The 67,790-nt window shown below is 39.5% G+C and overlaps 1 protein-coding gene across 1 annotated transcript; it reads right to left on the bottom strand.

Annotated features, from left to right (window-relative positions):
* Window positions 1-11,455: 11,455 nt before the first annotated feature.
* Window positions 11,456-49,004, bottom strand: LOC137291402 (QRFP-like peptide receptor). Its single transcript, XM_067822737.1, has 6 exons — window positions 48,712-49,004; window positions 25,178-25,299; window positions 23,718-23,841; window positions 19,277-19,479; window positions 15,461-15,590; window positions 11,456-12,708 (listed from the first exon to the last, which is right to left on the bottom strand). Exons 1-6 carry the CDS (start codon window positions 48,952-48,954, stop codon window positions 12,319-12,321), a joined length of 1,212 nt encoding a protein of 403 aa, XP_067678838.1. The 5' UTR covers window positions 48,955-49,004; the 3' UTR covers window positions 11,456-12,318.
* Between the last annotated feature and the right edge of the window lie 18,786 nt (window positions 49,005-67,790).

Raw genomic sequence — 67,790 nt, 5'->3', positions numbered from 1 at the left:
GAGTCATGAGCTCAGGGCCCCTTTCACAGAGCTCTAAGGTGATCGTGGGTTACTAAGGTAACCTACGCCCAATGTTGTAGAATGGGAGTTGGGTTAACCTTAGTAAATGTTGCCTCGTGAAAGGCCCCCCCATCGTGGCTTCTCGCTCTTTGCGCACTTCTTGAATTTACCCATAATTCAAAAGGGTGTGGTTACGAAATCGTCTCTTCCAGGGTGCCATTTAGTGATTGTACGAACGTGTGTACATGTATATGCACTATTTGAGTGTCCTTTCAGAGAGGCGTCCGGAAAATATCGACATACAAATACCCCTATAGCAGCACACTGACTAAAGGACTTGGTCTTGTCCAGTGAGAAACATGACTCTTACGTCTGAGCTGAACTATGTAAAATGTAACATTCATGCGGATAACATAAAGATCCATGGATGTTTTCAAAGATACATACTGTTGACACATGCTATGCATTGGAAACTGTACACTGTACAAACGATTATAAAACACTAAGTACTACCACAAGTGGCACTGTGACAAGAAACTGGGCGACTAAGCATAAGATTTACATTTTACTCTTATATTTCCATACAATAAAGCACTTGGAACAAAGAGGAAAGATGCAGACTCTTCCTGTGTTGTCACAACCCCTAATGTACAGTACACAACTCTGTGCACTTAAAGGAACCCACGTATCCGTTTATCAGATGAGCAGATGGTGGTCATACGAATACGAGCAAACAACTAGCTGCGGGTACAGCAACGTGCACTAGACATGGACAAAGTACTGTGACTATATGTCCCTGTCATATGGTTAACTGGGTATCGGCTCTATACAAATATCTAGTATAATAATTATAATAAAAAAGATTTTGATTCCTTCACACTCATGCGCAGCAAAAACGTTCTCACTGGTTGAAATTACCTGGATTCTATCCCATTATGTTTGTTATGTTTACCATAATTCACATGAGCAACTCTACACTTAACCCTAAATGAACTGTAAAGTCGACAACGGTGCCCAGATTAGTAAAGCAAGGCTACCGTCTTTAACTGCAAAACAACAACAAAAAGAAGACCTTTAACAGTTGTATACACCCTTCAAAACAGTTAATGATTGGTTATCCATCGCCTTCAAACATTTCAATATTCGAAATGATATCGTTAATGTTTTATGGACATTAAAAGAGACAAAACTGAAGGATCAATTGATGTCGATATTTATAAACACCTCTGTTGGTTATAGTAATTAATACGGCGCTATTAGCCAGGAGAATGAAATCTCTTCCCTAACTGTGTCAATAAATAGGTGACAGACTGTATTGGATACCTTCTCTGTATTGCATAGTTGCATGGGGTGGGGATGAAAACCCGGGTTCGATTCCCCACACGGCCAGAAAGTGTGAAGCCAGTTTCTGGTTTCCCCGCCTTGACATTGCTAAAGACGGCCTAAAACTATACTCACCACATCACACATAGTGGCACAATCTGTGTGCAAACACGAAACCTATTTTTCATACTTTTATAGTACACACTCAGACATAAGCTAAAGAGTTTAAATACCCCCTTAAACTCTATGTGTTTAATTAAGTACTTAATTGTGTAATTATGTATGTGTATGGATGCGGTAGGGTAGCCTAGTGGCTGCAGTGTTTGCTTGTCACGCCGAAGACCCGAGTTTGATTCGAAATATGGGTACAATGTGTGAAACCCTGGTGTCCCCCACCAGGAATATTGCTAAAAGCGGCGTGAAACCAAATTCACTCACTCACTCACCCACTTACGCTTTCGTGTATGGCAAATACATGCTATTAAGCAGCACTAAGTTCATATTATCATATCCTCGAAACAGAAACAATACTACAGTTATGCATGCAACAGTCAGCACGCCGTGATCATGCTTCATTGTGCAAATCTGGATCCGAGTTTGCGAACAATGGACTATGTTATTTGCAGTGGCCTCTCCATGTAACTTTCAAGGCTATTTCGCCTTTCAGCCAAATGGAATCTGTTCCGGTGGATGGTCAGAACTGGTTATTCTCTTTGGCGCTTCATTCAACTAATGGGACGAACCACGTTCACCTGTCGTTATCTTTTGCTGATCGCTTAATGACCTTTCCACGGATATAATTAGTTGTTGCACTACTTGGACATACATATTATTCCACAAAGACCTTGAACAATAGCTTAAAGTCCACGTCTGTTCTGCTGTGACTAACCGACGCTATACTCCAGCCTCTGATGTGTTTCTGATTGCGTTGATGGTGTCTGGGGTATTGAGCAGTCAATGGCGTCCTTTTGCATGTTTTTGTTTGATGTAAATGTTCAATGGAACCTAGGTTTGAAATCGGAGATGAACTGATCCAGGTGTAATATTACATCTATGTAATTGTTAGCATTCTGAAACGCAGTACGAGAACATTCAACAGATTCGTTGTGAAATCAGCGATCAAAGGAAGAGCCTTTAACACGCTGATTGATTTATCACTATCCCACACAGCGCTCTTGACAAAAGTAAGTGTTTACATGTGCAGCTTTTGTACAACAGAGTTCCATTTCAGGTACATTGTATACTGGTAAATCGCTGTGATGAAAGAACTGAACGATTATATATGATCCTTGCCCAGAATCAGTAAACGAGTTCATAATCTTAAACAGCGTCACTTAGAATACCGAGGAAATGAAGATGAGAAGCCTAAAGCTGATAAACATGATGGAATTTTATCGTTTTACAATAAAATTCATACTGGCTCATTCTCCCATCACATATTTTATTCAAGCAATGTCGAAGTTATTTCATTCGAAGATCCCATGCCCCCAAATGAACGGTTTCCGAACGTTGCTGACGACTGCGGCAGAGAAATACACCAATGGACATGGCTACGCCAAGAGTATGCTCAAGCAACATATGTCATATTTGGGATTTCACTTTCTTAGTAAAGTACAAATTCTAGTACATTACTAAGAAAGTGAAAACCCAAATATGGCATGTGTTGCATTTGACCTATTTCTAAAATGGCATCGTGCAAGCATATGCTCAAGCAGTTCCATTCTTCTCATACTGAGATCAGACCATTCAATTTTCGGGTGGTAGGGGCTATGGGAGAGGATTGCTGTCAACAGAAGAGATTTTGGGACGGGTCGACAATTTTTTCGATTAGTATATATATATATATATATTAGTATATATTTACTGTGTGTCAGAATGTCCCACATCAGGTACCAATCGCGACAAAGGTTGTAATTGAGCACCAGTATTCAGGTCTCAATGTGACATCGGAAACAAACAAAATACATTTCCTGTAATTGGTTTTGCTTTTATGGAACAAAACTAATTCAAATCAGACTGGAAACAATGCGTTCATTAACTGTAATGGACTAGTGACGGATTATTTTTCAAAAGATACTTCTGATTTACCAAACATACTACGAATGATGGAGTATGAGGCAAATGGTTGAGACGTGAGTGTAGAAAGTGCACGCTTCTAGAAAGTATTGGAATGCCTTCATTTCTTGGTGTCGATGTAGTGTTCCTTTGTGCAAAATAGAAATCATTGTGAAATAGAAAGTGACAGTCATTTATATCCCGCCATTAAATGCCTCATCGAAAAATCTGAACATGCTTTGTGCGGCGGTCTGCTTTTCAGCGGTGATAATTTTAAAAAGGAAATCTAATTACATTACTGAAATGAAATTTTACACACTCTCACTGGTCATGATCTCACAGGAGTTCTAAAATTGGTCTTGTATATTTTTTTTGCTTTTGGAGTAACGGCCCTTGATCCATGTGAATTTACTTGGTGCATTGAGTCACGAGTGCACGAGTTTTCTCAGCACCCAATTCAAACTCACCCATATGTTTACGTAACGTCATGGCGCCAGTCACGTTACAAGCAGTCATTCATGATTTTGACACTTTCAAGGAAGTTCGATTTATCTCTGTGGGCATTTATTCCTGTAAATTTTATTGTTTTTCAAATCATACATTTGCGATTTACCTGATTTTGTTCTATTGTTTCATATGACGTAGTGATTTGGCATTAGCAACGCGCAGAACGGTTACAAGAACAACAGCATGCATCCGTGCATGTTCTTGACTATGCTTCTAGTGAATCTCTGTCAGTAACAAGCAGACTGTGGAATATGGTTCAAATATGTCGATACTCGAACCCTTCAGGGCATCCAAGATCAACATGAGGAAGATCGATGTATCCTAAACAAGGCTTTTCAAAGTCGAGTTCTAACGGGGAATACATTGCTGGACATTTCGTCATGCTACAATACTTCAGACGATTAGAAATCGTCAACATGGAGCTCCAAGCTGTGTGTTGTGTCATGCTTTACAAATTATTGTGTTGACATCAGACATCAATGGTGTAGGTCAGTATGCTGACACCTAGGCCTGTAGGTCGACTTCTTGTCTGGCAGAGGTTTCCTGCTTACGATACTCTGTGAACTATCTGTGCACTCCTCATTGGCAGCAATGAGCCTTGACCTGTTCCTCATGCAATACGTCTGGGACATGATGTGTAACGCCATTTACTTCAACGTCATAGGCAATTTAAATGACATACCTCTATTTCTGTCTGTTTTAGTGAGTGAGTGAATTTAGTTTTACGTCACACTCAGCAGTATTCCAGCTATATGGCGAAGGTCTGTAAATAATTATCTCTGGTCCAGGCAATCCAGTGATCAACAGCATGAGCACTGACCTGCTCATTTGGGAACCGATGACATGAGTCAACCAAGTCAGCGATAACACCCGATTCTGTTAGTCGCCTCTTACAAGCACATTCGTCTTCAATGGCAAGCATGGGTTGCTAAAAGCCTATTCTACCCTGGACCTTCATGGGTGTATATCTGTTTTATATTGTGGATATTAGTAACAGGAATAATCTATCAAAGCCGACACATTTAAAAGACTGTTGTGTGAATGGAGTTACATGGCATGTGTACGGAAGAAAATTCATCTACGCAGCGTTTCTATTGGAAACAATCACACCATATACGATAACAGATATGAAGTTAGGATATTAGCCTCTTAAGACCTTGCAAAATAACCCTAGCTAAGTACTGTGTCACACACCTACGACTTATACCATCATTAAATTCATGTAAAACATGCTTAAGTTTTAATATTTTACTGTTAGCTGCAGATATATTTTGGAGTCTGCCCTAAGTTGTTACAAGTGTAATTTATTTAACAATTAATGAATTAATGAAAGAGAAGAAACAAGAATGACAACATCAAAGGAAATAAGTACCCTCGCCGTTGCGACAAGATTCAGGACCCAATAATCTGAAGGTACTCGAGTGTTCTTTCGATGGCCTGCTTCATCCAAGAACTGATCCTTTGATGTTATGTTTGTGTTTTGTATCATACCAAACTATTTGAACAACAACGTCAAGTAGTTAATATCGACAACATTCTGTAAATAAATTTTCGATCATAAAATCCAGTGATTGACATGATGAGCATAGATCTGGGCAATCGAATTACAATAGTATGTTTTAACATATCTGTGAGACCATCCGTTCCACTCAATCACTATTTATAAGACGTTGTAGAAAGTCCTTTCATGATATCATCATGATCATTATGATATCATGCTGCTAGAATATTACGACGTTTTCAAGTCTTAAATCCCAAATGGTTGAAATAATGCGTGTAAATGTGTGGTAAGAGAAATACGAAATATACAGTCAGGTTTACCCCAGCTTACTCCCATTTGTTTGATTTTCGTGTTCATAGTTGGGTTGTGCCAGGTCTATCAGCAGTGTTCGATACTACTGTCAAATCCTTACCGCTGTGGACATCTCTGGATCAGTATTAAAATAGGTTTACTCTTGTGTCACAATCCGGGCTCAGAAGCACTTGGAGAGGCAACATCAGACAAGGTCTATCTTACCGTCGGCGTCCCTCAAGGATCTGTACTTGGTCCCCTCCTGTTCATCGTCTATATGCTACACTCCGTGACATTTTCAGAAGACACAAATTAGATTTTCAGAGCTACACCGATGATACTCGAAGCTGTATTGCGTCTAGACTTGAATCTATTCAAAATCAGATAACGAGATTAGAAAACTGTGATATCCGGAAATGGATGAAAAGAAACTTTCTCAAGCAGAGCAAGGCGGAAGCGATCACTGTTGGTCCGAAACATCTCCGCCAGAACTGATGAGTTTTTTTATTTTTTATGCCACCATCGGGCCCCGCAGCAGTGGCTCTCTGTGGAAATGTTAAAAAAAAACAAAGACTGTATTTTGATTCAAGGGTGAACATGAACGAGCCGATGGCCATGTAAGCCAGTATCGCTATCTCGATCTTCGATGGATGGACAATGTAGTTACAAGGTCGTGTCACATCCCTTCTTGGTGGATATTTCCTTGAAGTAACCCATGAGGGTCCGGAGTAGAACAGGCCTTCAGCAACCCATAACCCATACTTGCCATAAAAAAGGCGACTATGCTTGTCGTAAGAGGTGACTAACGGGATCGGGTGGGCAGGCTCGTTGACTTGGTTGACACATGTCATCGGTTCCCAATTACGCAGATCGATGCTCATGTTGTTGATCACGGGATTGTCTGGTCCAGATTCGATTATTTACAGACCGCGGCCATACAGCTATAACATTGCTGAACGCAAAACCCAACTCACTCCTTGCCATAAGGCATTAGTATCACTAATCTTCATGTACGCAATTGGGGTACGATGACATATGTCAACCAAGTCAGCGTTCCTGCCCCTCGATCCCGTTAGTCGCCTCCCCTAAGCAACTAGAAACTAGGCACATATTAACAGTTAAGCTGCTAATATGTTGGGTATTTTTATCAGGTTAAAATCCTGCAAGATTTATATGAGTACTATAACTTAACAAGTCCGAGAGAGTGGTACATATGCAAACTGTCGCCATGAAAATTCACTAGCCATTCGGGTCAGTACCTGTAGATTTTCTGGTCCGACTGGATTTTTGGTGTTCACGAGCTACCGGACCAACGTCTATTTCGAACACTGCTCCTGCATGTATTTGGATATTGATTTCGACACTAATTTATGTTACATGATTGTCTTTGAAGGATAAGATATTGACTAAATACCCAATCGCACCCCTTCAAAGGGATTGTTCCAATATATATTATCATATTAAGGATGATTATGCTCTTAGGGATTTTGCATTCCAAATCCTTACATTTTTTATCTTGAAAATGGCGTTAGTTGGGAGGATGTGAAGAACCATAAATACAAGCTTTTGGTGTATTAAACGCATAATTTGGTTTCCTTTAAAAGGAGATGATTTCATACTGAAGGATCCTGTGAGGCAGGTGAATCGTTACGAGATTTTGATAAAACAGCCCTTTAAAAGAAATATCTTCTGTTACTTGTACCTAGCGAACTCAGAAATTATTTTTCAAAGGGAATTTGAGTTATGAGGAAAGATCATGTGTGATCTGCGTATCGTGTGGAGATTATGAAGAAAAGAGTTACAACGTCAACATATAACAGTTTACTTTTGCCCAGCGAATTCAGGAAGTTTTTAACTTTTTAATAAAACTGTTTTATCTCGAACTAGTTTGCCTGTGGACTTTGATAATGGTGTTCCGGAGTGACGACACCTTTGGGACATCAGCCAATTATCCCAGGCATGTGTTTTTAGAGAAACTGCTCAAACTTCTGATGGACGAATGCAAAGTTTGACCACGTTGATTGTTTTTAAAGACACAATGTCACATATTTTTTACGATAGTTTGTTCTACATTATATATGTTGGGACATATGAACTCGCTTTAGCTTTCAGTTGATACAATAAAAGACGTATTATCCATTAAGACTTGCCTGAAATCGATAAGTGAATCTTCGAGGTAAACAGCTTCCATAGAGAGAACACTCACCATATGTGGAATTTAAACAATTGCTCCGTGCATCGAAAACTGTCGCACGCGGTGTTATCGGTATTTGCCGAACTGGTTTCAAGCAGAAGTTGTGCGCAGGATATTCGTAAAAAGCTCTCTAAGGGAAGTAACTCTGTGGAACTGGCTTGAAATGATTTTCGGACGGTAAAAGGCACGAGAGTCGACTTAATACAACATGCATTAATTCATTCGAACTTCTTAAGCTAATGTTGTAACCTAGATACGAAAATTTTAATAGATTATATTGTAGCTTCCGGTAGGGCTCATTGTATTAATGACAGAAATGCATTGTTCATTTTTGAGAAATGTAATATAGCGCTTTGAAGGGTTGCCGTGCTCTCAACCACTGGTTTCACTGTCCCAGAATGGCCATTTGTGTAATGTCTGCGTGGGTGGGTTTACTTTTTAAATACCTTTAGTTTCCATCCAGTTTGCATTTGACTATTGTTGGCAACGTAAAACAACATTCACATGCAAACGGTATCAACATTGATCTTGAGTGTATTAAGGATTATGTGTTTAACACACTTTTAAAGCATTTCAGCTACATGGTTGTGCGTAATCAAGTTTGTGACCTTTTACAGTTTTCATGGCTGTAAGGTTCCGTTAGACTTGAGCATAAACTAATAACTGACAATGGCATTAAAACAGCTGAAGTCAGGCAACAGACCCCACGCCCTTAGAGGCCGAGCTGCCAACTTTAAAAAATTCCGTGGAATTCCAATTAATTTCTCATTGGCTACTCAGGGACGTAGTTAAACTTTCGTAACTGGGACAGGGAGGGACGCTACCAGCCTCCTGGGGTCCGGGGCATGCTCCCCGTGATTTTTGTTTTTTATTTAGATGCTGTCAGACGCAATTTCCTGGCAACATTTTTTCACGTTTTCTTTTAGAAAAGTTTCTTTCTTCAAAATTGTAGCATCTCCGTATAATGTTTTGAACTATACTTTATAGATATGTTTAGACATACCTGTGCGTATGCTCTACTATTCAGTTTAGGTATGAATGTACAATAGTTATATCAATGAATTAAGTTCACTATCCAGAAATTGGAATTTACATAACGTGGAATTTACATAATCTACTCTAAACACCAAAAACTTACTACTTACGTACTCCCATTCCTTAGCTGCTGTTGTAAAGCGTCGAAATCCACGTCCTGGTCTGTCTACGGTGACCCCAGTCTCTGAGACGCTGATAACTGTGATATGGTGGCATCAGAGGGCGTTGGCAGCAGCATTCTGGCTAGACCTCAAGTACTGAATTAGTCTTATAACTGTGATATGGTGGCATCAGAGGGCGTTGGCAGCAGCATTGTGGCTGGAACTCAAGTGCTGAATTAGTCTTATAACTGTAATATGGTGGCATCCGAAGGCGTTGGCAGCAGCAGCATTGTGGCTGGAACTCAAGTGCTGAATTAGTCTTATAACTGTAATATGGTGGCATCCGAAGGCGTTGGCAGCAGCAGCATTGTGGCTGGAACTCAAGTGCTGAATTAGTCTTATAACTGTGATATGGTGGCATCCGAGGAAGTTGGCAGCATCATTGTGGGTAGACCCCAAGTGCACCATCCCAAGGGCTCTTTCTCAGCTGTTCATCGTGGTATATTTATTTCGTACTTGTGTATTAAAGCATACATTCTAGTCTCTCTTTATACCCTATAGAATAATTCTACGTGAAAGGGATACAAATAATGTTTGAATATCGCTACTTTTTGGCCATTGACAAGGTCTAAACTGGAATGGAAATATGTTACTTTGCAAGCAAACATGTTTACAATACAATTTCGGATGTTCCTAAACACTTTTTGTACAATATCAAGGTCATATTGTACTTCTTATCAGGCATGCAAATCAGCAGATGATGTTTTAAAAGATTTAAATCTAATGTTTGAATATGGTGACATTAAATGATTTATCTTTGTCTCAAAGCAGAATTTTATTACAACCTTTCTTTTGCACATCTACATCACGGTTATTGATTTATTTCGGCATGATCGAAAATGGGACAATATAATTCTTCTGAAAAAGATGCATTTCACCTACTTACGAATGCATGTGGGGATAATTCACTTAAAGCTGTGTCGTTCGGCTTTCTTGTACACTATTGCCTTCTGTTTTAGTAATTCATAAGGGTAGGAGGGTTACACTGGCGTTTATTGTAAAAGATATCTTCAGATTTGTTCAATATTTTGGAGACATGTGGATTAAATGCAATCCTTTTTCTAATACGTCTTTTCTTAATTATTAGGTAGTCTATGTCATTGCCCCTGATTCTATATTTTATTTAGTAATGGTAATCATATATATAATTCAGATACTGATCATCTGTCAGATGGGTTGCCGACAATACTTGCGTCATTAATTGAGATGCCAGTGCTGCGATGAGGGATATGACACTCAAAAGAGTGTTACGTCAAACCTTTGATGCGCAAAACCTAATTTATAAAAAGATTTCTAGGGAGCGCAGCTGCCTTGCCCAGTAACCCTGTCACAACACAGTTTGATGACTAAAGACACATTCGTTTGATTAGCACCACGGTCGGATACAGCCTTTTCAGAAGGCTGTGGCACACTTCTGAGAAAAGGGGAAGGGGTGCACAGTTCAGTTTCATCCAACCTTCAATGGTCATTTAACAAAAGTTCAGGACAAAAGGGGCGTGTGCACCCTCGCCCCACGTGTCTGGATCCGCCTATGTAGCATACATGACTTTTCAAATTTACATTTTCTGAAAAACACACTTCAGCATGTCGCTGTCAGCATCAAGTAAGCGTCCAACTTAGACCCTGCAGAGCAATCTGGGGGTGGGGACGGGGTCATTGCCGGCAGAGTCCTCGAGAAAACTGTTAGGCTTTGTTAAAATTCTTTGAATGACAGTGCTACCGATTTAGCAGAACATAAAAGACAACATACACGAAACAAATGCTATCAACTGGGTGATTGTCGAAATTAATGGTGTATACTGATTTATCCACCGTATTGAAAACCGTCAAAATCTAGAAAGACCATTGACCATGGACGTGTATGGAACTACTGAGTTGTGCACGTTTAGACCATGCGTTGTGTTTAGGGGTAGATAAACAGAAACGGTGGTGCGTTCATAAGATGTCTGTCTGTTAAAACGTGTGATGCAGTGAGGTGCAGGTATGTTTACGCAGAAATACTGTGTACCTATATCATCGAGTCTGGATCTGACCAACTGGTGGTTGATATTGTGAGTAGCGTTCCACGCACTTAGGCTTTGGCATTGTATCAACGTCATCAAGAACGATCACTCTTAACGTCAATCTCTAAGTCGTTGGGGATATCCCATATCGCAGGTCCGAATCCATTGCCATTACGGACGGGACTGGGTGACGCATGTAGGCAGCCTGACCCGAAACAGGCAGAGAAACAAGCCAGTGCCCATAACACCTTGCCACTCCACCGTCCACATTCCCCTGACGATATGATCGTTCAAAGAAAACGTCACATCTCCATGTTATATCAATTTGGATCAAATTGAAATGTGTTTGTCAACTACTCTTCACAATGAAACTATAAACACAGAGTGCATGTAGATGGAACTTTATAATGCTGAATTAGTAACATTTTTCTCAGTCGTCATGCTTATCACATCCTGTTACCGCCAAGCTGAACTCTATACTAACAAGTATGGACATATATCGTGAGTTTCTATGGTATATTGAGCAAGACATGTATTAACAAAGTGACACATTACAACATCTGAAACTGCATCAAAAGGTATTAACGCATCGTATATTCCACCTTTTGTACACTGAGACCACAGCTGTTTGGTCATGTATCCTGTAAACTGTTCAGGAAACAAGTTTCTAAACTGTTCAGAGAACCCGTCTGTAAACTGTTCTTTAAACACATTTGCAAATTGTTCTGTTAAACATTCTGTAAACCGTCCGCTAAACCTCTCAGTACACAGTTCCGTGAACTGTTCGGTAAAGCCTTCTGGGAACTGCTCCTGTTCAGCGGTACGTTCTGTAAATTGTTCTTTGAACTGTTTATAAACTGTTCAGTAAGACCTACTACAAACTGTTCAGTAAACCGTTTGGCGAACTCTTCTTTGGGTTGTCCATGCTGCATTGTTCATACATTGGGACCGGTTTCCTGCCATCCACATGCAATGTCATTTGGCAAAACAGCTGTTTCACGAGACATAGTTCCTTGGACCATAACACTTTCCCGGTTCGTAGTCTCTTTGGGAATATTGAAGTCTGTATTGATGCAATAAGTCAAGTGCCTATCTGATCAAGCAGGCTTGTCGTGTGCTTCAAGAACAAAGTCTCGTCCACCTATCAACCATACTAGAAATGATGCCCAACGATCAAAGCGTTGTCCACTGTTATCTATGTCCAGTTTATGACCACATCACATGCCTGAAGCAATTCGTAGACAACGCTCATACAAATTCCGGTCTACAGGCACCGTAAGGTGACTCCAGTGAAGACATCTGGACACTGTCTTGAGCACAATAAGCTGCGTGAGACGATCGTGTCATCTGGGAATTCTGTCGTAGAAAACGGCTCCTCCTTTGAAACTCCCTCCCTTTGACGCACATACACAAAGATTGGTAGAACGTTTCTCTGAAGTGCTTCGACATGAAGCCGTAGATAAAGGGATTCATAACACTGTTGGCGTAAGCAAGAAGGTAGAAAGTCTGCCTCATCGGCTTCAGGTAGCCGTAGTTGAGATGGTGTATGACCCGGAACGCTGTCAAGACGTTGCTGATAAGAATAGGGGCCCAGCAGATCACGAAGATGAGGATGACTGCTACCAACATCTTGATGACCTGAAATTGGAATTAACATTAATATATACCATTGATTATTTCCATTAATTAAAGAGAAATGTACATACTCACTTGTATGGCAGAGAAAGATCTTCCCAGACGATGCTCTTGTTCAAATCATTGAAAGGCATTTAGAAGTGGAATACATAAGAAAGCAAGAAAGCAAGATTTATGGATGTCAGCCTCAATGATTGTGAATAACACGACGTCTCGGAGCGTATGCTACTTTAAGGAATTGCACTTCCATTAAATTCCATTCTATTGTTAAATACTAGCATTTATATGGTATTTGTTGATTTCGAAGTGAATATTTTTGGCGTATAGGTTTTTAGCGGAAGGTGAGTGAGTTTAATTTTACACCGCTCTTAGACATCAGATATGGGATTCACACAATGTAACTATTGTCCCTGTCACGACGAACGATAGCATTAACCACTATGCTACCCCACGGCCATATTGTCACCCTTAGGATACCCGTGAAGGTCCCGGGGTAGAATAGGCCTTCAGCAACCAATGGTTGCCATAAATACCATTACGACATGTTTGTCGTAAGAGGTGACTAACGGGAGCGGGTGGTCAGGCTTGCTGACTTGGTTGGCATGTGGCATCGGTTCCCAGTTGCCCAGATCGATGCTCATGTTGTTGATCACTGGATTGTCTGGTCCAGACTAGATTATCTACAGATCGCCGCTGTATAGCTGTAATATTGCTGAGTGCAACGTAAAGCTAAACTCACTCACTCCTGTCACCCTTAGGCTTGATTCTCCGCACGGAAACGATTACATGTTAACATGCCGCGTTCACCAATACTAACTCACTCACTCATAATGCTGGAATACTGCTTAAAACTACACTAGTTCACCAGTATACCTGTCCGATAATCTGTGTAATATTAGGCTTAGCACATGTACGTTTCCATATGCCGGATTCGGGGAAGGATTCAGGGATTCAAGAACGGTCACAATTATAATTTCAAAGAATTCGTATACAAACACTTTCTTCTGTGGTCTGATAAATCCAGTGAAAAATATTTCAAATTAAGGGAATATAATCTGAGATATACAATTTACAATAGATGGCAGTCAGTTCTTGATTTGGAGCGAAAATTATTTTAAAAATCTACTGCAATAAGAAATACGGCTTGAATGAACTTTTTTACTCTACGGCTTATTATTACTCTGCGGCTCTAGGAATAATGAAAAGTTAAATTGAAAATTTAAATTAAGTAAAGTAGAAAGTTTGGCGAAGACTGATGAGAGATTATTGACAATGCCAGAAGACTGATGTCCATCGGATTTTAGAAAAAATGACTTTACACAAATTCTAAAATTTTGAAAACGGTTTGGCCAGTTATAAAACTGGTCAAAACAGCTTAAGAATCAAGTAGCCATATTAATATTGATCGACGACGAATAATACCAAGTTGTTCCGACATTATGACTAATTTGGACATGAATCCGTACCTGATTGGAGAGTGCTCAAAGATGATACATTTTGACCAGGTTTGAGGTTGCCGGAACTGGACTAATCACCGGTCATTCAGCCTGACCAGACTGACTGATTACAGGTTAGCACAAAATGGAACACCCGGTGTCATTACTGATTTCCAGTGATCCGAACACATGATATTCACCCATGTTGGCCCTCAACGTTTCGTGAAAATTTTAAAGATAATAAAAAGAGGATATTTTCCTAAACTATCGTCAAATATTCAATTCATTCAAGAACCGGCATTTGACTGGGAGGTCGACGCTGGGAATGCAATGGAAGAGGTTACCAAATCATAATGATTTGGCCCACAGTTTTGAATAAGCGAGAGAGTTTAGGATTTCCCCACACTCATCAATATTCCAGCTATATGGCAGATAGTTTTGAAGATAAACGAAACCTTGTTTGGACCTGTACCTTTAAATAGACATTATGATGTTAGGCTTAATCCCAGACCTGTTCCTAAACTCACGCATGCTTTTACACATTTCAAAATGTCTTGGGCAAGTTAGGTGTACTTGTGTTTTTGGAGTACCACATTGATCAAGGTTCCACACTGATCAAGGCGCTCACTGGTTAACTTGTTATTCCGAGGAGCAGGTTCCAGCCCCAGCATGGGTAAAATATCCCCAGCAATGATGCAACTGAATATTACCATCACGCCATATGGTTTTCGGTGGTGTGATTTGACATGATATATTCTCTTCTAAATCAGTAATATTAAAATCTAAATGAATCTAATTAAATCTGTTTAGAATCAAAATCTACCTGTTTTCTCGTTGCATCATCATCAGTAGAGAACTTGTGTTTGTGACATGATATATTCTCTTCTAAATCAGTAATATTAGAATCTAAATGAATCTAATTAAATCTGTTTAGAATCAAAATCTACCTGTTTTCTCGTTGCATCATCATCAGTAGAGAACTTGTGCTTGTGACATGATATATTCTCTTCTAAATCAGTAATATTAGAATCTAAATGAATCTAATTAAATCTGTTTAGAATCAAAATCTACCTGTTTTCTCGTTGCATCATCATCAGTAGAGAACTTGTGTTTGTGACATGATATATTCTCTTCTAAATCAGTAATATTAGAATCTAAATGAATCTAATTAAATCTGTTTAGAATCAAAATCTACCTGTTTTCTCGTTGCATCATCATCAGTAGAGAACTTGTGCTTGTGACATGATATATTCTCTTCTAAATCAGTAATATTAGAATCTAAATGAATCTAATTAAATCTGTTTAGAATCAAAATCTACCTGTTTTCTCGTTGCATCATCATCAGTAGAGAACTTGTGCTTCTTCATCACCGGCATCCTCTCTGACGTCACGTGGTATGGACTGCTTTCAGTTGACGGCGGAGACCGGAACGTTCCTGTAGCCAGCACTCTGTCAAATAGATAGTCAGTCGTTAACAACTGTGTAGTCCTTGACATGACCAATGAACCAATGACTGCTGAAGCTTGCAAATGCAAGACAGCCCAACATCGATGGATACGTTACGGTGGCTATTGTAGAAGTACCTGGAATTAAAGTATTCAAGATCCTGCTAGTGGGACCCTTCACTGTAACCGTGATTGTATATTGTAAAGTGTCCTCCAATATGTAATAGCTATCAATCAATAACAACTTCTTTTATTCGTTTCGATACAGATTCTTGTACCGTTGTGAAGCATAACTGGAGCATGAACATGGCATCTGACCAGGAGAATGCATTGCAAGAAGTTATCAAATCTTAATGATTTGGCTCATGGTTTTGAAGATAAATAGCAACTTCTTTTATTCGTTTCACTGTTGCCACTTTATTCACTTGTACCGTTGTCAAGCATTAATGGAAAATGAAGAGAGAGAATTTCAAGATCCCTCGACAATAATGTGAACCAATACCGAATAAGCAGATATCAGTCATTTGGCAACTGACGCCTTCTTATCCCTCATACAAATATGTTCATTGTTAACTCATCTTGCAGTTGGTTACTTGGTATCATCTCTATTTCATAATGATTCATTCACGCATGCTTATAATGTTGTCTGAATTGTACGATCAACGTTACTAAAGCAGAGAGGTATTATTTAGATGGAATGGACTTACACGCTTTTATTTGCCCAGACTGCATTAGATGCACTGATTTATTTAATTTGGGCAAGCTACGCAGTTCATCTCACCAGTGAAAGAAAATTACTGTCGCAATATCCTACCTTTCTTGAATACCACAAGTAGTGTACAGGAGTGAGTGTTTTGCGTTTAATGACAATACAGCTTTAGCTGAAAAATGTCTGTCTACCCTAAAACGCATAAACCGTCATCATGAAAATATTAACTGGAAGGAGAATCCGAATCCAGACATAATATTAAAAACCAATAAATCCCTGAGAAAATAAGATACAGATATTTCCCAACCACTTTCAGTCACAAATTATGTTTCAAAACAGACATTAAATCTTCATAAATGGCATACATTAATCACTAGACGTTATGATGTGGAAACCGTGTCGATAGAAAAACACGTTTTCAGACAATTACTTCAGGTAATTTCGAAAACATTGTACTTTTGATTTATGTGTAAAGAATTTATATTTTAAGTTCCTTTCACTATTGTAGTAGGTATACATGCAAGGTTTACCAAGACAGACATTGCAAAGGTAAGCATCAAATATAGTATTTCCAAAGATTAATCAAACGTGTGTTGCTGGTTTGTTTGTTTTCCTTTTTTTTTGTTGTTGTTATTATTATTATTTTGTTTTGTTGGGTTTTTTTATTCGATTTTGACAAACGTGACGTGCCTCGCTCTACATATTGGCGATACAGTGACATGCATCAACAAAGTCAGCAAGCCTGACAAGCCGATCCCTTCAGTCTCCTCTCACATCAAGCATTGGCAGTAATTTCTAGCCCTGTTCATGTATCTGCACAAAGACCTACTTGGAATTTTCATATTGGATATTCCTACTCTTGAATAATTAGTTTATAGGCACATCAAAGCCGTTTTGTGTTGAAATCTCTTTATGGCTACCCAAATTAGCCTTCTAGAACTAACAATATCTCACATAGCAATTGATTTTTGGACAGCTGTTTTACAGGTCTTTTCTCCAAAACTTTGATTGGCACATCAGGTCCTGGCGTCGTGGGAGACTTTAATGCACTATCAGGAAATATGAAGGATTATATTATAGATGAAAGTTCCTGTAATAGGTCCTCATTGGAAGCCATGGCATATCACGCTGATTCGTCTGAAATACCTAGAAATAATGAAGACAGCCTGATCAATGAATGTGGCATGAAGTTTGTGGGACAATGAACGATTCCTGGAGTGTATGTTATGAAGGAGTATCACTGACCGACAAAAGGAATGTCCTTGCTAGTCAAAAGATGAAACAGCCGCACCATCACTACTCGACTGAACTCTTTGTTTAAGAAATAATTGCGAACATCATTACTCACAATGACTCTCATCCGTTACTTACATTTTCAGTATCTAACTAAACGAGAACACATGAAACGGTATATATTCCCTATTCAAGATGATCACAAATACATAGATATAAACAGATACTAAAACCTCATGGAAGAGAAACTCGCTCGACTTAATTCACTGCAGACGTGGATTGTGGCACTATTTCAGTCTATTGTATTTCGTCGTGGCATCTTTAACTGTAGGAGGTGGTATGTAATTATATAATTATGTTTGAACATCTCGGGGTATCGTTTCGAATTTCAAAAGAGTTCTTTTTAATAAACAAGTTCACCCTTTCGAGGACGCTATCAAAGACTTCATAAACATGATTTGTTTACCTATCACAAGGATGTGAAAAGCTGGAAATCAACCACTTTTTACTGACTTTTTTACATTTATTTTCCAAACACAGAATATGTACTTGGCGGATGAAACAGCCAGAGAATCTCATCAATTGCCAATGCCATAAAGAGGTTCCTTCAAGTCGAGTGAAAAGCTTACCACAATTTAAGATTAGAAACCAAATGTTGCAATGTTATCCGAATGAAACTGAACAATTTGCTTCGAACTAAATTTAATAAATGACTAAATTAATTAATTCAGACGTTATTAGTTCAAGTAACTGTTACTTACTTATTAATGTTTCATAATACTCTCGCATCAGTAAATTGAATACTGGAACGTCGTTGCTTCGTAAAAAATATCAAAAGGTGATCAAGTCTATGTACTGACTAGTAAAATGTACAGGCGTGTAAGCACCCTCGAATGACAATCGGGAATTGATTCAAATAATGCGTGAATATGGTTGTAGACCGATTGTAGCAATATTTCGGCAAGATCATGGTGGCGGACACCAAAAATGGGCATAACACATTGTACCCATGTGGGGATTTAAACCCGGATCTTCTGCTTGATGGGCGAATGCTGTAACCACCACTACCCAACTGTCCCTTCAGGAACTGGTCGGTCTTTTGTACATGCTGCCAAGTTATGTTATTGCTTAAACGGACATGTACATCCAACACTTGTTCTACTAGGGATACCGTTACGTCACAGTTCCAATCTAAACCTCCCTACAGGCATGGTCATTTATTTTTCTTAGGGTTGTCGTAAGAGGCAACTGATGGGATCGGGCTGTAGGACTCGTTGACTTGGTTGACACATATCATCGTATCCCATTTGTGTAAGATCGATGCTCATGTTGTTGATCACTTGTCCGGATTCGATATATCTTAAACAACATACAAACGAAACAGCAAATTCTTCAGAGGGACAACCTGTATCTGACTCTCGGTCTAATGGGGATGCTCTTGTCATGTCAAATATAGTCCACGAAACAGTCATTTTTTATCATTTTCATTAAAGAATTAATGAGGATTTGTTCAACAAAAACAGGGGAGTGGTTAAAGAGGTCTCCAGTCACGCCAAAGACTCGGGTTCCATTCCCCGAAAATCGGTACAATGCGTGAAGCATTTATGGTGTTCTGTGATATTGCTGAAATATTGCTAGAAGCGGCATAAAACCATACTCAGTCAATAACTCAACAAAAACATGTACAGCATTGCCATCCATTCCCACGTGTAATTATTTCATGGTTTTTCCCAAGTGACCATACTCACAAGCCGCTCCTCATGGCCGACCTCCTGGTAGTCATTATCCACAACTCAAGACAGATGCTGACATAAGCAAATGTCATGATGGCAACAGGAAACACGAGCATAATGCCCAGCATGAAGAGCTCGTATAGCCTGCTGTAGAGAGTCTGGTCCCAGTCCTTTACGCACCAGTACCCCTTTCTGTACACTCCGACCTCCTTGTGGATCTACAACACAACCACATCTCAACGGCATCTATTGGGCAGAAGACTTAGAGGCACTGTACCATGGTTACTGCCAAAGACTAATTACTGACGACACCATTATCGCGAAGCAAGATTGTTTGTTTTTGTTGCTTAACGCCGCATCCAGCAATATTCCAGCAATATGGCGGAGGTCTGTAAATAATCTGGACCAGACATTCCAGTGATCAACAGCATGGTCATGAACGTAAATGTGGTACGATAACAGGTGTTAACCAAGTCAGTGAGCTTGACCACCCGATCCCGTTAGTCGCCTCTTACGACAAGCATAGTTTCTAAAGACTAATTCCAACTAGTCCACGTGTCACGTGATATACAAGGACACTGTAGAAGATGCTGTTCACTGGAACCAGCAAATGAGATTAGGGAATAATCTTTCTTGACATAGACGGTATTTGCATGTGTTGATAACAGTATATCTACTTTTATCTTACCTCACACATAAATGTCGTTTTCTGAATGGCTAAGCGTTCTTTTATTAGTTTTCTATTATGTATCCCACTGACAAGCGAGGTATATTTCAATGTACCCCGCTGACAATGGCAACTTATTCGGTACTTCGTGGTGGTACTTCTTTATCTTCAATACCATTGAATCACACATGATGCACGGAAATTACCGATGTTTAGCGAATGCAGTTGATAGAAGGGAGATAACTCTAAATCTTTTTCTTGTGTCGTCTTCAAAATCTATCGATAGCTACGAAAAGATTTGCCTCGCATTCCAATAGGTAAATTTTGGCAAACCGTTCAAATACAGTTCCTATGAATATTAAGAAGGGGAACTGCACCACGGCGACTTTACTAAGACGATATCAGCGGAAAACAGCAAGATGTGAAGTGTACGATACCTATGCTTCAAACAGGTCAAGATTAACATTGAAGTGCTCGGTAAGATAACTACGTTGTTCACTGGTCCCTCTGCCAGTGGGTTGATGTACCCTCGATAGTTGTGAAGGTTCATTAACATAAACAAACATCGTGGGTACATCAACCCATGTCCCTTTTGTGACAAGTGAACAGCTGATGATGTATATTCTCTTTAAAGTAGGAGGCCTGTAATTGATACAGTTTTCATGAAACAGTGGTGATCTGCGACAACTTAAACATCAGTGATACAGCTGATAATAGAAATAAACATAAGGAACAAGCAAATGTGTATTGAAGTTGCTTTCTTTTTGGTGTTTTTATTTCTTAAGTTTCCATAATTTATTTCACCTGCAATGAACCATGAAAGTTAAAGGAATGTTTTCAAACCAAGTGACAGTAGTCGGAGGCATACCTGGTGTCTTAATCTGTGTGTGCGCGTGCGCGCATCTGCGTGTGACTAACACTACAATACATTGAGCTCATAGGTTGCCTTACATTAAATAGAAATATAAAGTTTTGAGGATCTGGAATAAACAATGGCAACAAAACAGTTTAAAGTACAAAGGAACTGAAGACTGATTCAGCAACAGGAAACGACCTGTGTTAATTCCAGTCCTCCTAAATCACTAGAAAGCTGTTGCATTAGGACAAACTCCCCTCGACCGAGCAATATCGAACAAAAAATGTCATTAGGATGTTGTATTTTAAGACGTCATACTCCCACATTTCGTCCAGAGGAAATCTCCCAGTACAGGAGAAAAGTCGTTGTTGCGGAAATACACATCACGAATCGGGAACTTGATACTAATTTGCTGTCTTCAATGATTTATTCGAGATGAAGCCATCGAGTTAAGTGTGGTAATTTGTATTATTTTTGGTTCCTAGTTAACACTGAGTGTCATTTGGAGTCTCGTTATCACTGTCGACACCTTGGCAAATTGATTAATTGATTAAAAACATTCGGCATCAGATACCTAACAGCGCTGTTCTCACGAATTATATCTTAATTATAGCTACGTACATTTCTTCACCTTAAGATGTCTTCCTGACTTTACACAGTTTTATAAGATGCAATCATATATCGCGCGCCTTGTACGATTCTTAAATCTTTATCCATAGTGCTGAGGACAGGAATCTTCGCTGACTTCTTGTTGTGTCCGCGGAAAAAAAGACGATTTATCGATCCGAGAAAAATCGTCTTATATTTCGATACTTAATTTACCCTCAAAGGGTTTTTAGTAGTAAATAATCAGTTCAATGTCTCTTCGACTCAGTGTGATCATGGCCCTCGACGTAATTGCTTGCGGTTGTCTCATCGGGATATTGCGTTCCAGAAACTGCTTCGTAATTCGACGAGAGGAAAACGGTTATAAACGGTTTCAATGGTTATAATGGATAATTTCCTTGATATGTATTTTCGGCTGCAGTCTGGATAATCACCTTCTGATTCGACCTTGATGAAGTTACATGCAGAATATCTCATTTCCCGTGAGTGTGAGTGAACGACCGTTAGCCAATCTTCGGTTCCTTTTTGTTTTGATTTTGATTTTGGTTTAAAGCCGCACTCAACATTATTCCAATATGACGGCGATCTGTAAATAGTCGGGCCTAGAGCAGAAAATCGTGTGATCATCAACATGAACATCGATCTAGGGTATTGCCGCACCTTAGGATCAGTGAGTTAGTTTTACGCCGCACTCAGCAATATTCTAGCTATACGGTGGCTGGCTGTAAATAATAAAGTCTGGACCAGACAATCCAGTGATCAACTTGGGATACGATGACCAAAACATCGAGTCTTAACAAACGATCTTGTTGGGCGCCTCTAACGACAAACATGGGTTCCTGAGACTGCTACCTATAACGACCACTGGCTGTGGGGCATGAGAATGCGTTTATCCAGTTAGTCAGGTTCAGTTAGAGTTCAAGATAAAACGGCCATTATCTTTAAAAGTTGATGGTTATAAATTCTGGAAAGTTTCAAATGTAGCAGAATGTCATCATGAATACCAATGGTTTTGACTTTAAGATGAAATTGTTAACAAAAGAGCAGTGCATAACAGACAAAGATAGGGGCATGTTGAGGCTTGTACAGTTAATGTGATATTGTGCAATCTACTTCGAATGCTAAAGGTTAGTTTCTACAGGTTTGAGCTGAACACTGGCCTGTGATCTAAGACAGACAGATACCTAGTGTCGGAACTTTATCATGTTATCTACACACTGTCGCGAGAACAAAGGCCCTGGTCAATGCTCATGCGGCCCTGGTCAAGATCCAACACTGGCGCTCGTCATCAATCACTTCATTTCTACATTTGAACAAGGTTCGTCTCAGTATGTCGCCATTTTGCTACCCATTTGTTAAAAAGGTCTATTCGAGGAACAGGATAAATGCTAGAAAGATATTAAGCCTCACACGTAGACTTGTGCTCCTCCGGACAAAAAAAGTTCTTCTACAAGCTCTCAGACTGAAGGTTTGTTCGTTGATTGCTATGCTAGCAACTTCACCAAGTGTTCCCACAAACGAAGCAGGACATTAATAGTTTATACAGCTCAAAACTAGAACTATGTGAATTGTTCGTAACTACGCCCTCATAAGTTGTATAGAACACATATTTCTAATGTCATTATGTGTATATGTGTTAGGAGATAAGATATGTGTTATGAGAAATTGTTACAATATTAAGCATTTTCTTTTGTACGAGACTGAGATTGGAAATGCTACATAAAATACATTATTTATGCGCTGAGAGAAGCGTACAATACAACATTATATGATCAGAGAACAAAATGCAACATTTATGTTGAGTAACATTAAATACAATATTAATGTGTGACAGAAACATAAAATATGCATGTGGAAGAAACATAAAGTATAGTATTTATATGTGAAAGCAACTTAAAATACAATATTTAGATGTAAAAAAAGACAATAATTATATTTGAGCAAGACAAAAAATATTCATGACAACAAGACATTAAATGCAACATTTATATGTGAAAGAAAAATAAATATATTAATTCTATTTACATGTGAAAGAAACAAAATAAAATAGACCGTTGTGAAAGAAACAACACTATGTATGTAAGCAAGACATAAGATACACTACTTTTATGTGAAAGGAACATGAAACACAATATTTATGCCAATAAAACACAAGCTACAATATTTGAATTTGCAAGACATAAAATACAATGTTAATGTGACAGAAACATAAACTATAATATTTATGCCAGGAAACATTAAGTAAATTTGTGGTTTCTTAATTGATCGTAAGCTAAATCTTGTAGACAACTGATGCCACTGTGTAAGGCATTCTTGTAGTCACTTACTCTTTGGAAAACAATGGGTACTGCAAGGAGCCCAGACAACAACCACAACACCGCTATAACTCGACACGCCTTGCCGACGGTACACGTGTATTTGGCTCTCATGGGGAACATGATGGCGTAGTATCTGCAATGAATAAATGAGTTTAGTCTTACGCTGCACTCAGCGATATACCAGTCAAATAATCGAGTCTAGACCAGTGATCAACAGCATGAGCATCGATCTGCACGAATGGGAACCCATGACACGTGTCAACCAAATCAGCGAGTCTGACCACCCGATACCGCTAGTCGCCTATTGCCACAAGCATGGGTTACTGAAGATCAATTCGTAGTAAACCGTAGTTGGATCGTAGTGCCATGCTACCACAGTGTACTGCTGTCAACACAACATTGCAGTATGGCCAGTTACAGTCTACCACGGAGAACTTGGGTCAAACACGTTCAAACTACGGTAACTATACGGCCTTGACATTCAAGCTAACTGATGCTTAAGTGGAAGACATAAAGTAAGATGTGACAGAGCCTTAAGTGGAAGGCGTAAAGTAAGACGTGACCGATTCTTAAGTGGAAGACAAAAAGTAAGATGTGACCGATGCTTAAGTGGATGACATAAAGTAATATGTGACAGGGCCTTAAGTGGAAGACGTGAAGTAAGATGTGACCGATGTTTAAGTGGAAGACATAAAGTAATATGTAACAGAGCTTTAAGTGGAAGACGTGAAGTAAGATATGACCGATGTGTAAGTGGAAGACATAAAGTAAGATGTGACTGATGCCTTAGTGGGAGACACAAAGTAAGATATGACCGATGCTTAAGAGGAAGATGTTATGTAAGATGTAACCGATGCTTAAGTTGAAGGCATAAAGTAAGATGTGACCAATGGTTAAGAGGAAGACGTAAAGTAAGATGTGACAGATGCTTAAGTGGAAAACGTAAAGTAAGATCCCAATACGTCACAATGGAAATTCCTTTTCTCCACACTAACATTACACCATTTGGATTCAAAATCTGCACCATGTTTGTCAATGTATCCTATACTAAAATCGTATACTGAACAGCATAAGAAACGCAACACTGTTGTTTTGCAGAGTTTTAAAAATGATCGCTTACTTTTATGACATTTCACTTGCATGAACGTTTGCTCTTCAGGATATGTTAAACGGTACTGGATACTATTTAAGGATAGAATCACTGTTTTTCAACTAATGTCTTCATACATGGCTCCATATTTGAGTTACTGGTCTCGATCATATATTTGAGGTTCCCGTCTTGATTATATATTTGAGTTACGGGTCTGGCTAAATAGAAACTCTTTATGTTGCACGGAAATAGCGGTCAAGTACGTCAATATCGATGCAGGTTAGCCTAGCAATTATTTCATGTCAACAGAACGTGGGTTGTATCGGCAATATGGAAACAGTCTAAGTCGCCGATATCTCTACTGCGCAGTTGTACAAACCTCTCCAGACTCATGGCTGTCAGGGTAAAGACAGAACAGATGGCAGACACATTCTGGAGATAGTGAACACTTTTGCACAGGAACTCTCCGAAGGTCCAGGTGAAGGAAAAGAACGCAGCCAACTGCAACAGATTGACATTCAATTTAAGATTGATATTTAGACACAGCTACTACACATCTAAAATAATGGGAAGGGGGAAACCTAATGGTCAAAGTGTTTGCTGGTCACGCCGATGACCCGGGTTCGATTTCCCACATGGTTTCAATGTGTAAAGCCTATTGCTTGTGTCCCCCGCCGTGATATTGCTGGAATTTGGCTAAAACCGGAGTAAAACCATACGCACTCTGAGAACAAATCCTTTAGTGCGTCAGCATATTATCAAAGTGATTTTTAGATTCAGTTGTGCTTTGATACAATGTCTATAATTACAAAGAAGTACTAATTTGACATTTTCCATATTTTTTTATGTCAACCGTAACAAATTCAGATTCTGGCACAGTCAATCTCTAGGAAAAGATTCGGAAGTATACAATCATACTTTTATCATACAATTAACTTTTTTGCTGATATAATATCTTAAATCTATTTACGCTTGTAAATATCCGATAGGGCCTTTAAATCTGGCTTGTGAATTTGCGAAGTTTCATTTTTTCAATATATCACTATCTTCGAGTTTTAATACACTTTTAAATACGCAAGATTATTTCCTGATAAACGATTTTATTTAACGTTTCTGTAATAATTTTGCTTACTTTCTACATTCAAATATCGGGCTAGTGAATTATTTTGTGGGCTGGTAACTTTCAAGTACGACTAGCCAAACTGGCTAACAAGATTTGGAAACTATTTTGCACACTGTGACCAACCCATTCACTTTGAACCAAACCTAATCTGCTGATACAATTCAAAGGAATATACAATAATGATGCCTTCATTTAGCATTCATTTACTGTATCACAATCTACAACTTTGGAAAGATGTCGATTTTGTATTACATACATTTCCTTAAGTAATCGATCCTAGACATGACAATCCGGTGATTGTAGATACTTACACTTATCACAGCATGCACTGAAACAAGTCACTGATCCTAACCCTTGTTATTTGAGTCAGCTTCTGCTACTAGTGCATAAACCAGCGGGTGGACTGGCTAGCTGATTTGTTGGATACTTGTTATCGCATATCAGTTGCGTAAATCGATGAGAATGAAAGAAACTCGATTATTTACAGACTGGTGCCTTTCAGGTGGAATATTGCTGCGTTAAATAAGGAGCATCACACAAACAAGCAAATTGGATAAATATAGAAATCCAAAACACCAAAACACTTTTTTGTCTCATAAACATGCAATGAGTGAGTATAGTTTTACGCCACTTTAGCAACACTCCAGCAATAACTGAGAGGACACCAGAAATGGGCTTTACTACTGGAACCATTGTTGGTAATCGAACCCTGGTCTTTGGCGTGACGACCGAACACCTTAACCACAAGGCTACCCCAACCACCCTCATTAACACATACCACTAATGTATGAGGTTGAGAAGAACCACGACGCGTCCAATTTGTTTATCCGTTTAGTGCCAAACGCTGCACTACTTAACCGTAGGTTGTAAATAATCGAATCCAGTTCAGACAATCGATCCATCGGTCGATACTACAAGGAGTAAGCACTGCTCATGCCAAAGCGGTGGTTGGTAGGTTGCAATTACCATGATCCCGCGGGGCTGGAAAATATTGATTTCATGTGACCCCATTGGGAACGATTCAGGTAAAGCTACATCTTAGCTCTTAATTCAACCGCACAAATTTCATGCACCGAATGCCTTCAGGGCAACAACTGCTGTCGTATTTACATACAGCATACAGTTGAAACTTAATATTTTTCTACGTTTTAGTGATATTGGGCAATTGAAAATCTGCATCAGTGTAAAATTATTTATCTGTGATATTTATACTTTAACAAAAGAAACTTGTAAGGGTTTGTGGTACTTGGCAAAATGAACACAAATGAACACCAAAATAGGGAATTACAGCGTTTGTGATTTCTATCCCTGCTGCGTCAGACTGGCAAATGCCCTCCATATGTCTACCTTAACAGCCTTTGAAAGCGGTGCCAAGGGTTTAATGTAGTTATCATGATCAAACAAGATGTCGGTAAGAGCCATTTGACACGCTTTGAAATCCCCGCAAAAAGAGTATCATTGAAAGGAACTCGATAGCTAGTTGTGGAATTTAGACGTCATTTGGACGCTTTACTGAGAACTTAATTTAGTTACCCCGATCAAACAACTTTTAAACAAGATCGCAGGTTGTAAAACACAGAAACCAAAGGTGGAGCTTCCGGGATGGTGCTCAACAACGTACAGTTTGACGTAGGAAGTTGAAGTCGTACCTCTTGTCAAGCAGTCTTCCGGTTAGTTCTTGTTATGGTTTGCGATCCACAAGGCATTCGTAGCGCTACGACATTCGTAAGCTTATGGTAAACTATAGACTTACGACAGGTCGCAACGTTACGAACGTTTATTGGATAGGTATCCTGAATCTTTTTGCTCTGAATAAATATGAAAGATGAAGGATTATTGCTTTTGGGGATGATTTCGTGTCTTGGTGAATGCATCACTTGAAGCGACTTAGACCCAATTCACCGTTGCTGTACGATATCGGATCATCTGTACATGTGATGCCGCAGTTAATCTTCTTTAGCAAATGCCAATCTTTGGATTTTAACAGCATCAACAGACCTTACGGTTAATATGCTGATGAAACCTTTTGATGCCAATGGCGAGTCTGGTTCTTGCCGAAGAGTCTTATCTGCAAATTCCACATTCATGTATATGTTATCAGTGAGGAAGTTCAGAGTTTCAGATGTTCATTTTTTCAGCTTGAGATGATATTTCCTTTCAATGTTCACAAATGTGACCGACCTACTGCAGGATGAGCTTTAACTCTATCTGTGTTGACCTCAGGACATTGGGTTACGAGTGAATCTTGTCTAAAGCCGTTCTACGGCCCATCAGAATGAAGGTATTGATGTAATAAGATATAAGAACGGTTCCATCATTTCTTGAAGGATACCTATCCTTAAAATATCGCCATTTTGGCTGATCAGCATTCTGAAGATTAGGTGCATGGCATCAATGAGAATTTGTTAAGCAAAATCTATCAAGACAGCAGCTTACATACACACTCAATAGCTCTGCTAAACCAATTACCATCAGCTCTACTGTTTCTGTTTGGTTAGATATCTCGATATATTTTCATGAACAAAGATATACATTGACACAAATCCTAAACTTACCAAGGAAAGCTAAATTTGACAGAAAGGTAGGCTAGTCTGGAAAATGCCGTCGCGGTTTTGTCGCGTTAAATGGATTTAAAAGTAGAGAAAACATCATTTTACTTTTTTCTCATCAACACAATAATCAATTATGGACTTTAAACTCTTCCACTCATGATTACGTAAGTTAAGTTTAGTTCAAATTATCCATTAGAGGTTTAGTAGTTGCCAAAATAATTATCCTTAAGTGTGACCGGGTTAAATCAATATTTTTACAGATGGCAAAGAAAATGGCAATTACTAGAGAGCTTTTTCCTCCAAACCAGGCTACATATCAATTCTCAGTCTGACAAATGATAACATAAGATCAAACCCGTCTTCCTCCGATGCTTTCCTCGATTCATTCCGATTTTCGCCAAATTCGTATTGGAACTCACGTAATGGTGAATCAGCGACAGTGATTTGGAGTTATCTAATGATTCAAAGCATTAATCCATAGTGTAAAATACTTAGCCTCGTGCAACAGCGTCAGAGAACGTTGAATTATCGGTCACAAAACGGTTCGTTATCAGTCAGTTTTTTTTACATTCTCTTTCACTTTGTTTTCCTTTCATTGTTGTTTCATTTAAACAGAAGATTACCTAAAAAGTACATGTTTCATAAACGTTATCTTTTTATGGAAATATTATCACCATTTCAACAATTTCTAGATGTAACTGTTTATCATCTCATCTTCAAACTGAAATGATCCGATATCAAAGGATTCTGATGGGCTATCGGTGACCTTTCTATGGATCAATATATAAGCTTTAGATGCTACCACACCTATGTTCATCAATGTAAAAATGGCATAATTTAGAGAAGTCAGCTGAAATTCTGTGTTTCATTTTAATTAAATAGAATTAATATTTTTCATTTGTTTAGTAAAATGTCCATGAAAGAAAATTAAATATCTGATATTTTTCATATCAATGTTGGAACAAACACTATTCCGCACAATCGTCAGTTACCGCAGCGATGAAATATGTCAAACCTACTTACAAAAAAATAATGTAGCAGTTAATTAAATGCCAAATTGAAACATATATAGGGCATCTGGAACAAATCATCGCTGTTTTTATTTAGTTTATACCGTCGATTACTTTCATTGTTACGAGTGTGTATTTCCTGTATATTTGTTGTTATTAATTAAGTAATAATTATTATTGGCTCACAACGTTTAGTGTTTTGAATAATAATTATGATGGGTCACATTTCATATAATAGATGGTCAGCATTTTTAGGATTTTGGTAGCAGGCTGTCCGGAAATTATCTGCGCTTGGTTTTCTATTTGTTACTTCCAGGAGACTGCTAGAGATTTCTACAGTTTTGGCGATAGTCGTATGTGCCCGCACTTTCGGGAAATGACTGAGTATATATATATATATATATATAAAGGCTAGTGGCCATGTTGAGGGGGGACACATCACTGGAGTAGCATCGTATATCGCTGCCAACGTTTGATTTACATTAACCGCTGTCAGACCGATCGTTGTGTTACATTCTGCATGACTGTTTATCTCTCGCACTAAGACTTTGGTGAGCTTGTTATATTATACTTTGTGACTCACTGCCTTAGATTTTGTCTCACTTGTATTGTATTTGAAATCAGAATTGTGAAATTGACTTGTGACCTTGTATAACTTACTCTCTTGCTTAGATCTAATAATACAATATATGAATGTTTTAGACTTGCCTATGTTCTGTTTTGCTGGTTCACAGGGGGTTTCTCAAATCGGTTCTCACGGCAAATTCCTAACCGTAACTCCAACAAATATCTAACACACATCATTTGTTTCTGTTTTCTTTTTTTTTTCTTTTTTTTTTATTATTTTCAACTGATTGCAGAAATTTGGGGATAATGAAAAGTAAAGAACAAATAATATAAAAAAAAATGTTTAATCACTGTCTGCAAGCTATGTGCAGAGTCTACGAACTGTTGTCAACAAATGATCTTTGGTAATGATGCGTATGACCTTTGTGGACATTGTCAAGTTCATAAGGGGTGGTAACCCAAATGTCACAGTCCACTTAATAGCGGATAGGCCCACCATTAGCAGCCAGGCAAGCTTGACACCGACGTCTCATACTCCTAATGTGTCGACCAATGTCAGGTTAGGGAATCCTCTGTCATTTCTCTTGGAGTGCCACGCCCAGTTGCACCAAGTCTTGACATGGGGGTGACGCCCCTGCAGTCTTCGTCCGAGCATATCCCACACATGCTGCATGGGGGAGAGGTCTGGGACATTGTTGGCCAAGGAAGTGTTTGGATTTGGTTGCTGGAGATGATCAAGGACAACACGAGCACGGAGAGCCCTGGCGTTATCATCCTGGAACTCAAATCCTTGAGCGTGGCGACGTGCAAACGGCAGGACGTGTGGCGTGATGATGTTGTCACGGTAGTAGAGCCCAGTGACTCTCCCTTGGCAAACGTGCAGATCGGTCCTATCAGTCATCGTGATGCCACCCCACACCGTCACAGATCCTCTTCCATATCGATCGTGTGGAATCATGGCAGTTGGTTGTTGGCGTTCCCCACGGCGACGCCAGACCCGATGACGACCGTCTTTGAAGTCCAACGTGAACCTTGACTCGTCGCTAAACATAACGTGGGACCACCGGCCATTGGTCCACCTCTGATGACCTTGACACCACTCTCTCCGGGCCTGCCTGTGTCGGTCTCTCAGGAGGAAGGGAATGTAAGGTCGCCGTGAACGGAGGTCAAATGCACGTTTAAAACATCGTGTGATTTTAGACCCACCCCTGGTACGTTTGAGCGCAACGTTACCTAACGCCAGAACACCTCGAGATCAACGTGCGTCATGGGAGGGTGGCCCAGTGATTGTTCTCAAACATGTCTAAAGTAATCAGAGGAGTATGCATTCCTATGGTGTAGTCACTGATTTCAACTTCAATATCCCCTACTTTTTGTGAGCAGTATAGTTACCATTTTGCCTCTCTTGTATACCTTGTAAAGGTTGATGATCACTGATGAATTGTTCAAAAGTATTCTTGCAATTACATTAAGTCGAGAAACTTAACTAATTCCAGTGTGTTTTCATAATGGAAATATGATCTCATAACTGCTACAGTTTTCGGAACAATGATGGAGACGTACCAAACAACCTTTGGTATTTCACTCCGGGCAAAATGATTTCGCCCGACAAGCCGCTTAATCATCAACAAATAAGATGTATCAATGCATTAAATGAGCTCCTGGATCACAACACAGCGATTGAGAGGGTATTGGTGTATTTTTCAGGAGGAATAAGTGTTCACTGCAATTTGTTCCATATGTGTGATTGTACTCAACGAAGTGCAACAGTGAAGCTGTGTAAATCCTACACAAAACAATGACTGTATTGACACTTCATTTGGAGGTTCTGAAATCCCTGTCATATGAAGGACGGAAATACAAGAAATCACGTTTACCTGCTGGTACAATACCAAGTTAAAACATGTTCGGTTAGATGAATAATTTATGAAATATGCCTCGGGGGAAATGTCTGTGTTTAACTTACCCTTGGTGTATAAACCTTGCTCACAGTCTTTGACCATGTTTGATTCCATGTTTGATGCCTCTGATTCAATTAGCTCAAAGTAACGTTGAGGTCTAAATCGGGAGCCCAGAGAATAGGATGTTGGCTTCAGACCTCTTGTACAGCAATATTACCGAACACTACACAATTCATTCAACCAAACACGAAATTAAATCTCCACGGAACTGAAGGATATCTGGCTTTTGGCTTTTTACCTTTCTTACACTTTAATTTACTTGCATTAAATATTTAAGAACTCATCATTTCCTCGTCACGATTCTTAATTATACATTTACAGAACACATACCGTAATAATTGAACCTTTGATCTCTTAAAAGTTGCACCCTAAAGGTCAACACGATGCATGATTAAATGTTATCAATGTGACTCGGAAATGTTTATGAATAACACAGAAGGGATGTTGTCATAATCCCGAAGGTTGAATAAGTGTTCGCGTGTTTAACTTGGTTATTTCTCACACTGAAAATAAATCACTCATTTCTATTCTGTGTTTTGGAGAATCAACATTGTATAATTTTCCTTGATTCCAATATTTTGGTAAATATGAAGAAAATCCTGGTTTTTTTTATTATGGTTAATGTTTTAGACTTGAATTTAGTTGTAAACTACACACTAGAGTTTTACCTCTGCACGGATGTTTGGCACGTAGAAATCCAGTACACAGACGGAAATTGTTTTTTTTAAAGATATTTTTACATTTTTGTGGTCAGGTTGGAAGAAACGATACACGTTTTTGTAGATCTATACCTCTGTACATATTCTGGTCGTTTGTGTATTATTACTTGATATATCGCTCAAACAAGTGTTTGATCTTTCAAACAATGTCATGATGTTTATGTATCATGTTCTGTTGCATTATCACGCTGACAGGTATTTTATCAAACAATTGCCGTCGTGATGCGGATATATACATGTAATGTGATCGGTGGCATTACGTGGGTTTGATCAAACAATGCTACCATGATTCTCAAATGTTATGTAAAGTGATCAGTGGTATTACTTGATATATGACTTACACAAGGGTTTGATCAAACAAAAACTGGCACGATGCTCAAATACAAATAAAATGTGATCTATGGCATTACTTGATCTATCACTTACGTACATGTTTGATGAAACAAATACTGTCATGATGCTCAAAAGTAATATGATTGTAATGTGATCAGTGGCATTGCGACATATCACTTACATAAGGCTTTGATCAAAGAAATGTTTGTGGCATCATTGCAGATATCACTGTTACAGCACAACTATCCTCCTGCCCCACAACAATAGTCTTGGAACCAAAAAATAGCTTCTTGACTAGACAAAGTAGAGGAAGGTAATTAAACTGATTTGGCTGAAACTTAATTCGATAAGCATTGTGAACTACGTTCGTTGCTTACAAAGGCAGAAATTCTGCTGTCACATTTAAACGAGATAATTAACACGGAAGTTGCGACCAGACAATCAGGTGATGCAGGTTAATCTAATTATAGTATTGCTGCTATTAGTCAGCATATACGTTCTTTGTCAATTACGTCAGTTAAGCGAAAATACATATTGTGCGGTCAAGTTCAGGTATCAAAATGGTAAAGGTTTGATTGATTGCGCCACATGAAAAAAACGTTGCTTTCATTTTGTTTGTTTTCTTCTGCTAATCCGTGTTGTCCGTTGGTGAAATGAACTGAAGGTAACACCATGTTGTCATCAATTAAGAGCTCTCGCTGTGATGAAGAGGTGCTTTGTACAGCATTACCAGGTATTGGTCAGGCACCAGCGGATCATTACTGTGGCATGTATGGATGACTTTCAGGATACCTGTCAAATATCCAGTTTCTGTATTAACTGCTGTTCAATGGAGAGTGTGTTTGGGACGACTTCCTGCATGGAAACTGATGTCATCATGTGCGTTGTTTTATTACCATCGAAGCAAAATAATTATTTTTTTTATTTTATATTTTTATTTTATAATAAATAAACAATATACATGTCGCTGATAACGACAGTGTTATGAATGTTATGAAAAAATGCCTGTTGTTTAGTTACTTCCAACCTGTCTGCAGAAGAAGAGGAGAAATGTTATCCTAATCGGCAAATCAATACAATGGCGGCAATAAACTGTACACATGCTTGACTCTATACCATTAGTGTCAATATCTGTATGATACATAGCTCTACTATCCATGAAAATGTAATTATAGCTTTGGCAATGATAATTTAGCTAAGGGCGTGTCCATCTATAAATACATAGATTTATCTGTTTAGACTAAATTTACTACTGCATGAGGCTTTGGGTCGCTCTAAGCAATATTCCAGCAATATCCCAACTTCGAACCCGGGTCTTCAGCCTACCGCCTCTCAACAGATGTACTGATTCTTAATAATGTTGACGTCTTCACTTTGTACTTAAATATTCTTAATGAGAACACCGTTATCGAGGCAGGCTGTACAATTCCTTGATTTGCTCTGTCCTTAGTAGCTTCTCACCTGTATAAATGTAAACAACAGAATAGTGTAAGATGTTTGTGACTGAAGAAAAAGAAATTTGTATACCAGGTCATTAATTGGCATTTGATCTTCTTAAACGACTAGTTTCAATGGTGCGTATCATTAGGGGAAGATCCCCCATTCGTGTCATCAGCTAGATTATCAAGGATAGTGAAACACCTTTAATTTATATGCGGTTGATATAAAGTAAAATATAAAGTTATTATATAAGTTACTGTGGCAAGTTCTGATACATTTACCTAATGATGTATGGCAGTCGACAACAGTTTCCTGTTTCGAACCCGTTCAATATCCACCAAAGCAAACGTTTTCCATTTATGCGACATCGGCTCAACATTAGTACAAACCCCCGGGGTTACACCTTGCGAAAGCATTTGACCTAACACATCACTTCACCACTTAGGAGAACGTGTTCTTGTCAAACTGTTTACACATTGGCTGTACAAAAATACAATTGTTCATCCTGATGGAAGGTCCAAATGGTATAAGAACTCATCGAAACGATTAACTGCCGTATACTGCTTGAAAAAAAAACCCAAAACAAATCATGTCCCAAGGCATGATGTAAGTAAAATGGGCCTCTGACTAATAACTTGCCGGATGATATCTGCACCTTTCTTAAATTTCAGTTGCCAGTTTCTACTTCAATGGGAAATTTTACGTCTAATGGCATACCGAATGAAACAGGCAATGGAACGACACTAGATACTGCAATGTATTCAGTAGCTTGTGGCTAATACTATGTTTTCCGCTAGCCATATCACTATGTAAATATTTCACGAGGTTTGTAATTTCATATTTGTGTACAGCAAAAAGTCATATTTGATTAATTGGTTAATCATATGACAGAGATGCGTCTTCGGTATCCGCGTTTGAAACTGAGGCAAACTTATCACATATTACCCCGGTCGCTTCGCTGTCTTAAATTACAGAAGGTAACCCAACTCCTCCCTAACCAAGGAGGGGATGGAGGCATATAAACATGAACCTTATATCATATGATATTGCAGTTATATATTTGATCTTCTGTATCTAGTAAACAAATTCATATCGCATTATACTGAATCTCATCCGTTGCCATATGGTTGTTAAAATGTTTGATTTTTTTATACTTCATGATATTTTTTTCTAATTCGATTTTTGAATACTTATCCTGTTTTGATTTTCACTTTCACTTTCAGAATATCACATTATCAACGGATATACATAATTTGAATAGTGCTTTTACGTTCAGCTACCTCTTACGAAATGATTATCTTTTCTATTTATACAGACCCCATTTTGCTGCAGGGTTTACACACAGGCCAATGCACATGTTGTTCTACACATAAAAGCGATAAACACTTTATGGAGTAATACGTGTAGGAACTGCAGGATTTCTACTGTTGAGTCCAATGTTTCTTTTGTTTGTTTGTTGTTTAATGCGTGACCACCCGACCCCGTTAGCTCTTACAAAACCAGTAGTTGGGAAGATCAATTCCTTCTGGAAACATTTCAAGTTCCATATGTCTATGAGTCACCATAACATGCTGCTGACACCGGGCGATAACGGTAGGATCGTATAACTATACTAGACAAAAATAGTTAGGGATATGTGTAAATTTTTAAATGCTGAATAATTACCTAATTATCTACTTATCGACACACAGACAAAATATCAATCATAAAAATACCGACATCCTTAAGGTTTTTGCCCAGAACTCATGAACACCTATCAGACAAATACCACCTATTTATCATACCACGTGTTTTGGGAAAAGGTGAGCGCATCATGTCCCACATATCTTTATGCGTATAATGTCACCATCACAAACACAAGTAGAGGCAGGCCAAGTTTTCACCTGAATATCACGTGAATATTCTTGCAAGCGCAGCAGGGTGATGTTTCTACCATTGACTGAGTCATAACCGCTTTTACAATACCATCCTGTCGTTCATCATGAACCCTTAAGGAGGGAGGTTCTCTATTACAGGTAAGGAAGATTTCAGTATTAATATCGTTTTGGGGGGCACTTATTCACTTATTAAAGGGTATCTCACTATTCCATAATAGTAAAATATGTTACATTAGAATATTATATCATACTATATCTAAATATTTTCCATTATGTTCTTCAGCCATGTAAAATATTTGACTTACATTATATTAAATATTTCTGCAAAAACTCTTATAGGAGGAATGTTCCCTTTTCCAGTCCTCCTCCAAACAAAGACACCAAGTCAACATCAACTTTATCAGTGAAGTGCCTTGTTATGAATGACAACCCTAATGGCTGGATATTATTCTACACAAGCAACACCAGCAAGAAAGGGCTTTTACATCGGATACACTTTTGCAACCAAATAGGAAATGTCGACATCTACCGTAAATATTAAAACAAGTCGCTTGACTCTCTGTGAAATCTTGAGCATGCAAAAGAGACAACGTCATTGATCTGCCCTTAATGGTCACCAGACACTCAACAGTTTTGAACCCAAGCTCTTCCTCCCTTGCCATCAACCTAATATATCCAGAATTACTCAAGCACAAGGAGCAAAACCACAACTGAAATCACAAGGACCTTCACATTCAAATCACAAACCAGAAAAGGTCTTTAAATTACGACCGCCATTACTACATATCAACACCGAAAATTAGTTTCTGCAAGATGGTGTTATGTTCAACGTCTACACAGTCGATGGAAACGATGACAGGCACTAACCACAAGTGACAAATGATTCAGAAATTGACCAATGTCCGTAATTCCGGACAGACTCACCTCTAATCGGCGTATGTCAATAACGACAAGGGTCACCTGCTGAAATTGCGTACCTATTCATAAAGTAGTACCACTAACGTTAAGTATTTAAACAGATCGACGCCTTCAACGAAGTGGACACGCAGGTCGCCTCTGGGTCAAAAGGTGACAACAACCATCATTACATTGACCAGCGATGTCGGGAGATGCGCTCTCGGTTGTTTCGTGATTAAGTTTGTGACTGTATATTTTTGCTCTGGAGTGATAGTGGAGTGATAGAAGCTAGTAGAAGGGGAATAATCCTTTGACCGGAGATTCCAACATCAATTTCATAATACATTTGCAAGATCTGCATCAGGGCCTTCTTTGCCAAGGCTTTAAGGTAATCGTAAGTCACTAAGGTAACCTTAGTACCGTATCAAAAATGGTTAACCTGAGTAAAAGTTGCTTCATGAAAGGAGTCCCTGATTAGCAGCGGTGAGGTAGCATTGTGGTTAGAGTGTTCGCCCTTCAAGTCGAAGACCCGGTTCAACTTCCCACAAGGGTTCAACATTTGAAGTCCATGTATTGTGGTGCATTGTTGTTAGAGTGTTCGCCCTTCACGTCGAAGACCCGGTTCAACTTCCCACATGGATTCAACGATTGAAGTCCATGTATTGCTGTAAAATTGCTGAAAGCTGCGTAAAAGTAGATTCACTCACCCACTCACTCAGCAGACTGGGTTTGAACTCCACATCAAACTGATCACATATCGTTTGTACATATCGTTGAACCACGTTTGTAATAAACATGTTTACACCAAAATGATCGATATAACGAACTGTTCACTTGCAGTATTAATAGAAATGCATTTTACGAACTACGGTTATGACGAACGTACCTTGTGATCCCTTTGAATTCGTTTAAGCATAGTTTACTGTATCTTATTGTTGTTCTGCAGTCAGCATCATTCCGACTGTTTCAAAGCAGTTAGTAAACATACGAGTTCACATCATGCGCTTCGATATTCACTAACTGGAGACGATGAGATGCGGGTCTGGTCAATCACTTCTTGCGACAAGCAAGGGTTGTTAAAATCTGGACCTGAGCCCCGTTTCACACACCTCTCGTAGCGCTGCGACTTTCGAGAGTCAGTGTTACAGTATAGTACGTACGAATGCAACGTGAATACTTACGAGATCTTAGACTTAGGGGAGCTTTGTGAAACGGACCCTGGTTCTAACGCGTCCATGGAGACATAATGGGGCAATACTGACCTTAGGAAACTCGCTCTCGTTCTGGAACTATAAACATTCTGATACTTGTCTCATAAAAGTAGAAAGGAATGTTACGCCAAATTCTCATCGTAATGTATGCTAAAAGCGCTCCTTCATTACCCCGGTCAATGCACAACTCAGCACCGGAGGTGTGCATGACTAATAATTCATTAGCTACGTTAGGCTTTTATTATAGACTTTAAAAATGGACATGGTGCTAGCTGATTATTGATTGACGTTAATGACTTAGCCTAGCCATCGTTACCCTTCAAAGAGATAAAAAAAATTCTGTCAACTATCTTAGTGCCAACACGATCGTAAGTACCTTGATAAACATATTGCACTTACGACCTCCGTAGGTCTACGACGATCGTAACCCCAGTACAACAGTCGCAACGCTTCGACAGCGGTAATTTACTTAATATAGCATAGAGTGACGATATTCGTAGCGCTACGAGGGCACACCAAGTTCGAGCTTTCTGATCGTAAACGGACTTTCGTTGAACTGCAAATTTAGGAAGACTAGAGGTAGTGAGTATTTTGGCCTTCAGGCCGTGAGCTATCCCATGTGTTCATCCCATCGCCAGTCAATATGCTTGTGAACCATTTTTTTTTCTTATTTTGTTTACGAGTGGAAAGGGGTCATGAATGTTCTTTAAACATGATCATGCGCAACTAAAATTTTAAAATTACATCCTCATAGAAAAAGGATCATTATAGTTCCTCTTCTCTGAAAGGATCCTTTTCTGCGTACGACTACCGACGACCATTATCGAATAAGACATGAACGTGGCCATCTGTTGAAACACAATGAAAGTACAGAAGGGTTAATGTTGGTTGAAAACCATTGAAGGCTTTTGTTCAATATTCTCGAAGCTTCATCGTGAACGCGCGTAACCATTCTTCACCGTCATCTTCATCTGAAGATGAGAAAACGAAAAGCTTCGTCACTTTGGTCTTGAGAACACACCACTGCCAAGGGTACTGCAGGAAGAGTACATGTTTGTTCACAGTATGAGCCGCCGAATTTGTGAGTATATTAATTATACAGAGATACTGTGCATATACTTGTCGATAACAACAGATGTGGGGATATATGCACTATTTGAAATGAACAGCTGATATTGAGATTTAAAAAACCCTTTTACCAGAGGAGTAATTTGTCACCGCGAATTGACAGAAATGTCTCTTTATAATACGCTTTGTTTGCAAATGATGTTCCGCAATCGGCATCAGATATTTTTTTGTTGGATTCTATTTTAGATCTGCGTGATTTCAACGTAAAGAACTCTCAAAGCCAGTCCCTAAAAGCTTTAGCTGGCTCAAGGTGATTTTTTTTAATTTGCGTTTGTGATAACTGACGACTTGATTATTAAAAATAGAATGAGGTGTCCAAATACTGATTGAAATAAAGTAAGGCCCTAGTCTGTTTTCTGCGTGGTGAGTCATGGAGTGCGGGGCCACCATGATCTAGCTAGGATATTGTGAGTGGGGTTTTTTAACCCCTTTGGATGTCCAAGGGACATGTGTTTCCATCTTTTTCTGTTAGCTGATATGGAATCACTTCTCAATTTTGAATTCTTCCAGAAGTTCTCAAAATATAAGTGAGTGAGTTTAGTTTTACTCCCCACTCAGCAATATTCCAGCTATATGGCGGCGGTCTGAAATAATCGAGTCTGGACCAGAGAATCCAGTGACCAACAACATGAGCATCGATCTGCGCAACTGGGAACCGATGACGTGTCAACCAAGTCAGCGAACCTGACCACCTGACCAACACTGGCACCATCACAATGCATCGCAGGTTTACGGCCTTGCGTGACTCTACAGCTAATCAATGGCTTATGAATGCCGTGCGAACGTTTTGTGGATCGAGGCAATGGAGACTAGAGCGTTTAGTAACAAAATTAAGAAAACCTGTAGCAGACTTGACTATCATTGAGATGACGTAATTATTTGTTTGTGACGTCATGCTGAGGATGGCATCGTATAATACTAAATGTGACGTTGTTCCCCTTCAACGTGTAGTCTTAAACATTCCTAAAAGGATACCCGAATAAAGCGGAAAGCCAAATGATAGGGGGGAGATGCGGTAGTCTAGGCGTTAAAGCGTCCGTTCATCACGCCGAAGTCCCAAGTTCGATTCCTCACATGGGTACAGTGTGTGAAGCCCATAACCCGCAGCTCAAATCACAAATCAGTCAATCAACGACGAGCTGGGAAGGTTTACCCAGCAGAAAATGGGTACCCGATGGGATAAGTCATATGACTCTAACCTTCTAGCGCCTAACAGGCAGCATGGGTTATCCGGGGAAATATTATGCCTGCTTTGGTTATTAGCGCTATTAGGAGTCTGGAGCATTATAAATGCACATACTATTATTATTATCATTGCTCGAATATTGTTAAAGCGGTGTAAAACTAAACTCACTGAAACTGATCGGCGGATTGTCTCTACACGACATGTAATCACATTGCCTTGGAACAAGCAAATGAAGGAAGAAAACTTTCCATTGCAAAATCGAAACGAATCTGTCAATTATGCGGTACAAATATAAAAAAATGAAATTCACTTTGTGTTCGTCTATCAGTTTTATAGGGTAGGGGGTTGAGACGGGGAGGTTGCATTCAACAACAAACATTCTGTGATCTTTGGACAGTTGAAAAGTTGTACCTAAATGTAACTCAGGTATTTGACCTTTACAACCCTTTATCTTTCCAGCGTCAACGGGTAAAATACTGATGAACTCAGACTTCTGAAAGGTTACAAGATTCGAACCAACAATTGCAATATTGTAACAGTCCTAAGGGACGCAAGTTTCCCCACGAATCCTATGCATTAGACGACTAGACCATATGTTTCCCAGACATTTACGGGCAACACTCTCCACAGGGGCAATGAAAATGAAATTACCACAAGCTACAGTGTTCTGATTGTGTCATTTACTTTGCAATTAGTCTGGCCAATCGACGACAGCAGCAAATGGTGTTATTCGGTGTAAAACGACTCCTGCATCTTTGGTTCTGAGGTCCAGTAATGAGTCTATTTTTCAGAGAATGCAATGCTTCTTGAAAATCCATTGCATTAAAATTTAAAGGCCGAGGATCAAACCTTCGAAACCCAACGGGTGTTTAACTAGACTCCCACTGGCTACTCCTCGGCAGTGTAAATGTTATCTACCTTTGAGTGCCAGGACTCTAACGGCTATGGGTGCCTGGCAAACTCTTGGCGATGTGAAAGGTTAGCCATGGAATGTACTGCTAAAATAAACGCGTGCCTTGAAAGTATTCATATCTGGATTCAATAATACTTTATATGCTTTCAAAATATATGCTTTTAGACTCTGCATCCATACCGGTAAGTTAATTTTGTGATATTTTATCGAATGTACTTGAATACTGCTTTGCTTTACATCAAAAGACAGCTTTGACAAGGCAAAGAGGCCACATCCGATCTGTGCATAGGTTTGAACCCCAGCCTTTCGTTTATAAATGTCACGAAATGCTGTATAATGAACGCTAGATCGTAGCATACATTATAGACGACAATCTCAAGGTCAATGTAAATTTTCAGAACTTACTTACTAAAAGATTTTCACTTATGCATCACGTTACCTGCCACGTAGTGATGGTTGCAATTTCGAGTCAAAACATTAAAGTGCGTGAGAAATATTTGGCATCCCCAAATTGAATCCTTTCACGATCTGACATAAATAGCTGCAGAGGATTGATGTAATAACCAATGGCTGTCAAGTTGACTGACTGTCGAGCAGCCTCCGTGGACAGGGTGAGTTATAACCGCTTTTAGCAATATTCCGTCATTATGGGAGGGGGGGGGGGGGGGGTGGGACGAAAACGGGTTTCACACAAAGTACCCAAGACTCGAACCCGGAAATCGACTTAGGAAGGCTTTGCCCACTCAGCTGCCCACCCCGAGCTTCGATGAAGACGCGTTTTCTGAACACAAACATTTCGCTGGTGCAGCTTTAATTCACTGACTTAGAAAAAACAGAAAATTTGATTGTCAGATGGAATACAAACCTTTTAAACCCTTTTAACATTTCCCCTACTTGGAACTTTTAAAGTACAGACGTGCCGGTGACAAAGGGTATTACGGGTCAGCAGCAAGTGTGAATATAGAAGATTGTTTGGCATTTATCAAAACACACGAATGCAATATATTAATACCGATACCAGCCAGGATGTAAGCTGTTCTCCACCTACAACCACGACTTAATTAGCATACTTGAACGAGAACACAACAGCGGAATCAATCCAGATCAATTATGGCGGCGGGAACGTTGTCCTAACCTTAACACGACAACACGTGTGAGGATATTCTAGATGAGGATGGGGAGTAATTGTTCCAAACATGGCTGTGTGACGTGTCGGTTTCTTCTATTAATGTTGGAGCAGCCTCATAAAATGTTCATGACCACATGTGACGTCACTGACACCGAGGAACATTGTTAACTGGCTCCCGTGTATTGATGTGGTTGAAATAATGAAGTGTTTCCAATTACCGTAATCCCCACAGAGAATGGCATCAAATACTGCACTGGTGTTTAACTCAGACTTACGTCAACTCTGTTCTACAAATTGACCTTTATCTAACCAGTTAGAGCCGTTACCAAAAATGTATGTTTGGTATCGTCTTCTTATAGATGGTCCGGGTTAGAACAGGTCTTCAGCAACCCATGTTTGCCGCAAATGGCGACTATGCTTCGACGTCAGAGGCGACTTACGGGATCGGTTGGTCAGGCTCGCTGACTTTGTTGACACATGTCATCGGTTCTCATTTGCGCAGATCGATGCTCATGCTGTTGGTCACTTAATTGTCTGGTCCAGATTCGATAATTTACAGACCACCGTCATATAGCTGTAATAGTGCTCAACTCAACTCAACTCACTCACTCACTCACTCACTCACTCTATTGCTGCATCTTAGCTCTGTCCTATCTTAGTCTTTGTCATGAAATGTGAACTGACATCCCTTCCACTCTGTAAGACAAGAGTTTTTTTTATATACTCATGGAAAACTTTAAGGGAACGCATGAAATAGCTATGATTTTTAATCTTTCAATCAGTAAGGGAAAAGTTCATACAGATGAAAAGGCTTATGTCTAGTGATGAAAATCAGTATCGGGCGTGTCCCCCATGTCTCTGGAGAACTGCCTGGCATCTTCGTGGCATGCTGCGAATGAGTGTACGGATGGTACCAGTCGGAATTCTACGCCATTCTTCCTTGAGAACCACGAAAAGTTCATCCTAATTGTTGAACCTGTCTCGCAGAGCAATAAGGGAATAAGGCGTAGGGTCCGGTCATACCGTGGGGTGGTTGTCTTTTTCCGTCCCCGACCACGCCTCATTTTGACGTCACCAGTCGCTCTATAGAGATTCCAAAGACTGGATATCACGCTAACAGACTTGTGAAAAGCTTCCATGCCAATAAGTACCGACTCGCCATGTTAACAATGTTTTTAACCGTTGTGTTTGACAGTGCACATACATGTAACGTGTACATCTAAGTGCATGTAACTTCAGAAGCATGTAGTCCACGTGCATGGAAAGCATTATGATGGCATTGAGTTTGAGTGAACTGCTCTTCACGAAAGCGATAATACATGGCGCTGAAATAAACAGAAATTATACATGGCGCTGAATTACCCTAACAAACATGCGTTCCCTTAAATTTTTCCATGAGTATGTATTCATGAATTCCCCATAATATCGAGCGTTGTATCATTGACGTCAGGTAGCAGCTTCAACATTTGTCAATTGGTTTGGTATTCTACAGTGGAAATATATTATTTGCTAACCAGAACGCTTTTGCCAACTAGGTTGAACATGCAAGGTACGATTACGGAATGTCGGAAAGGTTATGCTTGATTTTTTAAACATTAAAAAAATCTGGGATGTGGTTTGCCCTCATTATGGGAGATTCAGAGTGAGTGAGTGAGTGAGTTTAGCTTTACGTGCACTCAGCAATATTCCAGCTATATGGCGACGGTCTGTAAATAATCGAGTCTGGACCAGACAATCCAGTGACCAACAACATGAGCATCGATCTGCACAATTTGGAACCGATGACATGTGTCAACAAAGTCAGCGAGCCTGACCACCCGATATCGTTAGTCGCCTCTTACGACAAGCATAGTCGTTTTTCATGGCAAACATGGGTTGCTGAAGGCCTGTTCTACCCTGGGACCTTCACGGGTCTGGGAGATTCCGAGCATTCATATTGTATTTACATGAACCATAACTGAGGTGTTTTTACAATTGTGTTAGTAAGAAGTTCCATACCGGGGCATACAGAGCATGAGATAGTCGCAGCGCTATGATCGCTTTGTGCACTTGGGCCCAGGGCCCCGTTCCTGAAAGCGAACGTAGCGCTAAGACTGTCGCAAGTCTATTGTAAAGTATGGGAGTCACAACAGTCGTAGCGCTACTTTCGCCTACGGGGCCCAAAACGGACAGGGTTTGTCGTTTTCGTGAGCATATGATGCCATTGATATTCATGGACAAATTCCACTGACAAGTTTCCTTATTGTGCCTTTATGTATTAGGCTCCCCTAAAGCCCCCAGAACTTCGAGCTCGAAAGCCTAAGTTATGGGTATTTATTTCGTTTTGCGGAGAATATTTGGCCCTCCAACATATCCTCATGTTTTTCAGTCATTAATCTCTGGACGGTGGGGTAATCTAGTGATTAAAGCGCCAGCTCATCATCCCGAAATTCTGGGTTCGATTCCCAAATTGGGTATATTTTGTTAAGCCCGTTTCTTGTGTCCCCCGCTGTGATATTACAGGAATATGACCTGGTTTTCGTTCACAGTATTCAGATCGATAATCAGAGATCTGTAATCGATCAATAATCGATTGTCATGTTAAAGCCAACCACTAAATCGCGTGGGTAAAATAGGACACAATCAAACAATCCTTGATTAATACGACTGAGAATGCTTCTCGCTTTGACACATGCGAGAATATTTTGTTTAAATTGCAGCTTTACGAGTCAGGAAACTCCGTCTATTGTTTATATCTGGATTTAACTAACATGACAATAAGAAACATACTTCCTAAAGTTTTATTTGGTGTATACGTTTTTATGAATATCGATTGTCTCCTGAGTCAATCGATAATCGTTTACGCAATGGAAGTCTTTCGATTGACTGATTACTCGATCAATCGTTCCATCACTAGGTCACCACCATGGAATGTTGCTAAAACGGGCGCAAAACCCAACTCACTCACTCACTCGGCATAAATCCTCCAGTTTTGGACTGTATCTGAAACTGACCTAGCTTAAAGAACTAGCTTAGTTCAGGGTGAAAATGTCCATTGCAACAAAGAATATTTGTAGCTTCTACGGTCATGCATTTTTAAACATTTTCGTTAAAATTAGATTTTAGTTCTGCTGCAGTTGAACAATGATTTGAAGACATCTCATCACAATTAACTCCAAGCAACCTTTCCCAAACTCAACCAACCTGTGAATTCGCTAGCAAGAAGTCGATATAATCAAATCAGAGAGTAGTTTTCTGGAGCATTAAGGTACACGTGTTAAAACGTCCAATTCTGTTTCCCGAGTAAGCTTGGAAAATAGCGATTAAAAAAATAAATCTCAACAAAAAACAATTCCAGCAGGTCTTTTAGATATCCTAGACTGGAAGGCAAAAGCACATTTACCGTGTTGATGTTTTTTTTTTCCATAAGAAAGAAACTTAAGGCAATCATATTACACAGTGTTATATCTACTTAACCATTAATTATTTCTGCAACAGTCAGTAAAATGTAACCTAAGGCTCGGTAATTATCCAGTTTAGACAACGCGCCGGATAGTATAAATGTACAATCCACGGATGGACTGAGATTTTATGCCTGTGTTGGATTGGGCAGATACCGGTTTTGACAGCTTCCATTGTAAACTGGTCAAATGGAGAAGGATAAAAACGGCATTATGCTCCAGGTAACTCCCAGCATAATTGAACTATTCGAAATTTGTTTACCAGAAAAGAAATTTACTCATTTTAGCGATAAAAGTTTTAATGCGAATCCACAATTGTGTACTATGCGAGGCTTCTTTACTTTTTAAGTAAAATACAATTCTATTTTAACAAATAAAACTATGTCTAAGTATTATCTGAGTGGTGCCTAAGTTCCAGTAAAGTTCATATTTTGTATATAATTACAAATTTCTTTCTTCAACTGATAATCAAACATGTCAGATAATTAACAGTTATATATGGCACATTTTACTCTGTTCACGAATAAATCGTAGAGGATGTGACGCAAGGGAGTTCAGGACCGATGAATACTATGTCCGCTCGTTACGCTGAGAACCCGTTTTCGATTCCCAATATGGGTACAATCCGTGATGCCCAGTTTCTAACTTACTTCAACACAAACTTAGACAATGGCCTATCTGTCCTTGCAAAATTCATTTGCGTGTAGGAACCGTTTCAGAATCTGTGTTCTCTTTTATCCAGCAATCCTTTATTCATTCTAATTACTACACTAATTTCTTTTTGCTCCACGAGTAAAGTACTTCATCAAAGGAAAGCTAACGAAAGCTGGGCAGTTATAATGTTTCGTAAATGGATTATGAAATACAGTGAAAGATTTCACAGACACAAAACGAAAAAAAGGAAAAAGTCGACAAGTGTCTACTAAATGCTAATCTTCTTAATTCGACAAAAGATCCAAGTTTCCGACATAAAGGACTGGTACGATCGACTCTCGGAAATGTTCAACAGGCCGTGCGCTCTAAATTACTTTCGCAAGTTTTTTTCAAAGTTCACCACGTTACTCAGGCTTCAGGCACGCCTTTTTAGACACACTGAGGTTGGTAACGTAGTTTTCACCATAAATTTTGTTTGAGTAATTTCCTCTATCATCTTTTGTGACTAGATCTCGACGATGGACCTGAGGGACACCGTACATGAAATTATTGAATATTTGCATAGGTGTGAACCACTCCAGTGTACATGATTTTTATGTTTGACTTTATCTCGACGAGATACGTTCCTATATGATTAATGTGAATAAATATGTATTGTACAGTAAACAACGTTTATATGGCATAATGCTTCAAAAGAACTGTCGGACACAATGAACTATTTGGCCCCCGCTTCTTGATGTATTATTCAGTCGACATGTGTAGAACGAACCCTGGTTAAAAGTGAGTAAAATAGCGGTCTGTTTTAGTTACGACTGTCGGTCAGTGTCCGAATTAGCAGCTGGCCCGCCAGCCCGTGGCTAGTAAAAACCAAGTCGGGACAGTAAAACTCCACAGTCACTGGCCCGACTAGTGAGTAAATTTTTGTGCGGTTATATGTGGTATTTTACTTTTTTTGTAATCTTTTGCGTAGTTTCTACATTCAGATTGCTGGTGAATTATTTTGTGAGCTACAAACCTTCAGGCACGGCAATCATGACCCGCCAAATTTGGAAACGATTTCGCATGCTGCTGTATGTAACTATCATCTGTGATCTCAAGCTAATCTATTTCCCTCAGACGAACACACACACACACACACACACACACACACACACACACACACACACACACACACACATACACCACTTTTAGCAGTATTCCAGCAATGAGTGGGATAAGAATATCAGTAATACTGCGGATGCAACTGAGAGTGACTGAGACAGAGATTTTCCTTCAGAAAAGTTACTTAGTGTGGTGTGGTTAAAACGTTCACTTGTCACACCTTAATACTTCTTTAATAATTATAAAATGGCGTAAAACTATACTCACTTACGCCGTGACGTGAGTTTGAGAAAGGCCAGTTTTATTCACCTTTACAGTAGGAGTAAAGCGGACTCTCTCAGTTGACCAATTTACTTGTTAACGATCGATCAATGTAGTAAATATTGATTAGTTTATTGATTATCAACACACAGTGGTCTAACATTACTTTGATAACATCATTCTGGTCAATATGATCTTGAGTGTCCATCTCTCAACCTTTCCCGTAAGTCGGTCACTCCCCGGGCGGTGGTAGGATAGTGGTTGAAACGTCCGCCTAAGACCCGGGTTCGATTTCCATCATAGGTATAACGTGTAGAGAGCAGTTTTGGTGTCCCCAGTCGTGACAGAGCTGGGATATTGCTAAACAACTGTGACTCACTCACTCACTCACTCACTCCAACGAAATCTTACCTTTACTGGGATACAAATGACCACCAACAGCAGATCAGCTGACGCCAGACTCAAGAGAAAGGTGTTGGTGATGTTGCGCATGCACCGATAGCGTAAGATGGAGAAGATGACAAGCACATTCCCGAGCATGCCACACATTAACATGAGACTGTACAACGTTGCTACTGGTATCAACTCCGCCAACGGCATCGTCTCCACCGACGACAAATAGTCGTAGTGGTAGTCGTCGGTAGTGTTGTTCATTGTTGTTCCTTTCACTGTTACGTCCTTCTGTCCCAGACCTCGTCACCAATAACCCGTTGTGATATTTCCTAACAAATCAATCGACGTCATTAACGTTACACATGAACTGGTCTTGGGATCACAACATCTGTCAAAGTGTTTCACCAGCCGTGTACACATATATTCTTTAAAATAAAAATTACGAAATTAAGAAAATCAATGATTTAAAATGGCGCACTCACTTTCTTCCAAATCAGGTGTTTCAACGCCGAGGATTCCAGTATGAATTAAAACAAGTAAACAAAAAATTAAACATTCCGGATTTAAATCGGAAATAGACTTGGTGGTATTTAGACCGATTCGTTGCAAAAGCTCCGATCTGATCTAATCGACATGTAATAGTTTTCACAAACAAAAGTCAGTTCCAGTGAGGATCTTCAAGAACAGGTGTAATTTTCCGTTTCGATTTGTCGTTCCGGTAATAGCACATGTTTGACGTTGAGATTCTGATCTGAGAAAAACTCTTGTGAACGAGACACGGTCAGAACGCGTGTGTATTTGAAGCTTAACAGACAGTGAATGGTTCTCCGTCAGAAGGTCCCCGATGTGATATTGACGTTGTCAGCAGGGTGCCCCGGAGCGTCCTCAACCGCTCCTACCGAAGCTCTCGCTGGCGGTCACAGTCACGGCGGAGGCTGTGTTGAAGCGAAGATATCTGTCGCTCTAGTGATGGTCAGTTAACACATGTCGGTGCACACTGCTGGCAATTTCTGTAATTAGAATGAAAACTGAATAATCTTATTTTGTGGTGTACTTAACCATTGGTAATATTAAATAGGCATCATTTACACAATGGACAGGCTTATCTAATTCTAATTTGAAGTAGTTTTTCGCAGCTCGACTTGGTTTCAAAGCATGCAGTGCAATGTTATCTTGCTAGGGTCATGTTAAACAACTGGTCATAGGGAGGGAGAGAGAGAGAGAGAGAGAGAGAGAGAGAGAGAGGAAGGGAGAGAGAGAGAGAGAGAGAGAGACTTAGAGAGAAACAGAGTCCAGGAGACGAAGCACACATTACACTCACCAAAACACACTGACGTGTGTCCACCCATTAATTCATCCATTCATTTATCCATCCATGCATCATGCATGCATCCATGCCTCAATACATGCAGAATAATGGAAGTTAAATAGTATCATTAGTGACATGTAGCATTCGCAATAAAGCAACAGTGGTCAATATAAGTATCATTATCAGTCAAACTCAGCAATGCATACACACGCACGTACACACAGTTACATACATACATACATACATACATACATACATACATACATACATACATACATACATACATACATACATACATACATACATACATACATACATACATACATACATACATACATACATACATACAGGCGGTTAAGCCATTCAGAAAACGACATTTATGTGTAAGGTAAGATAATTACATTTGACCACTTTCTAAATGCCATTGTGTAATTATGTCACAGGTGTGTTTTGGACATTACATTTGCTGAGTATACGTTTTGTAATGTTTGGCCAAATCCCTTTCTCAAGTATATACATTTTTATTTTACCACCTGCTCTATTTGGGACCACACTTTCACAGTAAAAGTACAGATTCCAGTGCTTCTGGAACGGCGGTGGCTGAGTGGGTTAAACGGCTCATATTTTGTGCTGCCGTTAGGCGCCTGACTCTCTCAGATGGGGCCTAACCCCGCAAAACAAGAACATGTACTTTACCGAGAAAGTGTAATCCCAAATACAACATTTTTCATGAATGGTATCGTGTATTGTGTTTATTCAACTTGAACGCTCATGGTTTTGTCAGTGTTCTGTAATTTGCCTGAATATTTGCTGTCTAACGTTACAACATTCTTGCTATTTGACTGCAGTCTACAAACCGCCCAGTCATTCATATGCCTGTGCCAAAGATCAATGGCGATACGGACAATTAACATTGTGTTAGGATCAATGTTACATTGATGTTTGTTGTGCTATTTTCGAAACGGAGTATACCAAAGATTCGAACTTTTCACAGTCTGTCCACATTTATTGAGATGTAGACATAACGATGTCCCCAATCGCCATCGAGAGTACACAAGGCAGAAAAGTCTCCCGGGAGCATTTTGTTCCTACTGAACTGAACTTATGGCGCAATTGTTCAACACGTGTGGCATATTTTTCAGCACACGACGATTCGATAAAAAAACCCATACGAACGTGCAATTTTATATCCAACATTTCATAGATAATATGCGAACTGGTATTGTATTGGTCTTCTAATATGCAGTAACCTAGCATCTTTTGAACTACATATTAGCTCATAATAGAACTGTTCATAATTAAACATCACAGTATAATCAAGATCTAGTTATTGGAATCAACTCAATACACTGTCGTATTAACAAACTGATGTTTCTGGGTTACATCATCTTTTCTATCCTGAAGTACAATTTTCAGAGCTTGTTGTGCCCTATCATCAGTTAGAACTGTTGTAATCATCTCTCTGTTCATCAAATAGCATCTTCTAAAATGCCAATCAAGCATCTAACACTGCCGTGTGTTCTAATGATGTCGGTGGTATAATACCGTTCGTTCGTTCGTTCGCGCGTCCGGCTGTAGGTCCGTTCTTTCGCTCGTTCTACTGTTCGGCTGGCCGTCCGTTCGTCCGTCTGTTTCTTCGTTCGTTCGTTCGTCTTCTCAGCTTACATGATAGTTGTCTTCTTGGAAACCCTATTTCTAGCTTGAACCTGATGGGGTGGATACTGAATCATGAATATTATCCTCGAGATGTCCATTGATATTTATATCCATTTTTCATTTCATTTAAAGGTAATCTATAATTTGTGATAAGACGTATATTTCATTCGAACTTTTTCGAAAACTACCATCTAAGTAATAATATTCACAATCTCAATCAGTTCTAGCAAATGAAATAACCATGTAAAATGGCCCGGTATAAGTGTTTCACTACAGTCTCACGGGGCAGTTATAGTTCGTCGGAGAACCCTCAGAAGATGAAGTTGAAAATGGATGATGTATGGATGTTTTGTAGCAATTCATGGCTTCACATGGTTTTCAATGACATAGTTCAGATAGTGTATTTTCTGTCAAACACGCCTGTGAATAACAGGACAGTGATTTTTAACGGATTTTTAATGAATGGGTGAATTTTGTCTTCACTTAACAGTATTCTCGATTTTTATGAGAATCCATTATCTTGAAGTGGGCTGGTTTTGATGCATGCACGCACACACGCACGCTCGTGCACATTAACGACGTCCCATTAACGACTTCCAAGTACTTATTTAATAAAGACGTATCCTGTAGGTAGGCTATTACCAAGCGTAAGGCTGCATAAAATAATTCAACGTTTCTCGGGCACATTATTTTTTAAAAGTGAGAGGTCAGGTTCATATTTTTTCCCTCAAAAATAGAGATTTGGAAGTTTAGCATGCGTTAATGTGTTGTAGATTCAGTCATACTCGTTCATATAGTAAGTAACGCGCCGAAGCCCGAGGAACATTTCACTTGTTCTATTTAGCCGAATTAATCGGGTCTGGGCCATACAATCCAGGCATCAACAACATGAACATCTATCTCCGCAACTGGGATACTGACATGTGTGAACCCAATCAGCGAGTCTGTATATGTAGTCTTAGTTAAAGGCACAGCTGGGTACTAAAGGTACTACGGTAGCCTAATGCTCGAAGTGCATGCTCGGCACGCAGAAGACCTGGGTTCGACTCCCCACGTGGGTGCAATATTTGAAATCCATCTTTGGTGTCGCTGGAATATTGTTCATAGCGGTGTAAAACTAAACTCACTCACCCACTCACCCACTCACCCACTCACTCACTCACTCAATCACTCAATCACTCACTCACTCAAGGCACAGCTTACAACCATAGTATGCAGTCCTGTAAATGCACAGCGACCATTCCCAATGATGTGGCATGGAACAACACATTAGGCACTGATCAAACTCGGACGGAACATCAAATCCTGATTTCCTCGTCTTTGTCATCTTGCGTGTCACATATGTGCCTTCGCTGAGGACACTAGTTACACGAGATACCTCTGTGTTTTTGATCCTGGAGTTTCCGTTGATCGAAAGATGTTTATCGAGTCACATCCAAAGGCAGGACGACCTAAATTAACACGTGACGCCAAGGTGGAATTGATTTCCGCACTGATGATCACACGTATGATTAGACACATCTGGCAACTAAAATGTGTTTTAAAATCTTTTGACACAGAAAGCCTATATGACTATCAGTCTGCCGTGGGCAATAGTTTAATGGGACTGTTTACGTGGCTGTAATATTGGTGAACACAACGCTGAACAACAAAAAAAACAAGATGTCAACTTCATTTTTTCTATGACACATTAGTAAGTCATACTTTACGATTTTACGAATACCATCATAAAGTGTTTCTCTGTTTTACTTTCAGATATATTTAACCCGACCAGATGCGAGTTAGAATTGATCCCAGTAACCCCAGCTTGTCGTTCAAGGCGACTAACGGGATCGGGTGGTCAAACTCCCTGCCCGATACTCATGCAGGTGATCACTGGGTTTTGGTCCAAACTCGATTATTTACAAATCGCTGCCACAAAGCAAGAATACTACCGAATGCTGCGTAACCAACCAATCAGATATATTTAGATGTGACCATCCTATGCCCTAATTCGATTCCTTACGAATCAAAACATCTAAAACATTTTCTTGCATTCACTCCATCGTCGCCATAGTGAATCAGTGGTAGGCTTTTCAGAATACACTCCTGTTTTTTATGAGATCCCATTATCCTGAGGTGAGTCGGTTCGGATGCCTGCACACAGATACGCACGCATGTGCACATTAACGATGCTAAGTCACGAATGTCTCAGCAACATAAAACAAGAAACTTTGGGTCCTTTCTCCTTCACTGTCCATCTTCAGGAAGTCGGCCATCTTGTCATGGCATTGGAGTATCCAGTGTCACTTCCTCTCACTCCTTGACCTGTTACCACTCTCCACGGGGGAAACAGCCATATGCATCAGGGGGAAGGGCGTGCTTGGGGAGCAGCATTGCCCAGGGACCAGTTGACCCTTGCTGCAACATTCTTTGTCTGGTTAGAATGGAGGGGTCATTTACTGGGAGGCTCTGCTCACACACATTTTCAAAATGTTTTTAAGTCCATTCTTCAACCATGGCGCCAAATCTCCATGTTCCGTCCTCGTCCTTAACTGCATCACCATTTTCTGCATATTTTCCATTCTTTTGATGAGACCAATCAGTCTTAGTCTCGTTGGTTCTCCATATGACACAGTGATGCTGTTCCTCCACAACGTAAGGTAGAAACTAGAAAGCATGAGATTTTAGCTCTTCATTCCGCCAGGAACAACCAATCTTAGTCTCCCTTTTTCCCCATATCACACAGTGATACTGTTCTTCCCCAGAGCGGAGTAGAATCAATGGGATTTAACTCTTTATCCTACCGACGACGCAAAAGGTGACCAAGTGGGATGGATCTAACAACGTAACACACAAGAGTGTATCCAGTTCATTCTGCTTGCAGTAATATCTATGTGATGAAACGCATGGAACAGCCTCTCAGGTTTGCCTCTATCTCCCACTGCTCTCACACCCACACTGTTCTTTTCTTAAACTCTCACGCTCCCCCTACTTCTTATCAGTAGATCTTTCACTCTGGCCCAATGCTGGGGCGACCCTTGCCCTGAGACGACAACTATTTATAACTTTATCCCCATATACTGGCCCATGTGTCTTACTTAAGTATCTAAAGACAGATAAGCTTTAATCACTAGTATCACACAAAAGATTTAATACTTTTTTCAGGATGGAAACATTTATTGTTGCTGGGTTTATTCTAATTTTATGCTGAAAATTCTCACATCCACAAAATATTGCAAAACCATGAAGTGTCCTTAATTTTTGCACCTAACTGTAAAAAGATCTGTTGCACATTTAGTGAAGAAAACATATTTCAAGAAGAAATGCTAGGTAACTAATAACAAAAAAATACGAAAATGCTTGTCGAACTTTAGACGTCTATTAAACGTTGAATGAACCTATAGGTTTAGACGTTGAAATGGGCAAAATGAATTACCGTCTAAAAGACGTTTTTATACGTCTAAACCAGATTTAAACTTCATCTAGACGTCTAAGAGACGACCTGTGCCTGCTGGGTTGGGAATGTCTACTGAAATAACTTGTGGGTCTACGAAAATCACATCAAGTTTTATTTCAATGACGTTGTGAAATAGTTTCACTCATGTTGTAGCATGACATTTTTTAATAACATTTTGAAAACATTTCAGAAGCATGTTCGGTATTTTTGAGAGATCTAGACATTATTTCTATAATTTGGCATATGTGTCCACAATGTTTTTACACATATGTGTCCATAATGTTTTTACGCATATGTGTCCACAATGTTTTTACACATATGTGTCCACAACGTGATGGCAATATTGCATTGCACATGTACTTGCACAACGTATTAAAACATTTCAATCATATGTTGTGAAATAGTTTCACTCCTGTTATTACATGGCGTATTTGAAATACATTTGGAAACATTTTCTAGTACATTAGACAGTATTTGTTTGATGTCTCCTCAATGTGTCAACAATGTTTTTAAAATGTAATTACTATATTTCATTAAACATGGTCGTGCACAACATTTTTGCAACGTTTTAAAAACATTTCAATGGCATGTTATTGAATAGTTTCTGCCGTGTTATAACATGATGTTTTGAACAACATTTTGAAAACATTTCAATAACATTATGACTTCTGAAACATTGTAATAACTTTCCCAAAACATTTTGATGAAAATGTATTTGAAAAAAGACTTTTTGAAACCTTATGAAAATGTTTCGATGTTTCATATGAGGTGGCTGAGATACCTGTCAGGAAATCACGCCCAAAAATATCCCGTTTCAACACTGCTTCCGTTTTCAAAGACGAAATGTTACCCATGGGCCATGTTACCATGTTACCCATGGGCCATGTTACCATGTTACCCATAGTTTAAGATGAGTGCGACGTTAAGAATAAGACAAACAAACAAAACTTATTTGTTCTCGTTAATGCAATGGTCTCCCACAGGTGTTGCAATTTGCATTCAGATGCTGTGTTCTGTTTGCCAGTGGTGACGGAAATCTACATCCTGCCTTTGCTACTTTTCTTGGATAGACCGCGTATAGATGTTGATGCTTTATTGTAATCTCGTAAATGTTCGTGGAATCAGTTACCAACGAAGAGAGCTACTTTCACCTCCTTGTTGGCAGACGCTGCAAGTTTCACAGGGATGATGAATGACTTCGCGGCAGGGAAGGCATTGCCTTAAGCTACCTATCTGCGGCTCCAACACTTTGTCTACTCGGTGGAATTGCTAAAATACGACCTATTGTTTCAAAATAAATCAATTATAGCTACTTTTACCATGCCGAGCTTGACAGTATCTCGATGCCTTCATCATGTTGAGGTACTGGAGCCATGTAGTTGACTGACCGATGTTTCCGCTTTTGTCAGTCGAAGAAGATGTGACACTGCACGTTGTAGCGCCTAGAATTATTATCTACTTTCTGAAATCTCTTCATTGCTTTTTATCCCTCATTGGGGCAATGGAAGTTTTACCCACACAGCTTCAAACAGCTCTATCTCTTCGTCTGCGTCAGTTGGAATCCCTGGCAAGCCAGTTGTCTTCAGGCGTTGCTTTGAAGAATACTGGTTAGTGTGGCAGAATTTTGTACCAAGGGCACATTAAATGCAGCGCTGTGATGTCACGACAAACAACATGCAATGACGAAGATCATTAGAATAATGGGGCTTCAATTGTATTCTGTTACATGTAACTTGAAGGTGGTACGGTCTCGGATGTAACCGGAAGATGACAATGAATAGAATGAACTTATATATGGTTTCCATTTGCTTGCAGTATTCCAGCAATATGGCGGCGGTGTGTAAACAATCTGGTCTGCACCAGATAATCCAGAGATCAACATCACGTCCATGAATCTCCGCAACTGGGAACCGATGATATGTGTCAACCAAGTCAGCAAGCCTGACCACCGGATCCCGGATCGCCTCTAATGACAAGCACGAGGACATCAGCAGAAAGAAAAACGTTAGTAATATAATTAACATCGCGTGTAAGTGAGAGGAAGCAGAGCATTGGTATCTGCAACATATGGCAGCATGCTATTCAAGATGTATGGGTTTGGGTTTCGATTTTGTAGAGGTTGATGCCATTGAGAGAATACGCATTGACCCGATAGTGACATGCTTCAACAGGTTATTGACTTCCATATCTTTTAGACGGAGTCTGGGCGTTAATTACTGAGCTCGTTAGAAACGTTTTGAAATGCATGTGTCCGAACAGAAATATCCTGTAAACAGAGATAATACATGTTTATGTTTATTCGCTCTGTATAGACATGATAAATGTCTCATTAGCTGAACATACATTGAACAGATTTGTCCAGCCTTCTTTAGCTGATTATAGATTCAATATATGAAATTCGAATCATTATCCGGAAAGTCTTGCACTGATGGGCCTGATTTTGTAGGGAACTGATTAATACAGTCACGACTTTCTTTCGGCTTCTTTCATCTTTAAGCTCTTATTTGGAGGATTCTTTTGTTTGTTTGCTGAACCTATGCCAGTGCGATGATAACCACTGTATGAAATCGTAAGAGTACTTCAAAAACATTAACGTCGTCCAATTTACCCCAGAGAGGAATTTTGTCCATGGAATTTTGTCAATGGAACGTTGTCCATTAGAACCTTGAATTCATCCTTCAGTGGCCTGTCACCTTTAACAATATTTCAGAAACCTGATGACGGTTAATACAAATAATGGATTTCACACACTGAACCCACATGGGGAGTCAAACTCTGACATTCTGTGTGACAAGCGAACTTTTGAACCACTACGCTACCCTATGCCCCTCTATCCGTGACGCAGGGCATATTTATGACCTCAAGGGACAAACAAAACAGACACAGACTGGACAGTGATCACCGTCTTCATGTTCCAAGTTCAGACTTGCACACAGGCCATGTATGTAAAGGTATGGAAGTCCTACTCAATTTACTGGCCCTTTCAACCAGAGTATCAATCACTTGCTCACTGCTTTTATGCCAATACCTCAAGACTGTCAGTGGCGAAGTGAAATTAGTGCCTTGTAAGTAGTCCTAATGGCATCAATTGTAGGCGACCACAGGAGCAGGTGGCAGTTGCGGCTAATGTTTTCTTCTGCTGTCAAGGTCAGGGGCCCGTTTCAACTCTCGTAAGCCTAAGATCTCGTAACGTTTCTCGTAGCATTTGTACCTGGTATACATAGGAGGTGCAAATGCTACGAGAAGAGTTACGAGATCTTAGACTCATTAGAGCTTTGGAACTGAGCCCAGGACAGGAGAACTGACGGAGAGAAAGTGTACTGTTTTTCATCCACCGTATGTTGGTGTCAACTCTCCACAGACATCTACTATCCCACCATTACAAAGCATAAGCCAAAATGTAACCTGCTAACATTTAACCACTTTCAACATAGTTTTGAGTATTCATAGTATCATACCAGTTGGTGTGAAGTTTTAAGCGCAAACGCTCCAAAACCGGAAAGCAAAGGAGATAATAAACAACGCTGAGAGCCTATTCATTATCAATGTGCAGGACGTATGGGTGTAATTGTGAATGTTTGACAACGGTGTTAGCAGCTACTCCAAATACACTTTATTTCACCGGGTACCCACTTTCTGTTTGGTGAACAGAGGCAATTTTGAACACTCTCACTTGCCTAAGAGACGACGAGTGCCACATGTGCTTCGTTGTGGGGCAGGACCGAAGTCCTAGAAACTTTCAGGAGTCAAGCTGCCAAGCACGGTCACAAATCCAAGGACTGCCCGAGCAGTGCTTAACATCAAACAAGCTACGCCACTAACAGTATTAATAAAGAAGCTGCGTATCCATGAACGCTTATTATCAACGAGATAGAGCGTTGCAAGAGGAATGATCGAGAATTCCACAGGACAAGATGAGCAGACATATTCGTCTCCGCCATATAGGTGATATATTGTAAGAGTGTCGTTAAACAACAAACGAAAAAGCCATCTTGTAACGTCTTATTGTATGGTACGACATAGGGATGAAACGCCAGCCTTGTTCCCTCCTCTCAGACACACCATCTACTGCACCTGGAACATGCACGACATCGTCCTACAAGCGGAATCAGGGGTTAATCCACAGATGCCACTTCACAGACATCGGTCCATTAACAATTCAATTACAAATACAAGCCTCTGATATAGACAGTACGTCTGCTGACTTGAAACTGTCTGGCGATGTATTATTACACAATGACCTCCATTGACCACACAGGACGAGACAACGAGGGTTGTCCACTTGTGACGGCCAGCTGAAATTGATCAAGATATATTGCTGGGTTTTGAATACTGTTCTTGATGTAGTCCGTGCTTATACATTTACTGTCTTCACAATCACCATAATAGATGTGTCTCTGTCATGCCATTTGATCCCAACCCTCCAAGAATTGTAAATGTGCCTGAATGTTTAACATCAAACTTTAAATGCTCACATCGAGGAATCTTTTTTGCCACCCATCTTCTTCAGTTTTGAATCTAGATCTAAACCCTAGTTCATGAACTGTGATGTACTCTTTGAATTGTTTGGCAGTGTATGAAATTCAAGATTGCCGCAAAGTGTGAATACCAGTGTTCAAACTGTAACAGTTGTCAGAATAACAGTTTCCAGATGTAACAATTTTGACACTAAGAATTTCTTAGTGCAACAATTGTCATGCTTCCTGTTTCTACGTGTAGCGGTTGTCAGACTAACAGCTCCCAGGTTTGATATTTGTCGTACTAACAGTTGCCAGAGAATACAGACAAGAATACAGACAAGAATACAGACTTTCAGTTCCCAGATGTTGCAGTACTTCAGACTAACTGATGACAGATGTGACAGTACTTCAGACCAACAGTTTTCAGATGTGACAGTACTTCAGACAAACCATTCCTAGATGTGACGACAATACGACAGACTAACTGTTCCCAGCTGTCACAGTACTCGAGAATAACAGTTGCCAGATATCAGAGCTGTGATTTCAAGAGGTAGCTACTGCTAATGTTGATGATGGTGGTGGTGGTGTGATGCTGATAATGGTTGTAGGCAACAAATATAATGATATCTAATATAATGATAATGATTATAATGATATATTGCTGAAAACACATGTTGACTTAAAAATGGATAAATCGATGATACAATTTTGTCTTACTACATTTCGCAAATGTTGATGTAGATACATTTCCACCAACTGCAGGTGTTGTTTGGAGATATACTTTATTACCCACGAATGACATGCTGTAAAACATCTCATACAACATGAAACGAAAACCACTCAACTCTGTCCGCACGCCTAAATGGCACGTGCATTATATGAACACCTTTACTTTAGGATTATTAGAACACTTTAGGATCGTCTCATGTCACAGCTGCACATAACTACAGGCTGCTGTTCAGCCGATTCGCATTCGGTTTAATCGAAACATTAATGATTACTTAGAAGGAATCGTTCACCCTAAGTTAGGCACATGCATTTAAATACAATAGCCGTCACACTACACCATGTCATTTGCAAACATTAAGCTGTTCACTTACCAGTGCCTACTTGCAGGTGACTGACATGCTGGTTGTGTGTAATGTAGTGGCTTAAATGCCAATCTGGCATATGAGGAGACGTGCGGTGGCAGTTACAGACATTTTAACACTTAATGATTAGTGAAGTAATCTAACAACAGGTTCGTATAGAACTCTCACACTAACTGACTCCATAGATTGTGTCAGGCGTTGGATATGGGCTTTTTTGCAGGGCATTAGGCGTGCTGATCACTCTCGATGAAAATTAGAATGTCAGTGGAAACGGAAATAATCATATCAAGACTTTGAGCATGTTTACGGGTAAGATGATTCTCAAATTTATTGTCATTGGTACGCTTTACTTTGGCAATAAATCCTATTCACCAAAAATCCGCATTTCAATACCGTTAACCTGAAAAAGGTGGAAATAAGACATCGTACGATGCTATGTTGTTACAGCTATGCAGTCGTTGTCTTGATATTGCATAAACACGCGTTATTTTTGCAAAAAGCTAAGAACGTAAACTATTCATCAGTAGATCAGTAGATCAGAACATTTACGGTTACCTCTTGATCGTTTAATTGCCATAATGCAATCCTCCTACAATTGTCCTCATGCGATATTTTATCCAAGGATGCATCGTCACTTCCGGCTGTAGTTCTCATACGAGGGAAGGTTCTATTATTCTTATGATCTTTGTCATTACCTGCTGTTTGTCGTGACATCACAGAACTGCAATAACTGTTGCTTTGGTGCATAATTCTGCCACACAAGTCAGTATTCTTCAAAGCAACGCCCAAAGGAAATTGGCTTGCCAGGGATTCCAACTGACACAGATGAAGAAATGGAGCTGTTTGAAGCTGTTTGGGTAAAACTTTCATTGCCCCAATGAGGGATAAAAAAGCAATGAAGAGATTTCAGAAAGTAGAAACTAATCCTAAGCGCTACAACGTGCAGTGTCACATCTTCTTCGACTAACAAAAGCGGAAACAGCGGTCCATCAAGTGCATGGCTCCAATATTATCATGATGAAGGCATCGAGATACTGTCAAGCTCGGCATGGTAAAAGTAGCTAAAATTGATTTATTTTGAAACAATAGGTCGTATTTTAGCAATTCCGCCGAGTGGACAAAGTGTTGGAGACGCAAATAGGTAGCTTCAAGCGTTGACTTCAATCCAGCGAAGTCCGTCATCATCCCAATGAAACCTGCAGCGTCTGCCAACAAGGCGGTGCAAGTAGCTCTCGTCACAGGTAGAACATTTAAGAGATTACAGCAAAGCATCAACGTCCACATGCGGTCTGACCAAGAAAACTAGCAAAGGCAGGATGTAGATTTCCGTCGCCAAAGGCAACCACAACACAGCAGCCAAATGCCTTCTCTTTGTGATAAGTGGATTCCATCTTTCATGACAAGAAAGAAAATTGTAATTTAGGTCCCTGTACATAAGGGATGAGACGAAATCATCGTTTGAGGAGTAGACGGCGCAAGAGACCATACCACCATAAGGGAATGAGAAAGTTTTGGTTTGATTGATACTGAACGTCAATTATTTGAAAGCGATCTGTGATAAATCGAGTCAGACAATCCAGTGATCAACATCCTGAACTTCTATCTACACATCTGGTATACCATGGCATGTCAACCACAGGAGCTTGTATTGCTGAAAATAAAATGTCCTGGGTCCAACAGGCGTACACTGATATCAATGTACATATAAAGAAGGAAAGGTTTTTAACGGGCACAAAGTTGTCAAACACCCCACTCTGGATTATGGGCGAATTCTGGGTGGGAAATTGTGGAATACACAGCTGCGATACTTACTGAAATAAAGTCAGATAAATTCCCTTTCGAATAAACCCAAAACTATCAAAATCGTTGCTCTATGTACCGAGTAACGTTGCTTGGAACTAGGGAAAAGACAACTTTTTCATTTGTACGCCAAAAGCCTGCCTTCGAAAATCATCGCCTCTCGGAGAAGAAATACTATGTATTTCACTTAAAAACAGCAGATCGGAGAAAACACAAAAAAACATAACCCTTTCGTCATCGCTAGATATTCCGCTTTCGTTCTACAACCTCTGAAATGAAATAGGTTTTTCATTTACCTGCAATGCACGACTTTATTGGGAAATTAGTGACTGATTGAGTCCACCATGTTTGTCCTTCACCCTCCCTAGGCTTGCACCAACACGATACATCGCGCCATGAAATTTTATCTGGCATTTTATTTTTGACCAGTCAGAGAGAAGCTCGTCGTTGGTGCAAGCTTAATGAAGGTTTTGGTTCGGGTTTCGATATCGTCAAGGTCGATATCAGTCAAACAAAACACAGTGACTTGAAACTTACATCCATCAATACGCAAATGACTTCGACATACTAAGAGGAACTCCAAAACATTGCTGTAGTTCAGTTTACCCCACCAAGGAATATTGTTTGACATGAATGGAACGTTGCCCATTAGAAACTTGAATTCATCTAATTTTTTTAAAACGCCAATGGACTTTCAGTAACAACCCAACAAGAAAGTCACACAATGTACCCATGTGCAAATCGCCCAAGTACGATCCATTGTTATCCAATGTATGTCTTCAGGCAGATCAAAGTAATTACGTTTTGGTTCAAACTGTTACACATGAATCCAAAGCGTCATCCCATTCATTCACTGTTATAAGAAGGTCAAAGTGTTTGACGATTTGGGCAAAATTAATTGCATGTCAAGTGTGATATCTATTTTATTCAGAAACGAGTTTTCACATCTATGGCTAAACCAAGGCGTTTGCGATGTACAGTTATTCATCCTAACTTTCGAACAACACATCAAAGATATAGCCTACCAGACTTGGCATAATGATGTTTACAGCTCAGCAAATTCTAAAACACTATTCAAAATTCAAATTTGACCTTCACTTGGAGCCGTATATCACTGAATTTAAAAAAACACAAAACAAATACCTAATACGTGCATATTGCAAATTCCGAATTTCCCACAACAATCTGAAGATAAACAAATTAAGATTATTAGTGTACAGGTATGTAATGCCTTGGAAGTTGAAATGGGAATCATGTCTTTTTCAAATGTAAATATTACGAAATAAATTATTAAATATTACGAACGTTACGAATGGCGTGAAAAGTATTTCCTACAACTTCGAAAAGTGTATAGAGGTCCATTAGCCTTAGAATCAATCCTCAAATCAAAAAACAGTTAGGTAATATATTTTACTGCCTTATTTTTGCATAATATATTCCGAACAAGATCTACACCCAGTTGACCACTGTGCATCGGCTAAATAGCTGTATAACTGTACTATAAGTCACAAGGCCGATATTACGCAAATACACTGTCTGTCTGTCATGTGCAAATCGAACACTTGCCTTCGGTCTAATGAGCATAGGCTTAAACAACTATGTTACCCCTCGTCCTGTATCCCACATGACACATTTATGATCTCAAGGGTCAAACACTACAGACACGGAATGGACATGATCACCGCCATCATATTCCCAGTTCCGACTTGCTCACAGTCCATATATGAAGGTTCTGAAGTGGTACTCAATTTACTGACCCTTTCAATCAAAGTACCAATCATTTTGGTCACGGCCTCTATTCCAATACCTCAACATTGTCAGCGGCGAAGTGAAGTTTGTGCCTACTATGTAGTCATAATGGCATCAATTGTAGGCGACCAAAGGAGTAGATGGTAGTTGCGGCCAATGTTTGCTTCTGCTGTCAGGGTAATTGCCTCTTTTCGGAGGCAGCGTGAATGTAAACATCATGCTATATACAGTAATTATCTGTACATACGTTAACATCTAACGTCTTCCTTCCGTTGGGAGCGACGGACAGGCGAACTGATGGGGAGTGCACTGTTCTGTATCCATCGGGTGTTGGTGCCACGTCTCCGAAGCCAATAACTATCCCAACAATAGAAGATGTAAGCCAAAATGTAACGTGTTACATCTGACCTCTTTCTAAATGTCATTGTGTATTCTTATACTCTCCTAGAATTTAATGTAAAAGAGCTAATAAACATAGGGGAGAGTTGAATGTACAACCTTTTCAAAAACGCCAAAGATCTGCACCACTTTTAGCTTTCCGCTTCCGCGGGGGTGAGTATGTGCTCCGATACTCTCACATTATCATTTTCAAACAGAAATTAAGGAATAAAAATATATCGTTTCATACTCAACGAGTACAAATTGCTACTTGATTAACAGTTTTAGATTTAGTTAGAATTTACTTGTATCTTTGTTGTGCTTGGGTTTTCCGTTGTTGTTTAACACAATATCTCAGCGGTATGGACTGTAAATAACCAGACAATGCAGTGATCAACATAATGAACATCGATTCCAGATTCACCTATGTACAGTCCACCCGCATATAGCTGGAATATTGATGAGCTGTAAAACAACAAACAAACAAACAAACAACCAAGAGCTATCTTATAACATCTTAAGGTATGATAGACTAGGGTATGGAACACCGATCTTCTGCCCTCCACTCAGACACACGTATCTACTACACCTGAAACATAGTCCTACAAGAGGAAATAGGGGTTATTCCACAGATGCCACCACACAGACATCGGTCCATTAAAAATTCAATTACAAATACAAGCCTCTGATATAGACGGTACGTCTACTGCCTGGCGATATGTTATTAGACAATGACCTCCATTGACCACATGACAAGAGACAACGACGGCTGTCCACTTGTGACAGCCAACTAAAATGATTCAGATAAACTGCTACTCTTTCATCCCACACGTTCATCAATTCAATTACTGATAACACTGATATCTGTTCAGAAAAATGGAATTCCATACGTGGCTGAAAACCTAGCAAAGTGTAAATGGTAACATCACAAACTTATTAAACATTAACAAAATAATCTCCTTCTTTTCCCAGATGCAACAGAGGTAAAAAGTTGCCATATGTAATAGTACTCCAGAATAACAATTTCCAGACGAGAGAGCACCTGAGACTAGCATTCACCAGATGTAACATTGTCACAACAATTCAGGCTAACAGTTGCAATATGTGACAATACTTCAGACTAAACGTTGCCCAATGTGACAGCACTTCAGACTAAACGTTGCCCAATGTGACAGTACTTCAGACTAAACGTTGCCCAATGTGACAGTACTTCAGACTAAACGTACTTCAGACTAAACGTTGCCCAATGTGACAGTACTTCAGACTAAACGTACTTCAGACTAAACGTTGCCCAATGTGACAGTACTTCAGACTAAACGTTGCCCAATGTGACAGTACTTCAGACTAAACGTTGCCCAATGTGACAGTACTTCAGACTAAACGTTGCCCATTGTGACAGCACTTCAGACTAAACGTTGCCCAATGTGACAGCACTTCAGACTAAACGTTGCCCAATGTGACAGTACTTCAGACTAAACGTTGCCCAATGTGACAGTACTTCAGACTAAACGTACTTCAGACTAAACGTTGCCCAATGTGACAGTACTTCAGACTAAACGTACTTCAGACTAAACGTTGCCCAATGTGACAGTACTTCAGACTAAACGTTGCCCAATGTGACAGCACTTCAGACTAAACGTTGCCCAATGTGACAGTACTTCAGACTAAACGTTGCCCATTGTGACAGCACTTCAGACTAAACGTTGCCCAATGTGACAGTACTTCAGACTAAACGTTGCCCAGTGTGACAGTACTTCAGACTAACAGTTGGTTGACAATTTCAAAAGATATTTATGTTCAATCGTTTAATTTACGATTGCATCAGTAGTTTCTACTGCTGATGATGATGATGACGGTGATACTGATATACATTGTAAGCGACAAGCAACAGATGCCATAATGCCATAATGGTGCAAACACTTCACGTCAAAAAAATAAATAATCGATTATACAAGTTTTGAATACTGCATTTCATTATGTCCATGTAGATGCATATTTTCTTATTAAAAAGTTCCAATTGCAGTTGTTGTTTGATATACGCTATTGTCCATGAACAACGCGTTTGAATTGAAAACATGTCACACAGCATGAAACGGAAACTGGTCAGCTATGTCTGCACGCCTAAATGGTCTTTGATTTTTCAGAACAGAACCTTCTGTGATGGTTTCATGTTTCAAATGCACATAAATACAAGCTGTTGTTCAGTCAAGTCGTATTTGAAACATTAATGATTATTTAGAGGGCATCGTTCCAAAAACAGTTACGTACATGCATTTAAATTTAAATGCAAATAAATAAATAAATAAATAAATAAATAAATAAATAAATAAATAAATAAATAAATAAATAAATAAATAAATAAATAAATAAATAAATACACACTACACCGAGGTTACCATGCCATTTGCACACATCAATCTGTTCACTTATAAGCGCTTGCAGCTTGGTTCCATGTAGTAGCTTAAATGCCAGTCTGGAACATCAGGAGTTTTAGGTGCCAATCATAGACGTTTAAGCACTTAACGGTTGGTGAAGAGATCTAACAAGAGGTTCGTATGGAACTCTCACACAACCTGGCTCAATGCATCGTTACAGGCATTGGGCATGGGGTTTTTACAGTTTATTAAGCGTGCAGATCACTCTCGTTGAACATATGTCTGTCAAAATATGTTCATGGAATCCTAAATAATCATATCAAAAGGGCATTTGCTCACGGTTTCGTGTTTATTGTCAGTAGTATGCTTTGCTTAACCTGCAATCGTGGCAACAGTTGTGAAAAATGAAAGATTTATGTTGTCACAATCTACTGTCATTTAAACTTGTCCCCTGTTTGCCTAGGTTCAAAGTTACAACTCGTTTCATAGATGTCAAAATCGCTTGTTGTCACAAATAAATCGCTCTGTTACAAGCTGTGTCATGCAAAATCCTTTTGGTCATGATTCAAAAGCATATTTAACTACGAGTAGGAAGTAGTTTTGATTTTCAAACTTGATTAAAACAAACCATAATCTAATTGATTCACAAACTGACTTTAGCCCAAGACGCCACGATTTTACAATATATAAGTAGTTTTGATTCTTTAAGTCCACCCAAACAACTATAAATAGATTCTCTCTTCGAAGCAAGTTAGGGGTCGAACCGTCTGTCTTAATATATACTACAAGCATGGTGACACGACCCCTGGGAGCAATCGACGGCAACGCAACGACTGAGCA

Source organism: Haliotis asinina, chromosome 7, assembly GCF_037392515.1.
Source record: "Haliotis asinina isolate JCU_RB_2024 chromosome 7, JCU_Hal_asi_v2, whole genome shotgun sequence".
In the NCBI taxonomy this organism is placed as follows: Eukaryota; Metazoa; Mollusca; class Gastropoda; order Lepetellida; family Haliotidae; genus Haliotis; species Haliotis asinina.
This window is presented reverse-complemented; position numbering and strand designations above follow the sequence as displayed.

Excerpts from the sequence above, each read along its gene's own strand:
- LOC137291402 (XM_067822737.1), bottom strand. The coding sequence starts at position 48,954 with ATGAACAACACTACCGACGACTACCACTACGACTATTTGTCGTCGGTG. Across the intron at positions 23,842-25,177 it reads ACAGCCATGAGTCTGGAGAG|ATACTACGCCATCATGTTCC; the intron begins GTTTGTACAACT and ends TATTCATTGCAG. Across the intron at positions 15,591-19,276 it reads TCGGCCATGAGGAGCGGCTT|AGTGCTGGCTACAGGAACGT; the intron begins GTGAGTATGGTC and ends TCTATTTGACAG.